Source organism: Pinus tabuliformis, chromosome Q, assembly GCF_031772625.1.
Source record: "Pinus tabuliformis cultivar Carrire ecotype Pingquan chromosome Q, CPIR1, whole genome shotgun sequence".
In the NCBI taxonomy this organism is placed as follows: Eukaryota; Viridiplantae; Streptophyta; class Pinopsida; order Pinales; family Pinaceae; genus Pinus; species Pinus tabuliformis.
In genome coordinates this window covers 537,423,865-537,495,953 of record NC_142296.1, presented here as the reverse complement: position 1 = coordinate 537,495,953, position 72,089 = coordinate 537,423,865, and positions in this window count along the sequence as shown.

Sequence of the window (72,089 nt, the reverse complement as noted above, 5' to 3'; positions counted from 1 at the left end):
ATCCCAGATACCTTTTCCCATATGCTTCTTTATGAATTGGTTAGTCAACCACCTCATACTCCTTATGAGGACATTTCTTCATGTTGATCTTCATCTATGTGTGAATCATGTCTTCGAGCATATTCTTATTGAAATAGATCTACCCTATTCTTGACCACGCTTTTTAGAGCCATTCCCTATGCTGATTAACACATATGATGACATGACCTTTTAAACTGAAAACATAGATGCATAGATACCTCATCTTAGTTCTTTGATCATTTACACTTCCTTTGATAGCTTGGTTGATTGGGATAATCTCAATCTTCTTTTCTTTTCTACATCTTTCTCAACCTACTTATCATTGTAAGGTTCCTGTAACACTAGTGTATTCCCTCATTGTTATTAGTATAGCCCCCTTATTATTAATGTTGTCCCCATGTAGTCCCCATATTGTTATTGATGTGCTCCATAGAGGCCCACTATTGTTATTTTTATGCCCCTAAATTATTATTGTTACATTGGCTTTGATTATATTGTGACCCCTTAGACTCCTATATATAGAAATGAGGTTTTGTCATTTGAATCATCCAAGAATTGTTAACAAGTGCAAGACATATATTTTTTGGAGCAGCTCAAGCGAGGCACGACTAACTCCCTTTCATACTATTTCCCCAAAACATTTACTAATTTCCCCCCTCTGATATTAAGATCTGCTTAATATTACTAAGCCATCTCACTCCATTCCATATCAATTTCCTAAATAAAAACCCCATTTTACTTAGGAAATTTGTACAAATATCACAAAAAACCTCTTTTCCCCTTTGAGCCTAAGTTTCCTAACATTAAACTTGGCGCTTTTGTTCATTTTTCATATTAACAGTTAACACTATTATATAACTCCCTTTTTATTCCCAAATCCCGTAATATGTATATATGTACAAAATCCCCAATTATTAATATCCCCGCCCCAGTTAGTTATAACCGTATATCACTGTTTTAATGGGAATTAAAGGTTTATCCGAAACCTTTTAATAACATGTCCCCGCGTGATTAATGGATTAATCAACCATTTGGGTTGATTAATAAAATTCCCCCGACCAATAAAAACAACCCCGAAAACCATTTAAGACACGATTTAATTGTCGGCCCCACGCATTAAAACCTCCGCCACTTTCCATGAGCGCTCACTATCCGATCTGGATCTCCACATTCAACGGTCCATAATCATATCGCGACCACCTCCACTGCCGACTTTTACCTCCTGGGAAACCAGCGGTATTGCGCCCGTACCAGGGACACGTGTCGACCGCCCGCCGTGTTCGCTGCCCCTCTGCCTGAAACCACCCAAGCCCAAAAGCGATGCGGGCAAAACAACTTACCACCCTCCCGCTGACCTTCACTGACGTCATCTTGCCACATCACCCCTCACTGACGTCACCCGCCATGTCACCTACCACGTCATCTGTCCCGTGCCCCCCGCTGACGCCATGTTGATGTCATCCGTCCTTTGAATTAAAATTTCCCGCCAAAAAACATTTTGTCAATTAAAAGGGTGAACAAGTCATTTTGTTATGTTTTTTCATTCAGTGCTCTCGTGCGCTTCAAGAGTAAAAGGGACCAAGATTGCGTTTTCAGCCATTTCGACCGCCTCCGACCAGGAAGGACTCCATCAACAAACTCCGCAGCCAGTCATTCAGACTACATGGAGTAGTTTTCCTCTCTAGAATAGTTTAAAGCAAACAAAGTACTCCGAGTTCACAGAAAAAGAAATAAAGGGATGAACAGAGGTATGCGCTACCCTAGCCAGTGGGAACCTGCAGAGACATCATTTACCAGAGGAAAGGCAGTGAGAGGACATGTTGTAGTCTTATTTTTGCTAGAAAAGCGATGAGCGGGGGTCAGATCAGTGATAAAGAATATTAGTTCAAGCATTAAAGTGTATCAGATCACAAGTCAAAGTGTATCAACGCAGAATTAAAGGCAAATCAAATCAGAATTAATGAATATCAGAGCCGACTAAGAGAAGAAGATCAGAAGTTAAAGAATAGTTAATACAAACAATCGGCACAGAGCTACAAAGGACACCTGCAAGCCAAACACTAAAGAGCCAGCTTCTAGCACAACATAAGTTAGCTGTTTCTACTTTGCTTGTAAATTACTTTAGGTTAAACTTAGATATTATCTTAGAGCTTTTATGAGATATCTGTTGTACATATTTTTTTGTATAAATACCCCCTTCATCAGAGTTTTGAAGAGGTTGGGTCTATGTAGATTTCCTTAGACTTTGCTGTAATATTGAAACCTTTGGAATAAAAAGCTGTTGGGATCAAACTGTTGTCTGGCCTACTGGATGAAGAATTGATGTAGAAGACCTGTCACAAAATTCTTGAATCAACCTATGGATCAATAAGTACCCTTATATCTTGTGTTTTACAGTTTTCTTGTCTATTATGTCATCTATGTTTCATGATCTGAATGATAAAGAGAAAGATTAATTCAGAATTTGCTTAACTGCACTCTGTTTTTAGTCTTTATTATTCTCTGTGTTTTCTTCAGAATTAGTATAAATAGTGAATTCTTAATTGCTCATGTTTCCTGATTCTTTCATCTGTTTATTTGCTAAGGAATTCTTAACTGCTTCTTAACAGTAATCATCCATTTTCCCTCTGTCAATATGTTGAAGGATTCTTAATTTCCCTTCATCTATTTGAGTACATTCCATCTGATTCTAGTATTTAATTGTTCCATGTTTGAGTACCTTGCTCTGTGATGCCATCCTCTATTAGAAACCAAATCTAGAAAGCCATCTCTTTTGACTCCAACATGCCCAATGGATTGAACTATTCTGTTTTACCTCACTATTCTATTGAATCTCACCACCCAAACTCAAAACAAAACCCTTGAACTTCATAACTAGCCTAATACCTTAAAAAACAAAGCTAAATCATAAAGAGAGAGCCCTATCTGGATGTAGATTGGCTAGAGTCTATATCTAAAAGATTGGTCTGTGGTTACCTCGGCCATATTCCCTTTATTACAACTTTGGGGAACAACTTGAGTGATAACATCATTGGCGACTCCACTGGGGACCTGAATAAATGTTTATTACTATTATTTATTTCATAAGCTACAGATGGAGCTTGAAGTTAGCCAGGTAGCCTTTGAAATTGTTTTTGCTTTGCAATTGCAGAAGTAAATAAATGCTGCTTCAGTCTATCTCCGGTCTAGTTTATATATTAAACAGTTGGTTTCAAATACTTGATCAGTTCCTCTTTTCAATAAATCTTTAGGATAGTTCAAAACTAACACATCTAAAATTTCCTAGAAGAGTCTGTTAAAAGTTGTATTGTCAAACCTATTCCAAGAAAAACCAAAAACATACCTAGAAAGTGGCTTCGAAAAAGATTCATTATAGCAGATCAAATCCTGATCCTAATCCTCCACGTGTGTATGAAAATCCTAATCTGATTTCTAGGATCCTTAGGAGGCAGGAGAGCCAAGAAAATTCTGCTAATTCACACCTTGACAAACATTTGCAGAACTCCATTCAATCTGAGTTTACCTTTGAAAAAACACCAAAATTTTCTGTCATTGCTGCAGCTTCTCCAAGTTCACCATCAACACCTCAAGCTACCTTTTCCACTCCTCCATCCACAACATAGATTCCTACTGTTGTCCCTACTCTTCCAGTTGTCACATTTATCTCTGCAATCATGGCAAACAGATATACTCCCTAAACTTACCCGCCAATCCAGGGGCTATGCCCCAAGATTATCAAAGTAAAATCACCTATTTTTACGGTACTGGCACTTACACAGCTCAAAAACATACCAAGAAAATGATCGACTATTTCGAAAACTATGAGATTGATGATGATGATGTTAGAATGAAAGTATTTGTTCAAAGTTTGACTGGAGATGCTAGAACCTGGTTTAGAGTCCCCCCTGCGAACAGTATCAATGACCCACAAGATCTTTATCAGACCTTCTTGAACAGATGGGAAAAGAAGAAAGATCCTCTACACATTCTATCAAAGTATGAGAACTGTTACACAGTAATTTGTCACCATTGGTCACCGTCCCTGTTACCCCTTTCCCGTACTTTGGAGGACTCATTCCGGGACCTGTGAGCAGTGACATAACTTGAAAACACTTGCATTATGTTCCCCTAAGTATGGACTTCATGTGCCCTTAAGACACCTCTTGCAAAATATCCCTGAAAAGTGCCCTTTTTCCATTAGCGCGGGTCCACAGTGTACTACCCGCGCCAATGAGGGAGATCCTCAAAAGAAGGCGCGCCCATTGGCGCTCTGTCTTAGAGTAACACCCGCGCCAACCGAGTTTGGAAAAGATTTTTAACAAACACGCGCCCGGATGTTTTTTCCCTTCAAGTCATGAAGTCTTTTGAGGATAAAGCTGATCTTCTAGATGTCGAGATTCATCATCTATCCCTTACATCTATCCACAACGGCTTTTTGGAGATAATGCCAATCCATAATGGGTGTCTTGATTCATTGTATTTTCTTCCCCTTCTCCATCTATAAAAGTCTGTCCTCATGCATTTGACAAGCTGGTTTTTGGGTAGTAGTGATAACGATTGTCCTGAGTGATAGTAAGAGTCTTGGAGCATAGGGAGGTTATGCTGCCGGAAGTCTGAGAGAGAAAGGTCTATTGCAAGACATATATAGCTGCTCGCCCAGCCAGAGGAGAGATTCAACGTCAGAACTTTGGTTGTATCTTTCTCTGTTGATTATTTATTAATGAACGACTATCATTTTGGTTCCGATCTTATTGTTCGCTATGATAATGTTTGATCTATATCCTTTCTGACTGATATATAGTTGTATTTAATGGATTTTATGCTTGTATTCGCTTCGTTCTTTGCATGTGCAGGTATCCATTCGCGGAGATCGTGAGGATCGTGACCTACCGGAGCAAGGGAACGGGAGTATCAACTCTTCTACGACACTAGCGTTGGACTCCAGGTTGGTTCTCATAATCCACTTTCAGTTTGCAACTAGGAACTTGCATGGTAGCGTTAATTGATTGTTGCTAGACCCATTTTGGGCTAGTGGGATCGCCTCTGTCCACAGAGGGGATTTACCTCTCCAACAATTTGGTGACTCCACTGGGGAAAAGCTATTTGTTGTTTGATTCATAAACCTTGGACGGAGCCTGAAGCACGGCCAGGCAGCCTTCGAAACGCTATTGCTTTGCATTAGCGAAGTAGATCAACGCCACTTCAGTCAATCTCCGGTTTGGTTTACGAACCGAACAGCTTAGAGTTTGTCTTGTGTTTTGGTTTTCTCTTGCTTGCTTGCGTAAATAAGCTTTCTGGGTTGGTTTTCAAGTTGTTTCTTCCTGTTTGATCTGTCTGAATACTGTCGACCAGACCTTGGACTGCTTGTTTTATTTTTTAGGCCAGCAAACTTTATTAGCGCGTTTTTCTGCCTGACAGTCGCGCCAGTTGGCGCATGTTGCACAAAAGCAACTCGCGCTAATTCCTTAATAGCGCTAGTTACAGGCTGACAGTCGCGCCAGTCCTGTGAACTTTGCCAGTTTGTTTGTTGGAAGCTTTTTAAACTCAGATTTCTGTCTTTTTACATCCTTTTCAGCTACTGGAGTGTGTCAGAACTCTGTTTGACTGGTTTTTTACCTTTATCCTTCGGGTGTTTTCCTATTTCCATCGATCTTATATCCCAGCCCTAGAGCATCTAGTGGCTTTGTATATCGAGCCTTTCGAGGGAGTTTTTGGTTCTTTGATTGTCCAGTCAACTTTTTGGTTGTTTTCCGCACTTGTTTAGTGGTTGTTAAAACTTATTATTCTGTGCTTCGAGCAATTCACCTCTACCTCGTTTGCATTTTTCTTGACTTCGTTTGAGCTTAGATCACATGGTTCATTGAGGTCTTTGTGATTCTCCTTGTTTTGACAATTTGTCTTGGTGTTTCAGACTTGGTTCTATTTGCCTTGAGTGAAACTTCCCTGTTTACGCTTGTTAATATTTCTCGAGATTTGTTTAAGTGCATTATGCCATTTTAAAAGAAAAAAAACAAATGATATTTTTGCATTATATTAGTTAAAATTTATTGTTATTGGCAATTAGTCACTTTTAAAAGAGAAAAGAAAAAAAGTTTCATTTATTGCTATTAGCTGCATTAGGATCTTTGTTGATTGTTTGGTGATCATTTTGTTTGTTTGAAAAATCTCAACTCTTCTGTAGTTAGCATTCATTGAACGGAATGATATATTTTGGCATATAGTTTGCATTTAGGAAATTCTGAGAGATCACATATGGTAGGACCTAAAAACTGAAACCTAATTGAAGATCAACTGTAAAATAAACCGAATGAATCTAACAACGCATTGGAACCTAACGCATACATTTTAGAGGTCTAGGCTAGAGACGTGTTTCGGCGTCGTTAAACCTAGTCACTATTGTTTCACATTACGGTTGGGTGATTCCTCCTTTTGTGACTCGGTAGTGGTCTAGCACGGATTTGTGCTCCCACGTACCGTCGAGTATATGTGGAGACCCCACTAGGTTATCATCCTTTATCCACAGGAAGCCGTGTCTGCCGCCTTACAAGCCGTAATGCACTGAACACAGCATTCGGAAAGATTGACTGCCGTACGGGAAGTCCTTGGTTTTCATCTGATTGCCAAGGTGTATAAGCAGTTTTACGGATTGTTTGGTAAACCCTTTGCCTAGAGTCTCCAGAGTCGTCACTTTTGATCCTTTTCAGACTCCTTAAAAGAAAAGGTGCCAGTGAGCGTCTTGTCACTTCGTGATCATTAAACATTCGAAGGAGACTAGAGTCACCTTTTTGTCCTTTTCTCGACTCTTAAAACATGAAAAGGTCAAGTTAAGTCTGTGCGTCTTAAAATCTATTCGGCCACGATTCACATTTACCCAGTTAGATCTTGTTTGCGTTAGCTTGAGTAGGGTTCTTTCTCGTTTTCAATGGCATCCTTCCCCGAGTCTACCAGCCAAGGTGTTCCCCCGGATGGAAACCCTAGTCCATTTCCTTCTTTTGGAAATGTCGGTGCTCCGTATATGGCAACTTTGTCTTTGCCTGGGTTAGCCATCGGTTTGCCCATATGGTTGTTTTCGACCTCAAAATGAAACTGGGTCTGGGGCGGAGCATAGTTCCTTGTCTTGTGTCAAGCTCGTTAAAAAAATGAAACAAGGGTTATGAGGATAGTTCTTTTACTGTGTCAACCTCATTAAAAAATGAAACAACTCCCTTTCCAAATCGAGTCTTTTGATTAAGATCTCGTAAAATACAAGTCAAGTCTTTCACAGATCTCGAGAGTGAACCTTCATTCCATCCACCTCGTTGAATGCAATGAAGCTTGGGGGGCATGTACCTCGATTTGCGTTATCATGCTGGGGGCATGCGAACTTATAACAAGCATAGTTTTTCGTTTCAAGCTTGTGTAAACATGAAACCGAATCCAAGCAGAGTTCTTCATGGTTGAAGCTTGTGTAAAAATGAACCCATATCTGATTTACATCTCGTGACTGCTGCCTATCTGCTAAATTCTGCTAGATGAGCCTTGGTTGTTTCATTCCATCGCCACCATCTCTTTGGCCGATCATATGCTTTCACTTGGTTGTTTATCCTTTCTTGAGGAACCGTAGCGATGAGTGGTTTTTATTAGCCAACCTCTTGACCATTACATGTTTTGAGCAGTTCCACCATTGCCGGAACCGGTTGCTACCCGTTATACCACTCGTTCCTCTAGGACGAGTCTCCTTTAAGCTCTTTTCTGACTCATAAAATATGAAAAGATTGCCGAGTATTTTTTCCCTTTTTGACTCGTTAAAGAGAATAAAAATGGAGGTCTGCTTTCAGCTCTTTTCCGACTGTTTAAAGACGAAAATATTGCCGAGTTTTCCCTCTTGACTCGTTAAACGTTAATAAGAGGCGGTCGTTTTAAGTTCTTTTTGTTGACCGTTAAAACATAAAAAGATTACTGGGTTTTTGTCGTGTCAGACTCGTTAATGGTTATGAAACGACGTGGTTTTGATCGCTTTTTTACTTTTTCAGGTTGAAATCACTATTTATGAAAAGTACTCCTCGATCGTAATGGTCGGGCGGTTCTTTCGAGCATTGTTTTATACTTTTTCGGGCTTGAGAGACACAACTTTACGAAAAAGGACACCCTTGGAGTTTCCTTTTCTGCTATCTTTTCAAACTCTCTAAACATGAAAAGACGTCGAGTTCTTCCTTTTTCAGACTCGTTAAAACCTGATGACATCGGATTCTGTCGAAATGACGCACCACAAGCATATGCTATCCCCATCAAGCTTGTTAAAAATAATTGGGGTACTCGCCAGAAATGGCGGGGGAAAATGGAACCATAATTATTGTCGTGTCGGCAGTATGTCGCTCTTGAACATGGCACTTGTCTGCTTTCGTGTCTGGGTGGGGATATCTCATCTCATTTTTCACTTGCCTCCGTGGATTTGGGTAATCCTGTTTGACCTCTCATATGCTCATTGCCTCGTCACCATGACCTCTGATCCATTGATGTCAAATACTGCCAATTCCACTGTCGTGCCGCCGATATGTTCGAGAGAAGTTGACCTCTACAGAAAAACAACCTCCCCCTGATAGCTCACATAATCATGATTCACAACATTATCTCTCTGTCTCGTGTCGATGATGTGGGAAACATTATTGCCCACCTTCGATCAAGGTCACTTCGTGTCGACTTCAGCTCATTATCCAGGAAGCTGATCTAGAGACTCCCTTCCGGTGCCTTGGAGCCTGCATGCCTCAATGGCAGTTTCTTCGCGTTCGACGTGAGGTTTTCATCATTGGCCTCCGATCGAATGATTCTACGGGTGTTCGACGCCAGATCACTAATTCGCACGCCGTAGATTGTAGCTATAGTACCTTGAGGGCCATTGTCATTATTGGTGGTACCTCTCGTGTCTGTTAACAGTTTTCAATATTGACTGGTAATCAGACGATGTTCATGCATGTTCGACTTCAGCTCATATATTCGCATGCTTGAACTTGTACTTTTGTTTGGGTCGAGATGGAACGCAAGACCCTGGATTTTGTCTGTTGTAATCGAGGCGTGATTCTTGTTACATGACTCATTCACTGGATGGCTGCAACCATACCTGAGTTGATTCATTGATCCTAACCAGATGGCTGCGCCCATACTATGGATCTAGATTATTATGTACTCTCTTGTGGATGGTTGCGACCATACCACATATATCATGTACTTGAGCTATCAGTTGTATCTCTCGATGCAGAATCTCGGTGGCAGCTACATGTGTTCTTGTAAAGCATTTCACCCCTCTCTCTCTCTCGGGCCTCATGCTTTAGGGGGCATCTGTTACACAGTAATTTGTCACCATTGGTCACCATCCCTGTTACCCCTTTCCCGTACTTTGGAGGACTCATTCCGGGACCTGTGAGCAGTGACATAACTTGAAAACACTTGCATTATGTTCCCCTAAGTATGGACTTCATGTGCCCTGAAGACACCTCTTGCAAAATATCCCTGAAAAGTGCCCTTTTTCCATTAGCACGGGTCCACAGTGTACTACCCGCGCCAATGAGGGAGATCCTCAAAAGAAGGCGCGCCCATTGGCGCTCTGTCTTAGAGTAACACCCGCGCCAACCGAGTTTGGAAAAGATTTTTAACAAACACGCGCCCAGATGTTTTTTCCCTTCAAGTCATGAAGTCTTTTGAGGATAAAGCTGATCTTCTAGATGTCGAGATTCATCATCTATCCCTTACATCTATCCACAGCGGCTTTTTGGAGATAATGCCAATCCATAATGGGTGTCTTGATTCATTGTATTTTCTTCCCCTTCTCCATCTATAAAAGTCTGTCCTCATGCATTTGACAAGTTGGTTTTTGGGTAGTAGTGATAACGATTGTCCTGAGTGATAGTAAGAGTCTTGGAGCATAGGGAGGTTATGCTGCCGGAAGTCTGAGAGAGAAAGGTCTATTGCAAGACATATATAGCTGCTCGCCCAGCCAGAGGAGAGATTCAACGTCAGAACTTTGGTTGTATCTTTCTCTGTTGATTATTTATTAATGAAAGACTATCATTATGGTTCCGATCTTATTGTTCGTTATGATAATGTTTGATCTATATCCTTTCTGACTGATATATAGTTGTATTTAGTGGATTTTATGCTTGTATTCGCTTCGTTCTTTGCATGTGCAGGTATCCATTCGCGGAGATCGTGAGGATCGTGATCTGCCGGAGCAAGGGAACGGGAGTATCAACTCTTCTACGACACTAGCGTTGGACTCCAGGTTGGTTCTCATAATCCACTTTCAGTTTGCAACTAGGAACTTGCATGGTAGCATTAATTGATTGTTGCTAGACCCATTTTGGGCTAGTGGGATCGCCTCTGTCCGCAGAGGGGATTTACCTCTCCAACAAGAACCTAAGAAGAGGCACACAAGAAACTGTCCAAGATTATAGTACCAGATTCAACAATATCTACAATGCTATTCCTCAGAATCTCAGACCTCCTCTTGATTTGGCCTTCATCAAATTCCCTGATGCATTTGATTCTGATATGGCATACCAACTTAGGGAAAGAGCCCCTCGAAACTTAGAAGAAATGCAGAGCATAACTGTCAGTGTTGAGGCCAATCTGATATCTAAACGATCTAGAGCTAGAGCTGAAAGAAGGACCCCTTTCAAAGAAGAACCTTCTGCTTTTGAATAGAAATTAGATGTTATTATTAACGGAATGGATCAACCGAGAGATAGAGTGGAAATAATCGAGAGAAAATCCCCTTGGGATGGTCAACCAAACAATGTGGGAAGAAATCCAAATTTTAGGAAGAATCAAAATCCTAACATTGGAAAGACAGGGCCTGACCATAATATCAGGCCCCCATTTCAAGAGAATTATGCTGAAGCCTCAACTTCTGATGAGCCAACAGAAGACACTCAAATTAATTTGATGGGACTCAACAATGAACAACAAGTTTTCTTGACCCAAGAGGATCAAGAAGCTCACACTGTGAAACAATTCCAAACTCAGTCAGGTGAATCATTTGACTTTAGGGAGGGATATGATACAACCATTTATGAAGTCCATAAACAATACAATCTGAGGAGCAGAAGAATTGATGTCCCTGAAATCAGCAAACAGAAAGATACCAATCAGCCTAAAAAAGGTAAGATCTATAACACCCTCGTACATATTCTTTCTAAGACAGATCCTAACCCAAATAACCCAACTGTCGAAGACATATCAAACATTTAGCCACCTAACAGACAACCTTCCACTGCTATTCCCGCTAAATAAAAGGAAGAACGGCCTCTAGAACATCATTTGGAAAATAGTTCAGCATATAATCCCACGCCTGAAGAAGAGAAAAACACAGAAAATTCAGCTGTCCGAAATACAAGAACTGAGACCGAAAAACCTTTCAATCTTGAGACAGAAGTAGGCAAAATAAAGATAGCTGTTCCGTTATTTGAATTAGCTAAACATGATGTATACAGAAGTCAAATCAGCAAATCACTCAAAATTTCTGTCAGCGAAGATTCAGTAAACATTTTTGATGACCAGCTGAAACTGATATTTGGCCCTGAAGTAAATGGAAAAACAGTGGAGGGACAAGTTCCTCCTTTTTATGTGGCTTTAAAAATACATGATAAGATACTTCATAATGCCATGTTCGATTCTGGTGCTTCCCATAACTTAATGCCTAAATCTGTAATGGACAAACTTGACCTTGACATAACCAGGCCATATAAAGATCTTTTATCTTTTGATTCAAGTCAGGTCAAATGTTTGGGTTTAATCAAAGATTTATGTGTGTCACTTGTCCAATATCCTACCAAAACCATTTTTATGGACATAGTAGTAGCTGATATTCCACCAATGTATGGTATGTTATTGTCTAGATCTTGGGGTGAAAAGCTTCAAGGATCTCTACAATTAGACATGTCTTATGCTACTATTTCAGTGTTTGGTCAACCAAAGAGACTATACAGAAAAACCTTAATGACATATGTGGTAAGTAGTCAAAAGAAACCTCAAAATGTCCCTATCTACTCAGTACATTCAGACATGGATTCTTTTATCCTGTACAATGCTGAAATTGATCCCCCACATGAAATAAAAGTTTTGGCAGATGAAACAGAAGAAACAACAAGTGAAAAGTCTAGTGTCCGAATCCAAGAGATCTCTAAAAATCATGAAACGTTGGATAAACCAAAACAATCTGAACAACCAGATCTCCCTGCTAAACAGATCCTTGAAACTCCAGATACTAATTATAAACATGGAATACTTTGGAACTTAGAATTTGATGGTTCAATGAACAAATTAGGAGCAGGGGCAGGGGTCTGGGTGCACAACCTTAAAAACAATCATGCTGAAGGTCATGCTTACAGGTTAAACTTTAGATGCACCAATAATATGGCTGAATATGAAGCTCTGTTGCTAGGTCTCAAACTGTTGAAGAAATTGGTAGCAACTAGAGTGTCGGTCTTAGGAGACTCTGATTTAATCATTCAACAGATAAAAGGGAAGTTCTTGACAAATGATCCCAGATTAAAAGAATACAAAAAAACAACCATAGAGATTCTTGACACATTTTTGGAAACTCAGCTTGCCAAAATCTCGAGAAAACATAACTTGTAAGCTCACAACCTAGCAATGTTTGCCAACACCTGTAAATTACCATTTGAACCAAATCATCAATTCACAGCAGAAACTAGACACAAGCCAGCCATACCTGATAATTTGAAGAACTGGTAGGTGTTTGAAAGTGATAAACAGATCAACAATTTTTTGACCCTTGAAGAAGAATTTTCTAGCACTAATGCAGATGAAGACGCGGTTAGTGAGTTTGATCCAACAAATCAGATACAAACAAACATTTCAGCAAAAAACACAAATCAAATTCTTCATCCAACAAAATTCATCAAAGAGGAAATACAAGAGCTCAAAGAAACAGACGTTGATGAGATTATTGAAGGAGAATTCGAAATTATCAATTTGAAAGATAATCATTTACCCAAAGGATTAACTCATTTGGAAGAACTCTTTGATTTCAATGACATTCCAAAGAAACCCCAGATGGAACCTCCAAAAGTAGACATTGAAGACTACAACATAGGAACTGAACAAAACCCAAAAATGATAAAATTGTCCAAATCTTTGCCCCCTGATCAAAAGCTTAAGTATGTTGAACTGATCAAAGAATTCCAGGATGTTTTTGCCTGGAGCTATGAAGACCTGAAGTCTTATGACACCTTTGTAATTCAGCATACAATACCCCTCAAGGAAAAGCAACAACCATTCAAACAAAAACTCAGAAGAATCAACCCTGTACTGCTTCCTTTAATTGAAAAAGAAATCAGATGAATGCATGATGCAGGGATAATTGCTCCAATCAGATTTTCAGAGTGGGTATCTAACTTAGTGCCTACAAGGAAGAAAACAGGGGAAATCAGGTTATGTGTTGACTTAAGAAATGTAAACAAGGTTTCTTTGAAGGACAACTACCCTTTACCCAAGATGGATCATATTTTACAAAGGGTAGTAGGTGCTTCTAGGATTTCACTTTTGGATGGGTTTTCGGGTTTTAATCAGATTCTGGTTCATCCTGATGATTAAGGAAAACCTGCGTTTACAACACCATGGGGTACATTCAAATATGTTAAAATGCCATTCAGACTTAAGAATGCAGGGGCAACCTTTCAACAAGCAATGGACATAGCTTTTGCCAAAGAAATCCACGGTTTTCTGGTTGTATATCTAGATGACCTCACTATGTTTTCCAAATTAGACCAACAACATTTAGATCATTTGAGACAAGTATTTTTAAAATGCAGAGAATATGGTATTTCATTAAATCCTAAAAAATCTGTGTTTGGTCTAGAAGAAGGCAAATTGTTAGGCCACATTATCTCCAAAGATGGCATCAGAATTGACCCTTCTAGAATTGAAGCTATTTTGCAAATCCCCCACCCCAGAAATGTCAAAGAGCTTCAAGCTTTCCTAGGGAAGATTAACATTTTGAAAAGATTCATAACTAATTTCGCTGAATTGATTAGATTGTTGAACAACATGTTAAAAAAGGATTCAAAGGTTAAATGGACAGTAGAAGCCAAACAAGCATTCGAAGAAATTAAAATGGCTTTGACCAGAACACTAGTCCTCACAAGTCCAAAGTTTGATAGAGACTTCATAATTTTCTCATTTGCATCAGAACACACCATAGCAGCTGTTTTACTAAAAAAAGATGATCAAGGATGTGAAAAACCCATAGCCTTTTTTAGTAGAGCACTTAGATATGCACCTCTGAATTACAAAATCATGGAAAAACAGGCTTATGCACTTGTGAAAGCCATTCAAGACTTTAGAGTCTATATACTGTACTCACATGTAATAGCTTTTGTGCCAAATGCTATTGCTAAAGACATCCTGACTCAGGATGGAATTGAAGGTAAACGAGGAAAATGGATAGCTAAAATATTGGAGTATGACATTGAAATAAAACCTACAAAGCTGATAAAAGGACAGGGATTGGCTAAACTCATGACTGAAACAAACTTGCAAGCCCTGGACATTAATGACCTGGATAATGAACAGGAGATGACGACTCCACAAATCAGCTAGGCCTTTTTAGAATCACCTTGGTATGCTGATATAATTCATGTATTATTAAACCTGCAGGCTCCTGCATGGTTATCCAGAACAAAGAAAAGATTTTTAAAGATGAAAGCTTCAAAATTTTGTATTTTAGATAATTCTCTTTTTTGGAAAAATCATGAATGTATTTTATTGAATTGTTTGATAAAAGAAGAAGCTGACAAAGTTCTCAAAGAATTTCATGCAGGGGACTGCGGAGGACACTTGTACTGGAAATCAATTGCAGAGAAAATCCTAAGGGCTGGATTTTACTGGCCAACCTTGTTCGCTGATGTAAAGAAGTTTGTCACTGCTTGCCACAAATGCCAAATTTTTGAAGGCAAAAGAAAACTGTTGCCCTTGCCATTGAGACCAATTTCCACTGAAAAACCATTTCAACAATGGGGTTTAGACTTCATTGGAGAAATCCATCCTCCCTCTTCTGGCCAACATAAATGGATCCTTACTACCACAGACTATTTCACCAAGTGGATAGAAGCCATTCCTTCTAGACAAGCTAATGACACAGTGATCATAGGATTCTTAGAGACCAATATCTTGTCTAGATTTAGCTGTCCTGAAAAGATCATAACCGACAATGCTGCTGCCTTCAAATCCAAAAAATTGATAAATTTTTGCAGCAAATACCACATCAATTTAGGCCATTCCACAGCCTATTACCCTCAAGGTAATGGTTTAGCTGAGTCCTCCAATAAAAGCCTGATCAATATCATTAAGAAACTGCTGGAAGAGAACAAGAAAAACTGGCACAAGAAGCTTACAAATGCACTATGGGAAGACAGACTTACTACAAAGAGATCAATTGGAACCAGCCCTTATGAGCTAGTTTATGGCATGGAGGCTGTGTTTCCTTCATCTTTAGGAGTTCTTGTAATAAAATTGCTGCAAGAAGCTCAAGTGGAACCCAATGCCATTCAAAGAAGAATAAATCAAACCATCCATTTGCAGCAGACCAGAGAAGAAGTGCACCGAAGATCCCAAGTGTTACAAGAAAAACTCAAGAAGATATTTGATAAAAGGACCAAAGCAGAAGATTTCTACATTGGAGACAAAGTTTTAAAGTGGGATTCCAAGAGAGAAGACAAAGGAAAACATGGGAAGTTTGACTTCTTATGGAAAGGGCCATATATCATCCATGCATTGCAAGGGAATAATACTTACTTTCTGAAGAGCCTGGATGGTACAAAAATAGAAGAAGGACCAATGAATGGTCGAAAGCTGAAACACTACTTTGATCCTATTTTTTGATATATTCTGACTCTAACATGTATATAAGGAAATTCAGGTTCAAATAGCTTGAAAAGAGTGATCAGTTTGTTCATATCAGCAGTGAGAATGAGGAGGAAAGTGTAGAAAATTCAGAAATCAATAAAGGAACTTTACCATTTTGTTTTTCCTCATTTCAGTTTATCAGAGATTGCAGAAGAAGATTTAGGAGAAGAAACATAAGATCAAATAATCCAAGTGGACTAACCAGAATAGATGTACACTTGTTTGAATCAGCTCAAGAGTAGTTTACATATTTTACAACATCCTTTTGTACAGTTTCTACATTCAGCAAAGGAAGATTTCAGAGCAAAAGAAAAGTTACTTATAAGGCCATTTGACCTGCTGTTCTTGACTTTCCACCAAGGAAGGCCATCCCCAAGTGGAGCCAGTGTTATACTCCTATAGTAATAGGTGTCATATTTCATGATTGACTGATTGAGCTCTGTAATATGTTCATCCTTTCCTTGCTGTAAAGGTTTCCATATTATCAAAAAATCAAAAAATTAAAAAATGTAAAGAGGGTATACCCTAAAAGAAAAAGCAAAGGGTGAAAAAAATAAATGGTCAAAAGAAAAAATGAAAAGAAACGAACCCCAAATAAAAAATACCAGGAAAGTGTGCAAGTCCAAATACCACTACTTTTTCATTTTCTGTAAATAAAGCATCATGTACAGCTTGTTGAAACTTTTTTCCACAATTGATGAATGGCCAAACAGCTTAATCGTGGCCAGTTCATGTTTGAATTTCTTGTTTTAGAGATAGAGAAAAAAAAAATCTGTCCAAATTGTTTAATCTTGGTAGATAAGCAGATAGGTAGAGAAGCAAAGGAGCTCAACAGTTTAATCTGAGCCCTTGGAAGAAAAAGTGCAGACTTAGGTAGGCTGACAAAACAAAGAAAAGAAAAGTTGAAAAGGGTTTGCTAGTCTAAGTGAACCCAATGTAAAGAAGAAAAAATGCTAGGCAAAGTAGGCTGGGTAGGTAGATGATGTTGTAGAATGAGACTTGTGATTGATTTTTGTCTCTGAAAAATGTGTTAACTTTCACAAGTGCAAGGCAGATATTTTTTGGAGCAGCTCAAGCGAGGCATGACTAACTCCCCTTCATACTGTTTCCCCAAAAAATTTACTAATTTCCCCCCTCTGATATTAAGATCTGCTTAATATCACTAAGCCATCTCACTCCATTCCATATCAATTGCCTAAATAAAAACCCCATTCTACTTAGGAAATTTGTACAAATATCACAAAAAACCTCTTTTCCCCTTTGAGCCTAAGTTTCCTAACATTAAACTTGGCGCTTTCGTTCATTTTTCATATTAACAGTTAACACTATTATATAACTCCCTTTTTATTTCCCAAATCCCATAATATGTATATATGTACAAAATCCCCAATTGCTAATATCCCCACCCCGGTTAGTTATAACCACATATCATTGTTTTAATGGGAATTAAAGGTTTATCCGAAACCTTTTAATAACCTATCCCCACGTGATTAATGGATTAATCAACCATTTGGGCTGATTAATAACATTCCCCCGACCAATAAAAACAACCTCGAAAACCATTTAAGACACGATTTAATTGTCGACCCCGCGCATTAAAACCTCCACCACTTTCCATGAGCGCCCACCGTCCGATCTGGATCTCCACATCCAACGGTCCATAATCATATCACGACCCCCTCCACTACCGACGTTTACCTCCCGAGAAACCAGCGGTATTGCGCCCATACTAGGGACACGTGTCGACCGCCCACCGTGTTCGCTGCCCCTCTGCCCGAAACCGCCAAGCCCAAAAGCGGTGCGGGCAAAACAGCTTACCACCCTCCCGCTGACCTTCGATGACATCATCCTGCCACATCACCCCTCGCTGATGTCACTCGCCATGTCACCTGCCACGTCATCTGTCCCGTGTCCCCCGCTGACGCCATGTTGACGTCATCCGTCCTTTGAATTAAAATTTCCCGCCAAAAAACATTTTGTCAATTAAAGGGGTGAAAAAGTCATTTTGCTATGTTTTTTCATTCAGCGCCCCTGCGCGCTCCGATAGTAAAAGGGACCAAGATCGCGTTTTTAGCCATTTCGACCACCTCCGACCAGGAAGGATTCCATCAACAAACTCCGCGGCCAACCATTCAGACTACATGGAGTAGTTTTCCTCTCTGGAACCGTTTAAAGTAAACAGAGTACTTCGAGTTCGTAGAAAAAGAAATAAAGGGATGAATAGAGGTATGCGCTACTCTAGCCAGTGGGAACCTGCAGAGACATCATTTACCATAGGAAAGGCAGTGAGAGGACATGTTGTAGTCTTATTTTTGCCAGAAAAGCGGTGAGCGGGGGTCAGATCAGCGATAAAGAGTATCAGTTCAAGCATTAAAGTGTATCAGATCACAAGTCAAAGTGTATCAGTGTAGAATTAAAGGAAAATCAAATCATAATTAATGAATATCGGAGCCGACTAAGAGAAGCAGATCAGAAGTTAAAGAATAGTTAATACAAACAGTCGGCACAGAGCTACAAAGGACACCTGCAAGCCGAACCCTAAAGAGCCAGCCTCCAGCACAACATAAGTTAGCTGTTTCTACTTTGCTTGTAAATTACTTTAGGTTAAACTTAGATATTATCTCAGAGCTTTTATGAGATACCTATTGTACATATTTTGTTGTATAAATACCCCCTTCATCAGAGTTTTGAAGAGGTTGGGTCTATGTAGATTTCCTTAGACTTTGCTGTAATATTGAAACCTTTGGAATAAAAAGCTGTTGGGATCAAACTGTTGTCTGGCCTACTGGATGAAGAATTGATGCAGAAGACCTGTCACATAATTCTTGAATCAACCTATGGATCAATAAGTACCCTTATATCTTGTGTTTTACAGTTTTCTTGTCTATTATGTCATCTATGTTTCATTATTTGAATGATAAAGAAGAAGATTAATTCAGAATTTTCTTAACTGAACTCTGTTTTTAGTCTTTATTATTCTCTGTGTTTTCTTTAGAATTAGTATAAACAATGAATTCTTAATTTCTCCTATTTCCTGATTCTTTCATCTGTTTATTTGATAAGGAATTCTTAACTGCTCCTTAATAGTAATCATCCATTTTCCCTCTGTCAATATGTTGAAGGATTCTTAATTGCCCTTCATCCATTTGAGTCCATTCCATTTGATTCCAGTCTTTAATTGTTCCATGTTTGAGTACCTTGCTCTGTGATGCCATCCTCTGTTAGAAACCAAATCCAGAAAGCCATCTCTTTTGACTCCATCATGCCCGATGGACTGAACTATTTTGTTTTACCTCACTGTTATATTGAATCTCACCACCCAAACTCAAAACAAAACCCTTTAACTTCATAACTAGCCTAATACCTTAAAAAACAAAGCTAAATCATAAAGAGAAAGCCCTCTCTAGATGCATATTGGCTAGAATTTGTATCTAAAAGATTGGTCTGTGGTTACCTCGGTCGTATTCCATTTCTTACAACTTTGGGGAACAACTTGAGTGATAACAATAGGCTTTGGATTCTAGGGTTTCATTGCTTCAAACAGGTCATTGTGGAAATTTCGCTATAACTTTTTTTTATATGAAGATTAAGAAGCTGAAATTAAGACCCATTTGAGCTGAAATATTGGTGCACCTTGTGTACAAATTTCACATCTTGTCTCGCTATAGTTTCAGATATATGATCCAAGGAAGTTAGGGTTTTTGTAGGCTCTCGAATTGCATCTCAAACAAGTTACCTTGGGAAAATTGTCATAACCTTCTCTTTGAGCATCCGATTCAAATTTCGTAAAAAGTGACTGAAATAAGATGGACTGTAGTTTTTTAGGTATCAGTTTTAGAGCCGAAGGTTGAAACAATGATACATTGAACGTCGTAGAAGTTCTCTCTACTAAACTAGTCTATAATCAGGTCATCTTGGGAGATTGGTCATAACCCTTTCTTGGAGAATCCAATCTCAATCAGACTTGTGGCGTTGGAATGAGGAATAGAGGTCTACGATAGGAAGAAATTTCAGACCTTGGAGAACTGAAATTTCAGATATAAATCAGATCCAATATCGAGAACCTACAAAGAAAAAAAAAGGTGTGTAGTCTTTTTAAAAATTTGCATAAGTTTTGTTTGAAAAATTAGTTTGAAGTAATTCAAAGGGAATAGTGAAGCATAATTATCATTAATTGGTGCCCTGAAGAAATAAAATGGAAACACCTAGTAAGCTACCCCAAATATCTACTATGACTCATGAAGAAGAGGAAGAAATGCAACATGATATATCAAAATTACGAGACCAAGTGCAACAAATTTCATTCTTACAAAAAGTAAAAGAAGCTAAGATGGATGGTTTGAAGAATGAAATGGAAGATAAGATGAATGGTTTGAAGAATGGCATGGAAGCTAAGATGGATGGTTTTAAGAATGGCATGGAAGCTAAGATGGATGGTTTGAAGAATGGAATCAATGAAGCAAAAGGCAACATTGAAGATTTGAAGAAAGACATGGAAGGTTTGAAGGGAGGTTTGGCAAAGTTGCTACAATAAATGCTTCCTAATGGAGAAAAGGTAGTAGAGGAAACTCATGATGAGAACAAAAGAAATGTTAATCATGATTTCATAGACTCTAACGTTGGATTGAAGACCCACCATATTCCAAAGATCGATATGAGGAAGTTTGATGGCAAGGATCCCATAACATGGATACTACAAATGGAACAATATTTTGATCTCCATAATGTGCAAAACACACAAAAGGTACACATTGAAACTTTATATTTAGAACTCAATCAGTTTGTATGGTATCAATGGCTTTGATTTCGTAAAAAAATTGTGACTTGGTCAATTTTTACGGAGGAAATGATAATACATTATGAGGATACAAAGAGAAATACCTTATTTAACCAATTGATAAATCTCAAACAAAAGGGTTCAATAGTGGAGCACATTGAGGACTTCCAAAAATTGAATATAAGGGTAAATGATATTCCAGAGCAGCATATGATTGATGTCTTCATAGGGACTCTAAATGATAACATCCAACATGAGGTTCGCCTTTGGGAACCTGATTCATTAGAGAAGGCATTCAGATTGGCAAGAAAAAATGAAAGAAAAATTATGGCAACAAGGGAGCCTACCACTCACAACTATAAATATGGAAGTGTGGTTGCTCCTAGCCTTCCACAAACTATGATGTTGACACCACAACAATTGGAAGAAAAAATATAAAAAGGGCTTTGTTACAGTTGTGATAGAAAATACAGTAAAGGTCATAAGTGTGTTGAGAAGAAATTATTTTACATCGATTGTGAAGAGGAGGAAGAAAAGGAACAAGAAATGTCAAAAGAAGAGGATATACACCAGGAACCAACCCCAGAGAAAGAAGAAATAAATCTGACCATATCTTGTAATGCATTGGCAGGAATTACCACTGCTCAAACTCTCAAGATAGAAGGACATATCAAGAAGAAAAAGGTAATAGTGTTGATTGATTCAGGCAGTACCCATAATTTTATTCATGCGAAGATAGCCAAGGAATTAAATTGCTTCTTATATCTAGCACGAGAGTGTCAAGTGATGGTTTCAAATGGAGGAATCATAAATTGCCCAAGACAGTGCCATAATATCAAGCTATCCATGGGAGAATATGTATTGAATAGTCCAATTCTTTCCATTCCAATGGGTGGTGCTGATGTTGTACTAGGAGTCCAATGGTTACAATCTTTGGGTACAATAGCTTTTAATTTTCAAGAACTTTTCTTGAATTTTTTTTGGGAAGGAAAGGAAGTTGAATTAATGGGTATCACAGGGAAACCAAGAAAGATAATCAACTCTAATGGCATGACAAAGCTTCTAAAGAAAGAACAATGGGGTGTAATTGCACAATTATGTTCATTAGAGGCTCAAACATCGAAATCATCTATTTCTTTGAACCTCCAAAAAGTCTTGGACAATCATTCCAAGGTATTTGATACTCCTAAAGGCCTCCCACCTATTCGTGATCATGATCATGCAATTCATTTGATTCCAGGAAGCATTCCTCCAAACATCAAGCCTTACATATATTCTTATGCCCAAAAGAGTGAAATTAAACGTATGGTTTCAGAACTGCTAGAGGCTGGTATAATTCAACCTAGTCAAAGTTATCTCTCTACTCCAGTAGTATTGGTGCACAAGAAGGATGGATCATGGCGTATGTGTCTGGATTATAGGGAGCTCAACAAGATCACTATTAAAGATAAATTTTCCATTCCTGTCATTGATGAATTATTGGATGAATTACATGGAACAATTTACTTCACCAAGTTGGATATTCATTCAGGATATCATCAAATAAGAATGAAGACTGAAGACATTACGAAAAAACATTTAGAACTCATGAGGGTCATTATAAATTTTTGGTCATACCTTTTGGCCTTACCAATGCACCTTCTACATTTCAAGGTTTGATGAATTCCATTTTCAAACGTTTCCTTAGAAAATTTGGGTTAGTATTTTTTGATGATATACTAATCTACAACAAGTCTTGGAAGGATCATGTTCAACATGTTGATAGGGTGCTCAAGCTATTTGAGGTGAAAATTTTATATGAGAAAACCTACAAATGTTTCTTTGGAGTACAGGAGGTGGAATATATGGGTCATATTGTATCTCATGAGGGTGTTAAGGTATACCCTAACAAAATTAAAGCCATTAAGGAATGGAAAATACCCACATCCATAAATCATCTACGAGGATTTCTCGGGTTGATAGGGTATTATCGCAAGTTTGTTAAGAATTATGGGAGAATTGAAGCACCTTTAACAACATTATTGAAGAAAGATGCATTTTCTTAGACTACAGAAGAAACTAAGGCCTCAGAGCATCTTAAAGAGGCAATGTGCCAAGCACTAGTCTTAGCTACGCCAGACTTCACAAAAACCTTTATTGTGGAATGTGATGCCTCAGGAAATGGAATTGGTGTTGTTTTAATGCAAGAAGGAAGACCCATTGCTTTTGAAAGTCGTCTAATCAAAGGAAATCATTTACAAAAAGCTATTTATGAGAAGGGAATGTTGACAATAGTAAATGCACTTAAGAAATGGCGACCTTACCTAATGGGAAGGCACTTCAAGGTAAAAACAAATCATGATAGTCTTAAATACTTTTTAGAACAAATATTATCTTCAGAAGAGCAGAAAAAATGGGTCACAAAGATTTTGGGTTATGACTTTGAAATCATCTACAAAAAAGGGAAGCAAAAGGTCATTGAAGATGCACTCTCAAGAAAGGACGAGGATGTGGAAGCATTGCTTTGTGCCATTTCTATTATCCAACCAAATTGGATAACCAAAGCAAGGGATGAATGGAAGAATGATGAAGAAGTGTGGGCACTCATTCAAAAGTTGCAGCAAGATCCTAGTACATATGATACATTCAGATGGAATAATGATTCATTATGGTACAAATATCACTTGTACCTTTGTAGGAATTCCCAACTCAATCAAAAGATTCTTCGGGAATTGCACACCTCTCCCTTAGGAGGGCACTTAGGATTTTAAAAAAAATACCACTGGATTAAGAAGGAATTTTTTTAGGATGGCCTTAAATCTGATATGCAAAAGTTTGTGGCAGAATGTTTGGTTTGGAAACAAAATAAAGCTGAGACAATTAAGACCCTGGGTCTGTTACAACCTTTATTTATTCCAAATCGATGTTGGGAGGAGGTTTCAATGGATTTTATTACAGGTTTACCCATGTTCGAAGGAAAGAGTGTCATCATGGTGGTAGTTGATAGACTTACCAAGTACGCACACTTTTGTGCATTATCTCATCCATTTAAAGCCAATACAGTTGCTACTGCATTTATGGAAACAATTTAAAAGCTACATGGAAACCCAAAGATTAATGTAAGTGACAAAGATCATATTTTCACTGGAATTTTTTGGACAAAATTATTTTCTTGTCTGGGCACTCAATTAGGTCATATCTCATCTTATCATCCTTAACCAGATGGGCACACTGAGATAGTGAACAAATGTTTGGAAGGATATCTTCATTGTTTTGTATCTGATAAACAGATACAATGGGTCAAGTGGTTACCTCTAGCTGAATGGTGGTATAACAATTCCTTCCATACTGCATGGCACTTCATGGATATCATCCACCGTCCATCACATCATATTTACGAGAAAATTCTAAGGTTCAAGTATTGGAATATCACATCGAGCATCAACAACAAGTTCTCCAACTCTTAAAGGATAACCTCACTTTGGTGGAGAATAGAATGAAACAACAGGCAAATCAACATCGCAGCTAAAGAAGTTTTGATGTAAGTGACTGGGTATTTTTACATCTACAACCATACAAACAAATGTCCCTCAAGCAAGCTAAGGAGGATAATAAATTATCACTAAAGGATTATGGTCCTTACAAGGTGTTGCAAAATATTGGTACTATGGAATACAAATTGGAGCTTCCTACATCTTCCCGAGTGCACCCAGTTTTCCATGTTTCATGCTTAAAAAAGGTTGTAGGTGACAAGCTCCCAGTTCAAAAAATATTGCCAGAACTTGACGAGGAAGGAAAAATCATATTGGAACCTGAAGTAGTCATGGAAACAAGAACTCGACAGCTAAAAAATCGATCAATTTTAGAGTATCCCATCAAGTGGAAGAACTTACTTGTGGAAGATTCCACATGGGAGGATGATAATTTTATACAAAAGCATCTAGAAATACTCAAGCATTGAGGAAAACATTTTTTTGAAGGAGAGGGGCATGTTAGGTCCCTATAGCACTAGTGTATTCCCTCATTGTTATTAATGTAGCCCCCTTATTGTTATTGTTGTGCCCATGTAGTCCCCATATTGTTATTGTTGTGCTCCATAGAATCCCAATATTGTTATTGTTATGCCCCTAAATTATTATTGTTATGTCGGCTCTGATTATATTGTGACCCCTTAGACTCCTATATATAGAAAGGAGGTTTTTTCATTTGAATCATCCAAGAATTTTTCATTTGTGTAATGTAAAGGAGGTTTACCCCTCGAAGAGGCTTATTTTTAAGTCGCTGATCTATCTCTTCTTCTATTTTGTGAGTTGGTTGCATAACAATCATCCTTTATTGAATCCCCATAAGTGGGATTCCTATCAAGACATATGCCTTTCGTGAAAGTCATCAACCTTCTTATTGAAGATTCCACCAAAGGATCCTTATAGTCCTCATTCTGCAAATTCTCTTTCCTATTGATGATAATGGCCTTCTAAGATTATTCTTCTTGATCATGATCATTCCTTTCTGCATTGATGAGGTCATTTAATGGTTACATCCTTCCTACATGAATATCTTTATTTGAGATATTTCTACCTAATGCTCCTATATAACCGAAGATGCCATTTTCATAAACCATGCATTCTATCCCACTGCTACATGTTCCTATGATACCCAAAAATTTTAAATAATACTTATGTGAAGAAGTTGATTTCAATCATAGTAGAGATATGGAGGGTCCTCCTTCTTTTGCTTCTTATCTTCTGATTTCATTTCTTGGGTAATGCGATCTTTTTCTCGTTTCCTCTTATTGCCGTCCTTATTAAATTTGGGACAATCCATCTTATAGTGTCCATAATCTTGACAACCAAAGCATTGGATTTTGGACATATCTCTTTTACCCCTTCTCTTTGGACCAAACTTGCAAAATTTCCCTCTTCTCTTGGCCATAGCAGCAAATTCCTGCTCCTTTGATCCCACATCGTCTTTGGCTTTGAGTCTAGTCTCCTTAATTTTGCATAGATACCAAAGTTGATTTAGTGGGGTAGCTTCCTATATACTTGATGTGAAGTTGCCCCATTTCTCAGGTAGTGCATTAAGTACAAAAATTGTCATTTCTTTGTCAGACATAACTTCTCCTAGCTCTTGTAGTTGATCTCTCATCTCAGATATTTTCATGAAGTAGGGAGCTATTCCTTCTTCCTTGGATATCTTCATAATATACAATTTATTGCACAATGATATTGTTAGCACCTAATTCTGCCTTAGGCTGAAGGAAGGAAAAAATTAGGGTAACCACAAACCATGCTCAGTTTGGTAGCTAGCCCTACCAGAGCAAGAGAGGGCTCTCTGCGAGTCACGCTCAGTGAATAGATAATCAAAAAACGGTCTGAGATGACCTACAATGAAATATTTACCTTAGGCTAGTAAGTGAATAGGGATTCGGGAAAACAATTTTCATGAATGACCGAGCTTCTAGGATGGTATGGGACCAACGGTCAGCAAAGAACAGAGAATTTAATACAAAAGGCACAGATTATTCCGTGAGGCAAGGTAGGCGGAAAATGTAACAATTTAGTTTGAGGTACCGCGGCATGAATAGATTGCTGAAGAAAGTGAAAAGGGCATAGTGACATGAATCCTTTTCAACAGAAGAATAACACTGAACATGAAATTTTCCCACAGGCAGAGCAATAAAATTGAATTCTACCTAATCTCACTCAGAAAATTTCACCGGAAATAGACATGAATTGAATTATGAAACATAACGAAATACACATGAAAACAGAAGAAACACATTTGCTACACTCACAACCACAAGAATCTCATGAAACAGAGCCGCTGCCTTTCATTAATTCTCTGTCAAAAATACACAGTGAAGAAACAAAGTTTCTTTCCCACAGTCTCCCAGAAGTTACAAGCCAACCAATCCTTTGCAAATAATATGCATACAATATATAGAATGTGTAAGGAAGAGATAGAACGCCCAAGGGTTGGGGAGTTACTCGAATCATTGCAAAATGGAGATGGAGAGCCAACCATCAGCTACAGGTGCAGCGCTACAAACATGACATTTGGCTTGGGTGACCATTTGCCTTCCTTCGCCACTTGGATAGAAGCCAATCTGGAGAAAAAACACTTTAAATGCCGCCTTTGGTGCCAAAAAACCAAAGTGTAGATGAGCGGGCCCACTTGGAGAAGTCGCGAACCGAAATTTCGCGAAACGGAAGCAAATTGGGCAATTTTTCCTCTGTGCGCCGCGCTACTTTGGGGCCTGTTTTGGGGCACTTGCAGGTGTCCAAAATGTGCCCAAGTGGGCTTGTTGGAAATCCTGTCCTGTCTACTTTCTAACCCCACTAGAATTTTTGAATTTGGTGCTCATTTTCCCCTCCAAATCTTCATTCTCCCAAGACTGCTTCCTGTGTGTCAAAAAAGTGGCAGAGAGGCCATTTTTGGGTGTTTTTTGACCTTTTGGAGACTCATACCTTGCCAAAATTTCTTGTCCGGACACCAGTAGTCATGATTTTCCATGCTGAATCCAAAAATGCAAGCCATTCCTCATTTGGAGCTCTAAAATTTCAGCGTCGCACAGGGAGAAAACCCTATTTTTTGCCCAAAAAATTACCATGTGACCAAAAATTTGGAGGTTCCCTATGGGGTGTTATGATGGGCCAAGGAAGCCTCAGCCAAGATTCGAAGCCGATCTTGCTCTTTTGCCTCTTTTTCCTTTCTTGTTGCTTTCCTCAATTTCGCTTTCAAACTCCTTATTCGGGCCTATGCACTCATGTTTCGCACCCTGTAATGGAAAGCCATGTGTCTCAGTAGAGCAAGGTCCTGGTCAACCTTGTCCAGCAGCTTCTCCAAATTCATGTTGACCCTCTCAAGGTTGGCCTCCCGATCTTCATTGATTTCTTGCTCCAAAAATGTGAGCTCAACCCTTATTCTTTGAGCAGCTTGGCGATGCTCACGAATGTTTTGCAGCTCCATAATCATCTGCTGATCCTCAAGCTCCTTATTTCTCTGTTCCAGGTACTTCATGTTCCACTTGGCCCTCTCCAAGTCAAGGGATAAGGACTCAATCACTGATTTCTGCTCCTGGATGATCTCTGTAAGCTCTGCATTTGTTGGTTCTCAATCTGTCTCATCATCATGGAGGAGAACGAATTCGGTCTCTCGTTCACCTGATGGCCCTTCCTCCTGCACTGGCTTCTTATCCTTGCCCTGCTCCCGTGATGCTGATGTCGGAAGTGAGGCCCCTTTCACCCCGGGTGGAGATAACACTCGCTTTTCCTCTGCAAATAAGGGTCTACTGCTTCTCTGATAGGTGATGTATACTGGCATAGTAGCAGTCTCATGTCGCTCATACTGATGAGATGGGCCTCCTATCTCGTTCTTTGCCTCTGATACTACCTGTGGAGCGCTGAAGAAGTCACGGGAGATGAATTCCTCCCAAGCAATACCCTGCAATCCCAACTGATGGTCCACCAAAATCCGGATAAGAGAAAAGTGATAAACACTGTTGAGCTGCTGTCAAGGGGTCTTGTGATGCATGAAATTTTTCATCCTCTCTATGTTCCCGCAAATGAAAAATGGGAGGTTCATCATCCGCACCCTGGTAAAGTGCATGAGCAACCTAATGTGATAGGCATAAAGGCGAGAAAACCTCCCCTCACAACTGAAGTATTTCATGATCAATTTTGTGAGCGGAGCATACTCATCTCTAAAAAATCTGAATGGAAAAACTCTCATGAGCTGGCTCAAACAACTGGCCTTAATGTAAGGCTCATAATGATGCCTCTCCACCTTTTTCTTCTTATGCCACTATTCTCCAATGTTTGGTATGCCTGTTGCCACTGATATGGTTTCGGGTGTCAATGTGAAAGTGACCCCAGCCAAGATAGACTGTCCTCCATGTAGGTGAAGTGCAAAAAGACGGGCCAACTCATGATGAACTCTGACATTTGCCACCCTCTGACAAAATTCAAAACATGCTAAGTGCTGGAAACATGACATAGCAAGAGGGCATGCTTGCAGCTCAGTGAGGGTGTTTGGCTCATCTCTAACATGTTTGCCACTCCGGTGATGTCTCCTGGGGGCCTGTTCTCCTGAAGCTGTATCACTGTGGGTCTCCTCCTCATATTTTGATGAAACCTCGGATGCCATAACTGCTGTTTTGTAAACTGAATTTAGGCTGCCCTTTGATTTAAATGAAGTTGGTAGTTGCTTTGACAATATGCCACCAAGGGGACAATAAAAAAGGGAGTATTAGGATGGGGGATAATATAATGGGAATAGGGGTTTATAGGAAAATTGTATTTAGGGATATACAAGGGGTTTTGGGGTATTTTGATAGGGTAGTGTTTGTGTTATTGGCAAGGTAGGGTTTGGGTTTTTTGAGCAATAGGAGGAGGGGGAAAGGGAGTATGATTTTAGTAGTGTTAGGGTAGTGATTATGGGGAAAATGGCATAGGGGAATGAGTAATAGGGGAAGGGTAGGAAAAACACCTTGGCAACAATATCACTGTAGCACAAACCCTAGCATCATGGTTTTCTTGATGTCTTCTTTTGTTTGCTTTATAAAAAAAAATTTGCATTTGATTTATAATCATAAAACCATGCTATTCCTTTCAAATTTGATGCAAAAGTGGAGGTAGGTTGCCTACCTTTCAATTGGATGAGCTCCACAAAAAATTTAGGGTGAATTGGGTGGTTTCTGGGTGTTTTACCCCTGTGCGCCGCGCGCTGGGTATGCGCCGCGCCTGTGTTAATTCTGAACTGTGGGTGGGCTCTGTGTGCGCCGCACCCGGTGAGTGCGCCGCGCCCCTGAGTATATGCGCCGCGCTCTGTGAAACTACCTCCAAGCTGCTCCAAATCGCTCCAATCTTCCACTCACGACCTTGCAACCTTCCTCCAATGCTTTGCTTGCACAATGAACTTGTTTTATGATGATATTTGTGTATATAGGCTTGGAGGTCATATTTTTAAATTAACCTTTTTAAAAAACCCACTTTTCTAATGTCTTGTTTCAACACTTTTTTCACTGACTTTAATACACCCTGATTTTCACTTTTTCTCTGAATTTTGGGCTCAAATGATGAAATTTTCGACACTTTTCACAGGGATTGCATGACATAGCATTTTGGCCACGGAAACCATGACTGCACTTGAAGAAATCGATTTTCGACCCCTTTTTTGAAAATTTTGTCACCAATAGCACTGTTGGACTTTTCTTCAAAACAGAGTTTTGAAGAACCGTCGATTTTTATCAATAAGATGATGGAGAGCTGCGGATCATTACTTTGCAAGAGCATCCCTCTGGCCTGCATGGCTTTACTGGACATATTTCAAGACCAAACTGATCAATTCCCAGACCTAATGACCGAAAATGACCCTTGTCTGTTGAAGGACCAAACCTGGAATGTTATTGACTTTTTGATTATTTGACACAAAGACATAAGCCAGCAGGAGCCAGACATGAGGGGTAATAACTAGCATGACGTTCTTCGTCAGATTATGGCATGCCCCTAGCGGAATGCAGCTGAGTGAATGGAGCGAGACACCTAAAACTGAAATGCATAAAGAGTTTTGATCTCTGACGGAGGACTGACCAGACCGACTCTAACAGATATCACTTCTCTAGTTGTACTAACTAAGAATAGCTCCACCAACTTATCATAAATTTCTTTAGATGTTTCAAGTTTGGAAACATAAGGAATTAGAGGTCCTTGATGGATTCTATCAGAGTCCTTTGAGCCCTTGTTTCATCCTTATTATGATTTTCTAGGGCTTGAGTTTTCTCCTTAGCAGGAAAAATGAAACTCCCTTTGATGTAGTCCAGAAGTTCATTTTCTTTGAGAAGTAGATCAGTCCTCTATTTCCATGTAAGGAAATTAGCAGTCCCAACCAATTTGTTGCTTTCCTTGCAAAAAGACATTTTGATATGTTCAGAAGAGGACATACAAATACTTACTTGAGAGTGTTGGTGGTGAAGAGGTCTTGCTGCTTCTTTGAGGATTTGATTATTTGTCTTCTTGGATCTTAGAGATCTTCAAAATGCTTTCTTCAAGGTGCCTTGTGAGAGATTGCTTGGTGATGAAGACATCCTAATGTGTAGAGGCCTTTAATGATGAAGCTTGATCTAGAGTGCTTTACCTTTTGAGGATGGAGACTCTTCTTGAATGAGCTTTCTTATGGATTCCTTTAGATGGAAGGCTTTCTTCTTTCTTTGTTCCCAGGATGGTAGTCCTTCTTGATGGATCTAGGAGAGGAGATGGTAATTCCCCTTGCCTTTGATGGATCTGGAATCCCTGCTTGAAGATATGATGCTTCAATCTTTGTATGCCTTTGCTTCTTGATATTGATGCTTCACTCTTCTATGTGTTCTTAAGATGCCCTTCCTTGATGTGTCACCTTAGCTTTGAAACCATGTTGAAGAATCTAGGGCATTTGAGTTATAATGAGATTCTTCTAGCAATGATAACAATTTGTGAATTACTTTTTATTTTTCTTATTACCACAATCTTCTCTTATTATTATCAGTGTGTGTTCTATTACTTCATCAAACAATTACCAAAACAAAAGAGACAAAAACAAAAGATGTTGGCTCTTAGCCAGGGCAAAACCTCTCTCTCGCAAAGAGGAAAACCCTTTTGCAAGTTTCTCTGATTGAAGCTTCAATTGAAAAATGACAAAACCTAGACCCTTGACAAGAAGATCCTCCAAGCATAAGTCAAGCATAAGTCAAGCATTTCCTGAGATCACTTCCTCTTGCAGCTCTTCATCCTCATTCTTCCAAAAACTGACAACTTTACTGCAACAACCCTAGTTTGTACGCCTAAATGAGATATACTTCTTCTCTTCCTTTGCTTGAGATAAAGACTTCCTTAATCAAGGAGAAGACCTTGTTACTAACCCAACCAAGCTCTATTTTCTTCGCCGTGGTTGTAAATATGGAACAACAACAATGTGTCTTCCCTTTCTTTGCAGGTGTGGAGGATACCTTCAAGAATTGTAGCTTTGTGTGCTCTCTTACCTTCGCTTGAGAGTGTCTTCCTTCACTTGAGTAAGAGGCCTAATTGGCGCTCTTTTTCTAGCCCAACCAAGCCTCTTCGTATGATTGTACTAGGAGGTTACTTATGACTACATATTGAGCCTCCTTCTCTTTGCAGGTGTGACTATAATTAGGTCTAAAATATGCCTTGTGAAATCAGTGTTTTATCCCTCCTTCTTCATTGTAAGAGAGACACCTTTATTCATCCTTTTTCGTACCCTTTTCTCTTCCTTATTCCTCACTGATTTTAGAGGTGACTTTTTGCACTTTGGTGAGGACGAGTGACCCTATATATAGTGGTATGTTCTCCTCTTTTGGGCCGACTTGATCACTTTAGGCCGACTTGTCTTTGGAGATTCAAATTTGTCTTTTTTATGAGGCCAACATATGGAGGAGGCTTGTGACTTTGCTTGGAGGTCTTTCTTGGACTCTAATACATAAATTTACATTGTGTAACATGCCCTTAAGGGTCTTCAACATTTACATTGAATCTTTGACTTTCCTATAGCACTTTAACATGTGCTAGACCTATGCAATGAGCAAGAAACTCATTTTTTATATTTTACAAAAATAATATTTGTTTGCTTTTACAAGTACAAAGATCAAAATTACATTTTTGAAGGCCGAACCTAATTACACTTTCTTCAACACCATGCCCATAACATAACAGAAAAATATAGCAGTTTGTTTCCAACATGTTGACTAGAGGCACATGCCCCCTAAAGTCTATAGAGGGAAATCTGTTTCATTTTTTAATGAGATTAACACAGGAAATGAATTGTGCTCATGAGGTCTGTTTCATTTTTTAACGAGCATGCCACAAAAAAGGAACTATGCTCATAACGATTGGTTTCATTTTTTAACAAGCTTGAAACAAGAAAATAACTATGCTCATGCAACCTGTTTCCTTTTTTAACAAGATTGACATAGAAAAGGAACTATGCTCATGTGACCAATTTCATTTTTTAATGAGCCTGACACAGAAAAGGAAATATGCTCATAACACCTTGTTTCATTTTTTAATGAGCTTGACACAAGAAAATAACTATGCTTATGACGACCTTGATCATTGATTCCAAGAGGGAAAAGCTCTTAAAGGAATACATGCCAAGGGAGATACCTTGATCGTGGCTTCCAAGAGGTCTTCCTTGGACGGAAGAATAATTATTTGGAAGGAATACATGTCAAGGGACTTAATAGGGGTAGGAAGATTAGGCTCCAATGTCCCCATTGAAGGGTTCACCATGTCAACTACCAGATATAAGTCAAAATAAATCAAGTGTTGGCTTGTGGGGGCCTGACCTAGGTTCGTAGTTAATTAGACAAACAAATACCTACACTATTGGCCCTTTCGACAACAGCCCGCCGTGTGTGGACTGAAGTCTCACCCGAAGCAGTATGGGGGGATGCTGGAACCAAGTTTCCACACCCTTGAGATGTCTGAGGGGTTGATTTAGTCCAACTGTGAATACCCTCGTGCACTATCTTAACTTGCAATACCTTCGCGATCTATTATAACTCCCTTCGCGTAGCTCCGAACATCAAGGTAATTGCATAACCCTCTTTTCACACAATAGCATTTTAATCCAAGTATTTAGAGACTTTACGTACTTACCTCGCGGTCCTTTGAGGAAGCGTCGCTCTGCCTCGCTATAGCTGACTGAAGTGTCTACCGTGAACTCAGTAATGAATCCTCCTATAATCCAATCGAGCCAGTGATCAACAATGCGCACAATCTTATCCTCCGATGCTTCCAATATGCGCACCAACTCTGGGGTCCACACAATAAGACCATCGAGTTTCCACCTTCCTTGGCTATCTGCTAGCTTCGCGATCCACTCGTACAACTCAGTAGGGAAATATGCAAAGAATATTTCGTGGATCCTTGTGTACAGGTAGCAGTCTAACCACTCTTCTTTTTTTAGTCCCGAATTCCTGTTCTCCTGCACCGCGAGCTCGTGAATTATCCTGTCCAACCAACCTTCAGTTTCCTTCTTAGTTGGATTCCAATGATATGACATCAGACATCTCTATGCAGATTTTGGTCCTGGCAACAGAACCATTTGTTGGCTTGTGGAGGCTTGAAACAATGTAAACTTTGAAACGGGAACTGATACTGTTACCCGTTTCGTAGAGATAGCAAAAAAGTGACCTGATTTTGAAAAGGGGTGATGCAGAACGAACATGTTTTTTTTAGAGCATAGTTTTTGGAAGGAATGTCATGGGAAGGATAGTTTTATGTACATTACGTTTTAGAATGGTAGTGATTTTCATGCTGATTTTGAAAAGTGAGTATTCTGCATCACCCCCTTTTTTTAAAAGACCTGTTTTTTGGCTTTAAATTTTCTAATGTATAAAATGTAAATAATTATTTTGTAAATTTGATTATTTTTGAAGTGGTTGTTATCTTCACATTTTCTTGTTTTTCATTTTAATTTTAACTTTTTTTTAGTGAGGTTTTTATTGTTTTGCATTTTTAAATAAGAAGATCGATATTTAGAATTTTCGATATTCTACATATTTATACATCCTTAATTAATTTTTCAATCCACATGAAATAGTTGTTTCTAAAAAACAATATTTGTTTAACAATGGACATAAAAATAACCATTTTTAACATAAATATAACTAAAAAACTACACGTTTTAATAATTTTTTGCTAGAATTGACATGTCAAAATCACAATTTTTATACGATAATTTTAACTAAAAGTGGTTAAATAATAGTTTTTTTTTTTATGAATTTCATGTCAAAAAAATAATAATAATCAACTTTTTTTTTCAAAAAATAATGATTAACTTAAAAATCAATGCAAAAATCTCATATTACAAATACTGAACGGATAACAACCTTAATTGAGTGTTTATTCTTCTCATAAAATGTCAAAGTCAAAACATTGCAAAGCTTGATTTACAAGCATAACTTAAATTTAATCAACAATGTCACGTAATCCAAACTCTTCGTCCTCTAGAGTTTCATCATTGTCTTCTTCCACAATATTTTCTGCTTCCTTTTGCTCATTTTCCTCTTCTAATGGATCTTTGATGTCTGCAAATCTCCCAATGTATGTCTTTCCAAACATTCCATGTAATGGTGGTTGGGGTTCCTTTGCCTTTTTTGCCACATGTGATTCACTAAAGTCCCATTTCTTCAACCCAATTTCTTGCATTGCATCTGGAAGAAATTGAAGAGCATTAATTCTTTGCTGAATGAAATTGCATTGTAGTGGATCTTTTTCAATTGCAATGCAATTTCTTCCTTTTTGAAGGCAACATGCTAGTGTTGTACCTAATTATCAAGCATAAAAGAAATAATGAACTAAATTTGTAAAATGACATATTAATTAAAAAATAACATATTGAAATTCAATTCCATATAATAAAACTTACCTGAGCCAGAAAATAAATCTAAAACCCAATCTCCTTCATTTGAACAAATGTCTATAAGATAGTTAATCAATAATTGTGGTTTTTGATAAATGTTAACTATCTCTCATTTTGCTTCTTTGTCTTCATATGTTAGTTTTCTCACAACAACATCATAACTCAGTATTTGGCTATGAATCTTTCTGTCTACACGATTAAAATTCATAGACATATGGCTATCATCTTTTGCCCAACTATCAATATGAATGAACTCACAATCATTTATAAATTGTTGATCTTCATAGAAGATTTGACTTTTGCCTGTAACATGAAACAGTAAAAGTTCAATTAACTTGTACATAAATGAATTTTTCAACATTAATCAAATATACATTTTAAACGTCTTACCATGTATGCTGCATCCTTGAATTTGTTTTCCCCTTGAAGCTTGAAAATATCATTGCCAATTGTGTGTCTGAATGAAATGTCACAAATCTCCATAATGGTGATGACGTGACTTCTACAAATCCCGCAACCACTTTACTAAGAGTTTGATAAGTATAAGGGTCACTATCATAGTCAATGTTTGGAATATTGAAACCATGGGGAATATCTGCAATGACCACCTGCGATCGCCCACGCCTGCCCCACCCACTCATTCGCCCCCTCACCCGCCCTCGTCCACGCCCTTGCCCGCCTCACCCCCTCACCCGCCCTCACCCCCTCACTCGCCCCCTCACCCGCCCTCTCGCCAACCCCCTCACACACCCACCCACCCCCTCACCCGCCCTCACCGTCGCCCTCGCCCACCCCTTCACCGGCTCACCCGCCCTTGCCCACGCCCACACCCGCCCCACCCACTTAGCCACCCTTGCCCGCACCCTCACCCGCCCTTGCCCACGTCCTTGCCAGCGCCACCCCCTCACCTGTGCTCGCCCACCCCACCCCCTCACCCGCCGTCAGCTGCCCCACCCCCTCACCCGCCCTTGCCCACGCCCACGTCCACCCTTCCCCCTCACCTGCCCACGCCCACGTCCACCCTTCCCCCTCACCTGCCCACGCCCACGGCTAGGGCGCGCCACCTCGGCGGCCCGGTGGCTGCGCTGGTGGCTAGGTGATTCCGTGAATTACTCAGCCACTAGGCGGCCACACGGCTGGTGGCTGGTGGCCGGGTGATTCCCGGAATCACCCAGCCACCAACCGGGCCCCCGACTGGTGGCTGGGTGATTCCGGGAATCACCCAGCCACTAGCAGGGTGGCCGCCTGGTAGCTGGGTGATTCCGGGAATCACCCAGCCACCAGCCGAGCGGGCGGCTGGGTGATTCCGGGTCCTAGCTGGGTGATTCCGGGTCCTGTAATCACCTAGCCGCCCGCTCGGCTGGTGGCTGGGTGATTCCCGGAATCACCCAGCCACCAACCGGGCCCCCGACTGGTGGCTGGGTGATTCCGGGAATCACCCAGCCACTAGCAGGGTGGCCGTCTGGTAGCTGGGTGATTCCGGGAATCACCCAGCCACCAGCCGAGCGGGCGGCTGGGTGATTACAGGACCCGGAATCACCCAGCTAGCGCCCGAGAATCACCTAGCCACCAGTCGGGTGGCCGCCTGGTGGCTCGGTGATTCCGGGAATGACCCAGCTTGTGGCCGCCTAGTGGCTAGGTGATTCCCAGAATCACCCAGCCACCGCTCGTCTGGTGGCTGGGTGATTCTGGGAATCACCTAGCCACTAGCCGGCTGGTGGCTAGGTGATTCCCAGAATCACCCAGCCACCGCCCGTCTGGTGGCTGAGTGATTCTGGGAATCACCTAGCCACTAGTCGACCGGTGGCTGGGTGATTCCTGGAATCACCCAGCCACCAGCCGGCCAAGCTGCACCACTTGGGCAGCCCGCCCACCCGCCCGGCTGGTGGCTGGGTGATTCTTGGAATCACCTAGCCACCAGCCATCCGCTCGGCTGGTGGCTAGGTGATTCTGGCAATCACCCAGCCACCAGGCGGCCGCCCAGCTGGTGGCTGGGTGATTCCCGGAATCACTTAGCACCAGGCGACCGCCTAGCTGGTGGCTGGTGGCTAGGTGATTCCAGGAATCACCCAGCCACTAGGCAGCAGCCCGACTGGTGGCTGGATGATTCCCGGAATCACCCAGCCATCGCCCGGCTGGTGGAATCACCCAGCCACCAGGGGGCCGCCCAGCTGGTGGCTGGGTGATTCCCGCCGGGTGGGCGGCTGGTGGCTAAGCGATTCCAGGAATGGCCCAGCCACAAGCCGGGGGGGTGGCTGGTGGTTGGGTGATTCCCGGAATCACCCAACCACCAGCCGGGCGGTGGCTAGGTGATTCCAGGAATCACCCAGCCACCAGCTGGGCGGCCGCTTGGTTAGTGGCTAATCACCCAGCCACCAGCTGCCTGCCCGGCTGGTGGCTGGGTGATTCCCGGAATCACCCAGCCACCAGGTGGTCGCCCAACTAGTGGCTGGGTGATTCCTGGAATCACCCAGCCACCAGTCGGGCGGGCGACTGGTGGCTAGGTGATTCCCGGAATCACCTAGCCACCGCCCGGCTGGTGGCTGGGTGATTCCCGGAATCACCCAGCCACCGCCCCGCTGGCTGGGTGATTCCGGGAATCACCCAACCACCAGCCAAGCAGCCACTTGGTGGCTGAGTGATTCTGGGAATCACCCAGCCATTGCCGCTACTAGCCGGGCAGTGGCTGGGTGATTCCAAGAATCACCCAGCCACCAGCCGGCTAGGCCGCGCCACCCCCGCGGTCCACCCGCCCGCCCGACTGGTGGCTGGGTGATTCTTGGAATCACCCAGCCACCAGCCGCCCACCCAGCTGGTGGCTATGTGATTCCCGGAATCACCCAGCCACTAGGCAGCCGCCCAGCTGGTGGCTGGGTGATTCCGGAAATCACCCAGCCACCAGGCGGCTGCCCGACTAGTGGCTGGGTGATTCCAGGAATCACCCAGCCTGCGGCTGCCTGGTGGCTGGGTGATTCCGGGAATCACCCAGTCACTAGGCGACTGCCCGGCTGGTGGCTGGATGATTCCCGGAATCACCCAAGCACCACCCGGCTGGTGGTTGGGTGATTCCCGACAAGCGGGCGGCTGGTGGCTGGGTGATTCTGGGAATCGCCCAGCCACCAGCCGTGCGGGCGGGCGGGCCACTGGGGTGGCACCAGCCTTGGTCGCGCCACCCCGGCGGCGTGCCCGCCCACCCGGCTGGTTGCTGGGTGATTCCCAGAATCACCCAGCCACCAGCCGCCCGCCCGGCGGGAATCACCCAGCCACCAGCTGGGAATCACCCAACCACTAGCCACATGTGTGGCTGGTGGCTGGACGATTCCCGAAATCACCCAGCCACCAGCCGGGCGGGCGGGCGGGCCGCCGGGGTGGTCCGGCGGGCCGCTCGCCCGCCCGGCTGGTGGCTAGGTGATTCCGGGAATCACCCAGCCACCAGCCGCCCACCTGGCTAGTGGCTGGGTGATTTTGGGAATCACCCAGCCACCAGGCAGCTACCCGGCTGGTGGCTGGGTGATTCCGAGAATCACCCAGCCACCAGCCACCCACCCGGCTGGTGGTTGGGTGATTCTGGGATCACCCAGCCAGCAGCCGCCCACTTGGCTGGTGGTTGGGTGATTTCGGGAATCACCCAGCCACCAGCCGGGTGGCCACCTGGGTGATTCCGGGAATCACCCAGCCACCAGCCGGGCGAGAGGCTGGTGGCTGGGTGATTTCCACCAGCCGGGCGCCCGACTGGGTGATTACGGGAATCACCCAGCCACAAAGCGACCACCCGGCTGGTGGCTGGGTGATTCCCAGAATCACCCAATCACCCAGCCACCAGCCGGAAGGGCGGGCGCGGGCGGCTGGGCGATTCCTGAAATCGCCTAGCCACCAACCGGGTGGGCAGGCGGGCTGCCAGGGTGGCACGAATCACCCGGCCACCAGCCGAGGGGGCCGCTGGGGAGGCGTTGCCTGGGCTGGTGCCACCCCGGTGGCCGCCCGCTTGCCCAGCTGGTGGCGGGGCAATTCCGGGAATCGCTTAGCCACCAGCCGCTTGCCTGGTTGTTGGCTAGGCGATTCTGGGAATCACCCAACCACCACTCGTGCGGGCGGGCAGGCCGCTGGGGTGGCGCGGCCTGGGCTGGCGCCACCCCCGCGGCCTACCTACCTGCCCGCCCGGCTGGTGGCTGGGCAATTTTGAGAATCGCCCAGCCACCAGTCACCCTCCCTGCTGGTGGCTAGGCAATTCCGGGAATCACCCAACCACCAGCCGAGCGGGCGAGCGAGTTGCCGTGGTGGCGCAGCCCAAGCTACGCCACCCCGGCGACCCGCTCGCCCACCCTGCTGGTGGCTGGGCGATTCAGGGAATTGCCCAGCCACCAGCTGCCCGCCCGGCTGGTGGCTGGGCGATTCCGGGAATCGCCGAGCCACCAGCCGGGCGGGCGGGTGGGCCGCCGGGGTGGCGTGGCCTGGGCTGGCGCCACCCCGGCTGCCCGCCCGCTCTCCGGGCTGGTGGCTGGGCAATTCCGGGAATTGCCTAGCCACCAGCCACGCCACCCCGGCGGCCTGCCCGCCTGCCCAGCTAGTGGCTAGGCGATTCCCGGAATTGCCCAGCCACCAGCCGGGTGGGCAGGCTGGCCGCCGGGGTGCCGCGGCCTGGGCTGGCGCCACCCCGACGGCCCGCCCACCCGCCCGGCTGGTGACTGGGTGATCCCCGAAATCATTTTTCTTTTGTATCTAGCATGTTATGGTTGAAAACATGTTGAATTTATACTTTGGAAAGAAAAATGATATCCTACCAAAAACATTAATGTGTTTTTTTCCTCATAAACAACCTTGTTTGGCACATAAAAATTTGTTTTTACTAGCATTTTTTAAAAAGTTTGAAAATTGACCCTAAAGAAAAAAATCATTGTTCCAGTATCATCACTTTTGTTTTGAAGCTATATTTTGCACGAAAATTTCGTAGTAAATTTCGTAGTCACTGCCATTTTTAAAACATGTTCAAAATTGACCCCTAAAAAATAAAATCATCGTTCCAGTATACACACTTTAAATTTTTAGCACTGTTTTTGATGTTTTTTTCGGGGTTTTTTGGCCAGAGTTCCCATTTTAAGTTTATAGTTCCCGTTTCAAAGTTTACATTGTTTTGACCCAGGTTCAGAGTTAATTAGCCAAACAAATCCCTACACTATTGGCCCTTTCGGCAACAGCCCGCGGTGCGTGGACTGAAGTCTCACCCGAAGCAGTATGGGGGGATGCTGGAACCAAGTTTCCGCACCCTCGAGATGTCTGAGGGGTCAATTTAGTCCAACTGTGAATACCTTCGCGCAGGTCACTTTGCGCACTATCCTGACCTGCGATACCTTCGCGATCTATTATAACCGCCTTCGCGCAGCCCTCACTAGGGGCTGAGGTGCTTTTGTGCTGCTTATGGCAGCAATCTAAGCTATTTCCCCAAGTTACACCGCGGATCTTGCTTATCTTCTTGCAATTGTTAGTTATCTTTGCGTAAATAGATACTTATATCACATTTGCTTAATCAACACAATCATATAAGTTCACGCGCCATATAAACAGTGAAAATGCAATTCATACCCAATATACTCAAAGCATAAAACACGAAATAGATACACAAAATTAATGCAAAACTTCTCTTTATTAATGCTTCAATGGTTACAGACTCGACTCATCCCGCACACTCAACTGCGGACTACTAGGCCTCTGTGCACTCAGCTGCAGAGCCTTCTCCTACTCTATGACCCAAAACTAGACCTTACACTTTAGATACTTTGCTATGCTTCTATTCCATGATCATTTTTTTTTTACAACATAGAGCCTTGCTCTATTTATACAATCCCATGGTCCACGGACCATGAGTAGATCTCTAAAGCCGACATTACATTACAAAATTCAGGGCGGACAACCTTATGACTCATGTACAAACTTCGTGCTCCACGCCCACAAAATGCAAAGTCTTTACATCTGATTTACATCTTTTGACCAAAATATGGGCTTTAAGCCCCAAAAATTCCCTCAGGGGATCCCGCGCCCAACATCAAGCATACAATGAGAGGATATTTTTCATTGGTAAATGAAGGCATGGGACAAGTTGTCACATAATTAACCTGTGGTGGGGGGGATACCACTTGTGTATAGGGAACATTTAGGGAGGTTGGATGGTTGGTAGTCATATCATGGACAACAAATGAAAGATGGTCAACAATCACAATGTCTCCATTATGAGGGAAAGACATCAAGAAAAAGAGTGTGGACACAAAAACTTTCATGGCATAGACATAGTCTCACCCAAGGAATGAATTTAAATCCAAGGGGTCTTGGACTACCATAACATCATTGCAGACAATTTATGCTTCCAGGGTAATGGGAAATTTAGGAAGGATCCCTAAAGGTTTAGTGGCTCTTTTATTAAAAGCCAATAGATTCTTAGTAACAAACACAAGCTAAGGGGAACCCAAAGCTTACCAAGCGATTGGAGATAAAAGGTTAATAGAAGCACCTTCATCTACAATATTGCGATGCACGTTTTTATTACAGGCCTTCATAATGATTTGGAAAGAGATGCAAGAAGGGATATGAGGATATTTTAGTATTCCAATTGGAGGAAATGACCTTAGTACTCAGAGGGGGTTCTGAGGGAATATGAGAAATTCCCCCTTGTTGTAAAAGTTTCGAATCAACAAGAAAAACCTAAGCAGTATTAACTTCATTTAAGGGGAGAGTGGGATCGATTGAAGATGGATCAACCAGTTCAAATTCACTTTCCAAGGTGGGATTAACTGAACTTTGACTTAGATCAGTCACTTCATCAACTGATGGTGGGCTGGGAGAAAGCTTACAGTAAGCAGTTGGAAGTTATTGTTGAAAAATAGTAAGGTTTGCCAACAATTTCCAGGCTTCATCCATATGAGGGAAAAGGCGAGTTTAATGATTCGCTTTGCATAACCTACAAGGAAACCTAACTTTACCTTTTTTTCCTGGAACCTTATAATCACTAGTTGAAGGACCAATAGTAAGATGACTAGAATCCTTAGACCACATTTCTAAGACTTTAGGAATACTAGGACAATCATTACAAAGGTGGTCCCCTTACAAAGCTCGTAAGGTAATTTAAGCTTGTCATGTATGTTGTAGGACTCCTCATCATTATCAACGTAAGTGACCCCCAAGTGTCTTTCAACACCGTTTGTAATGCGTGCAAATCAATTCCATTGTAACCAACAAAGCATGGTAGATTGCTTTGCTAGGTCTGATGTGACCTCGTGCATGCCTCATGTGTAAGAGGAGATTCCCAAGGACATGATGCAATAAATGGATTTCACTCCCTATCATAAGATTCTATGTTTGTTTGTATCTTTGGAGTGTTTACTTTCAACATCTATTCCAAAGCCCTACAACTAATCTAATGTAGGTGTAGCTACCATAGAAATATAAAATTGTTTAATTGATTTTATTAAGCATTGATTTTAAGTTGTTGTTTACTCAAGAGGGTCCATGGAGATGAAACTAATGATATTATGACTTGAATCCAAATATAATGCAACGAATATGAAAATGTAATCTTTTTCAATTCGATGAATACTAACTATAGTAAGGAGTGAGAGGTTTCAAGCAAAGAAACAAGTGTAACATTCAAAGCAAGAAACATGAACTACTCTTTGAATGCAAATCAAAGAAAATGTAGGATACACGATTTGGGGGATTTTTTTAAATGCAACTTACTTTGCTTAAAAATGCAAGCTAAAAAATACTTCACCCATGAATTGCAATACAATTTTTTCTTTTTGAAAAACAAATATTCCATGGAAAGGAATAAGAACTCTTTTCATAAAACACTCCAACAAAAAAATATTTGACAAAGTAATTCCAATGTGGAAGAAGATTATAAATACTTAAAAAAAATGAAAACTAATTACGTCAAAGGAATTGAAATGAAAACTTTTCACAAAAACAAAAAAAAATTCCACAAAAAAAAAATTGAAGTGTCGTCCTATAGCAGATCAAGAGTGGACTAAAAAACACAGTAATCAACAGATCAAAGATCACACAGGGGAAACCCTCAGAAAATTCCAATTTTTCCAAGATCAACACAAGTATTAAGTACATAACAGTGTGATGAATTGGGATAGTTGTAGCTTATAGAACAAAACGGTGCGATGTCGATGCACTATCTCTCATGGCAAGGTGTGATGGGCATAAAACTCAAGATTTTTTTTTTTTTTTTTTTTAAATATGCAAAATATATGGGGTTTTACAATAAAATAGGTTTCACAAAATACTCACGAAGGATTTGAGTAAAGAAAACAAGGAATACCACTAAAGAACAACTCATTCCCCAATGGAGCCACCAATATTTTCTGGCGAACAAACCGCTCCTGTGGACAAGAGCGATCTCCCTAGGTTTAAAAACTAATCACTATAACAAAAGAATCAAATACATAGAAACATTCCCTAGTTTCATTACCATTAAATCATAGATGTAGGATTAGATGAATGGTTCATACCTTTTTAAAAATTATTATCCTCACTATTGTTTGTTATGACTTCCAATTTAGTTCTCAATGCTCTGAGAAAACTGCAAAGACACGAACATACACATTATCAAAGCATGTGATACATAAATGATTTAACATAATCTATATAATTGAACAAGGAACCTCATAACAATCACCATAACAATGAACGTGGGAAAGAAATATGCATTTGTATTTATAATGAAAAAGAAAGAGTTACAACCAAATCCTTGATGTTGATAGCTTCCTCCCAATAGTCCCCAATTCCAACCTTGCATTCAAAATCCTTCAATGGCTACTTTAGTAGAGTGAAAGTATAGTTCAAGAGTCTAAAGGGCAAGCCATTTTCCTTTGAGTGCATTGTATTTATAGTCCAAAGATGGAAGTTTGAGATCCGCTTAGGTAGGAAGTATATCCACAATGGAAGGGATGGGTTCCATTATGGTAGGAATGAGATCCAAGATAGGAGGGATGTGAGCTAAATCCCTACCGTTTGGAGTAGATACCATTACGAGGCTTCTAGAATGGAAGCTTCTCATGCTTTTTATATTTTTTACCTACATAAAAAGACCATTGCACTTTTAGAATAGGTAGGTTACGACGATGTCACAAGACATTAGCTATGCAAGGTTCCATGCCACTGATTGTAATGTAGGACACCTGCGATAGTCTCCAAAAAAGGGGTTTTTAAAGTATGTAATTTAGGATTCTTATCTTTCATGGAGAGATGTTTCTTCCATTTTTTTTCGAGGATTGATGACAATAGTTGTCTAGATGCCAAAAGATATGGATTTAACATCATTTTCCTGGATGTGACAAATTTATGTGTAACAATTGTATTTGCTGTAATTGTGGCAAGCAATCTTTTGAAGTTGCTAATTCTCTAAAAATTCTCATTCTATTGAAGAAAAGAAAAGAAAAGAATGTATGATGTTAAAGGGTTGCAAATATTTTTTGTTTTAAACATAAATGTAGTTAAAACATTCCATCAATAAGTTTATACATTTTAATTAATTAATTTAGGACCAATAAGTTTAATATTTTTTTATTATTAATCTTTTGATGAAACGTGAGTGAAACTCAATGTATTTTGAGAAAAAATAACACTTTCATTTTTATTTATTAATATTGTAATGTAGCTAAATGTCTCAAAAAACAAGAGCATTGCACCCAACATATTTAATTACCACTTAATTTATATTGAGAGTTCATATGTGTATCCATTTTCAAGTCTTTGTCTATACAGTCATCATGTCTATTTATTCATCTCATACAATCAAATCTATTCATCCAATACCCAACATTTATTAATAAATGCATTTAATTTGCAATCAAATTCATCCAATCGATATTTGACAATGTTTTCTTTCTTTTAACTGGAACAAGAATTTATATAGAGTCAACAACTTTGGAATATTTGCCACAACTACAACAAATACAAACAAAAATGCGGAAGCAAATTGTTCACCAAACCACTTGAGCTAAGAACCTATGACTTTTTTAAAGAACACAAGGGTGGGATTTTATCCACTTATGTGTACATCGGTCATGGAACCATATAATATGGTGTCTTTGGGTACAACTTGTAACACTACCTTTCATATACCTTGAATTTTCATGAGTTATGAGGTGTTATTGACATTTTGATTTCTAATTTGATCAAAGTGTTAATATGTCAAGTTACTAAAACCACTAATTTTTAAAAATTCGCAGAATTAATTTAATCATGGTTATTAATGACATATTCCTTCAAGTGAATTGAAGTACCATTTCAAAAAGGAAATGAACTCAATAAACCTATTATCACTCGCTTAGGTATAACACTTTCCCTTAAATGGGTGCTATAGACTTTCACACGCACCTAGACAAACTTGTGTATTTATATCAGTAAACAATATATAAACAAATACCAATGCATAAATAATTAGACAGATAAATATATACATATTGATATTTAATCAATATTTCTACATTAGAATCTACACATATATAACCCCCGTCATACAAATATGTAACTAATATATAGATATATTACAAATATACAGATGTATATACAATTAAACAAATGTATATTACAAATACACCAATATTATAAATATACAAGTGTAAGTAATTAATGTGACATGATTCTATGTGTACATATTATTACACAAGTCGTATAAAGGTGCATCGAACAAATTTATAGATGATCATTCAACCACGACACAAAATAAATGATGGATTTGACACATATTGCATTACACACACCAAGGTATATGTGAGAGGTTCAACGCACGATTCATATATATTAATAAAGCCCCATTGCATGCCAACCATGCGTTCATGTTGTTTGTTTGTTTCAACTAGACTGTAGTCTAAAATAGAACATAGCCAATCAGTGGCTATCCAAACATAACTAGTGCTCAGTGTTCCAATGTATTTAGCTTCAAAAATTCCTGTATCCATTGAAGTCAAGCTTGCCAAGACATTACCCATCTCACTTCAACTAACTCTAGGAGTTATAGCCACCTTGTCGAAAATCATGTGCATAGAGAATTATTTTATTTTTATGGCATAAAAGAGTTTAGAGGTTTATTCTAAAACCTAGTGTTAGGAGATGTGTAAGTATATTTGTCCATTTGTCCCCTTAAAATAAAATTAAAAATTAAAAAAATATCTTTTAAATAGAAAAAAATGTCGACTATAAAAAAAATGAATATGTAAGTAGAAGTAAAAAAGATGTGCATGTTATATATAGAAAAAAACTGTTAAAATAAAATATTTTAATGATGTATATAAAAAAATATTTAATGTAGGTTATCAATAAAAGATTTTAATACGAATTAATATTGACATATACTTAACAACATTAATAATAAAAAACAACCCATTTTAATTTGCATGATAGTATTGATAAAATGTCTCGATGTACATGTTATGTAAACTATTTTAATATCAATTATGTATATATTATATATCATTTAAAAAAAGTATGTATATATCATGAAAAAATATTTTTTTAATGGTTAAAACCTTTTTTTGGTCCTATATCTACTCTATTTAGCATTCAAAAATACAATTTAAACAATGAAAAATAACATTGTATTTTGCACTCTAAAGAAGTTTGCATGTGAAGAAATTTGATCCCTCCAGATTTATGTTAGATCCACAATTAAAAAATTGGTTCTATGCTCATTATAACCCAACTCACTACATAATCCAAATTGTAAAACTTGAATTCAGTCGACCCATAAATATGAAACATCACTCACTTATCTTGTATGTTAATTTCGTTGATTTGGATAAAAGGGAGTCCATGGATAAATACAACGTTTGATTTTGATTCCATCAAGTTATCACTAGAAGGACTAGAGCCTATGCCCATAATGAATCAAAAGGTCGACACTTATTTAATCGGCGATTATTTTGTATATCAAATTAAAACTTTCAAGTGACTTAAGCTCAACACGTAGTCAGTCTAATGTATATTGAAGGTGTAGATTTCATGCAATGAGAAATCCATGATTATACTGAGCTATATAATATTGACGGTTGATTTTCACGTCGAGTGCCAAGTAGCTCGCGAAATAATCTTTTGCATATTAGTCCTTCCCTAATAATGTTTAGCTAACCCTTGGAATGTCATAAGTTTTTGTAATTAAAAAAAAAAAAATAACGACATGAAGGGCATGGAAGGCCTACTCATGACAATTTTTTCTTGCAAAACAAATAATTTAAATTGCACAACTCTATAATTTTACCAAATCCAAATGTGTATATTTTCACAAAATATTTTAATACAGAAAATATAGAGCCCAATCATCACTATTTAAAGAAACTCTATCCTGGCAAAATTTTAAAGCTTCCAAAAAAATGACTCTGACTCTAATACAAGATTTCTTTTTGCAATTCCTTTAAATATCAACAATGGATGGGACTCAACTAGTTGATTTCGGGGCGATGCGGTTTCATAGGAGTTTATTTGGAAAAATTCTAGTTGGACTCTTGGAAGAACAACCGGGGTTTTAGTTGGGCGCTGCCAGGGACACTAGAGGCTCCCTAAATATTTTTGCAGATGAAGAGCATCAAATTGGTGGGTTCAATGATGTAGGTGGCAAGTCGAAGTTGGTTTTGTCTTTGGTTGGAACCTCGGGATTTAGTGTGGGGTGGGGTTTGAACTCGGTTGAGGATTTTCGTGAAGTTGCATCCCAAGTGGGGTCTTAACAGAACTCAACGCCTGCTCCCTCTTAGAGTACATACTTCTTGGGTTCTTTTAGAGGCTAGGTTTTGGGAGATACTTTTGCATGTGCTTTTACTGCCCCCCTGAGAACTCAATCTCTAAACAATCTCCTCTTCTCATAAAGGGTTTTTGGAGGAGGCCTCCCTCCACTTGCGGTTGGAGGGTTTTCTTCAAGTGTTGATACAAGGTTTTATCACTTGGTCAGGAACATGGTTAGCGCGATGCAAGATTCAGAGATCCACTCGTGCACATTGCCTCTAGTGACTCTTTGTGAGGTTAGTCAACAAGAAGGGGGTTTGGATCCAAATCTAAGTGTTGGCAAGGGTCTAAGCACACGACATAAGAAACATAAGTGCATGAGGCTACAAAGGGTTTCCCCAAATATGAATCTCAGGGAAGACATAATGATGGAGGGGGTGAAAGAATTGGAAGATAAGGCAGTTTTTATGAGGGCTAAGGGAAGGAAGTTTAATGCCAAAAACTTAGAGGAATGGTTCGTTGCGGCCATTGGCCCTTATGTCCAACAACTCCTTGAAGTATGCACTCTTGACTATGGTTGGATTCAGGTTATTTTCCATTTGCTATACGAGGATCTTGGCTTGTCTTGAAGGTCTGGAACGTGGAATCTTCCTCAATTCTGTTTAAGCATTAGAATCCTCTTTTTGATGCTAGCAGTGAATGCTTGGATGTTGTTCCCATTTAAGTTTATCGATAATGATTTATGATAGTTTATGGCAATTGATTTATCCTTTAGGGAGACATGTGATAAATCCACATGTCATTTTTTTTTGAACATGGACCTCTATGAAGGTTTGTCAGAGGAAATGGATATCAAGGTTGGTTCCAAGTGGATGTAGTTGCTAGACTATGAAGGATTGCCTTTAGATGCTTTTGATTCCATAATTACAATCATATTTTTAGGGAGTGTAGACTCCCTTTTCATGAGAGTCGATGTTGTTAAGATGAATAGGCAGCGAAGTTGGACCCTCCAGAAGTGGTTTGTCGGGATAGTCTTCACGAAAGGGTGGAAAATACTACCCAAGGTCACCAGACGGAGATTCGAAACTATGGCACATCTCACCTAATCCTTTGGGGCAAGGGCTAACTCAATCATCGCCAACATTGGCTGTGGATCCTCTTCCTTCCTTCGTGGTCGATGCGACAATGGTTGTTCCTAAGGCAACCTCCGCAGTTAGCCAACTTATCGACCCCTCTCCTTCTTTACCTTGTCTCTCTGTTTCTATTTCTAATTTAATTGTTGAGGAAGATTCGTGTGATTTGAGTGGTCCCACATGCAACAAAACAAAAAACCTTCAAAAGTTCAACTCTCATTTTCCTCTTCTAGCGGTTTGTCTTATTGCCACAATGGTGGAGATCCTTTCCACTCCCGTGGTCCTCAATGAAGGGGAATCCTTTGAAGATGTGGGGGTAAAGGAGGTTCTTTATAATATTTGATCCCAGGTTATTTTTTTGTTAGTAGAAGGGATTAATGGGGAGTTAGTGAACTTGTTTCTTTCCTCGCAGGATGGTAGGGGGAGGTGAACAAGAACATTCATTTTTAAGGCTAAAGAGAAAACAAGAGTTGAAATGGATGCATGGTGATCCAGGTCCGGGTGTGACGAAGGACACTTTCAAGACCTTTTACTTTCGTGATGTGTTAAATTGCATTTTTAAAAGAACATCAGTGAAATACATGTGCATGCTGTAAAGAAGACGAACATGAAAATCATCAGTAACATAAAAAACATAAGATGTTGATAATGGAGTTCTTCTAGGAGGGATTACGTCTCTGGGCCCTGGTGTCAAGATGGTGTAGGCCGCTACATTAAGTGCTGTCAATAGTGATGATGTACATAAGAGGTGATGTCACTATCATACAAGGAAAATGCCCTCACGCAGGAGTGGCTCCAAAAGATGTTCCGCTACAGGAACTCTCAGTCAAAAGGACTCCTATCAGTATGACACAAACTCATGCATGATGAGCATCCCGCCAACATGGCATAAAAGGGATCTCAATGCAAACATGCATGACGACAACCTGAGTATCCCATCAACATACAACAAAGGATCTCAAAACATAACATGAAAAATCATGACAACAAGTACATCACATAGACAATTCCGCGTCACATCAAGCAGGAATCATGAAAACAAGTAATAAACAAGATCCCTCATCAACATCAAATAGGGATCTGTGCAGCACAATGCATAGCAAAAGAAGTACATGAACACACTGCATATACCTCACAACCAAGGGCCATTTGAAGAAGCGGATGTCAAACTGCTGAAGCTGTTCGTGCCATCGATCTCACGACATCAATCGCATGGAAATGACTGCTTGCACATAAATGCTGACACCTACATTCCACTTAGAAAAGTGGATGAATAATAGAATGAGAAATATGAATGCACCATCAGATTTTTGGCATTGAATAGTGCAAAATCGACTGTCCAATTTTTGAATTCTGAGAAATTGAGAATCTGGGGCTTAAGGAATCTTTTGGATTCCCCTAGATTTCTCAAAGATTCTGCGCCATAGGTGGACTCGAAATATGCAACTCCAAAGGCAAATCTGACCTCGCCTTTGCGATCCCTGCGGAAAACCATGAAAAATGACTGTAAAATTGACTATATTCCGACATGGAGAAAAAATAGCTCCTCAGGAAAATTTCAAGGATCATGGTTCTGCTCCCTATTTCTACAACAATCATGGTTCCACCCTCATACTGAAAATGGTCGAAAAAAAGCAGAACTCTGATGGAGACGCGGACAACGCCATTGCGTTTGCGGCATCGAGAAGTGCTGAAACCATATAAAATTTGTCAACATTTGACAAAGTGAAAATTTGGCCCTCTTGCAAAACGCTACCTTGAAATGTGTGCACTGCCTCCTCTGCCTCGAAATGCGTGCTCGGTCCTGGTTCCTCCATCCTGAGTGCATTGATGCAATGAAGGTTTATATAAAAAACATGTTGACGGATTTCTCAATAATTCCATTGGCAAGTTGGTTTATGATCTAGTTATTATGGAGGAGGTCGGGCGGTCAAACCCCGCCTCCTTTTTTTTATACATCAAATTTTTATTTAAAAAAAATAGGGTCGGGCTGGGCCTGCCTTGGGCGGCCCGCCCACCCCATCTCCCGCTGGCTCCATTGTTTTCTTAAAGTAGTGGTTGTGTGTTTTGGGATTGGGTCTGTGCCCCAAGGGTCGGCCCACCCAAAACCTCCGTGCGTACTATGGTGGTTTCGTGGGAGGGGCTAGGGGTAGTGGCCTGCCCCTCCACTAAATTATGGTTTTTTTTTTTTTTGTAAACAATATGCCAATTTTGAAAAATCCGGATTTTGACTGAAGGGGTCATTTTAATCAGGCCACAAATTCAACTAGAATCCGGCCGGAGTTGGTTGGATTCCGTCTGCCGGAAAAGTCAAAATTGTGGCCTCCTTAAGCTTGCCCAGTGAGCAAAAGTCAACCCAACTTTGACTGCTTCTAACTTTCACATACGGACTCGGTTTGACGAACTGTTCGCACCACCGCGATCACGACGACGAGATCTTCGACATGAATTTTGTTCGAGCATAATCCAAGCACTTTGATTTTTGAGCTTTCCTGAGTCCTCTTTGTCCTGTGTGTGTCTCTGGAGCCACCTGGATCAATCCTCCCCACTGAGGAGCTTTGGTCCTCCAAAAGCATGAAAAGTAATCTGCAACTTCTCTATACCTTGTCTGCATCACAAGCATCCTAAAAGGTCTCGCTTCCATCTCCTTCACCTTTGTTCTTTGGAGCCTTAAGCAATGAGCCAACACCTGCAACCTCTGCAACCTGTAGTACATTGTTTTTCAATTTACATGCTTGAATTTCATGACCAACTAATGACCCAAGCATCCCACACTTGCCACGAGTTATAACACATACTCGGTGGTCAAGTTTACAACAAGATGGACGCAATACCCCAGCTACGAAAACAAGACCAACACATCATTGTTGCTTCAACAAGTGATGGAAAACACATCATCACTGCAACACATGATTTACAAAGATAAGGCCAAACACTATTGTTTTTCTTTAACAAGTGATGGAAACATGACATCACTTTCACAATGCAACATGCGACACCAAATAAGACCAGACATCATTGTTGCTGAACAAGTGATGGCAAACACATCATCACTTTTACATTTTAAAATGCAACAAATGATTTACAAAAGCACGACCATGAAACATCAACATGTCTAGAAACCATTTTTCACTTATCAAGGTGAATGGGTCACCTCCTTGTGGTGGTTTTTCTTGTCGAACAACTACTTCACCTGGTTCATACATCGACGCTTTGTCTTTAAGGTGCTGCTCTGGATGGAGCCTCCAACATGTGGCTCTTTGATGGCTACTTCTATCACAATGACTACAATAGGTTTTCCTCCAAATTTTCTTAACCTGTTTCTTTACCTGTTGTTGAGAGGGTCTTTCATGCCTCATCCTTTTGTGTGCTGCCATTCTTTTCCAACACTTAGAAAATGTATGGTTATGTAATCCACAAAAGGTACATGTTTTTCGATGCCATGTTTTACGTTCATCATTAACAACATGATCATAATCGAAATGAACATTCGAATGTCGAGAGTGGTTATACCTTTCCTTGCTGTCTCTGGTGTAAGTATGGCGATGAGAGCTTGCCTTAGCTCTTTCCTTGCAATGGAAACTACCATGGGATGATGGGGATGTTTTCCCATCATTCTCTTTCCTCGACCATTTTGATGATGCCTCGAAAGAATCTGACACCTTCGAGCATTCTCCTTTAGTGTATCTCGAGCCTACAAATTGAGGTCTCTGCACAACCTCCAGTGGTTGAGTCATGCCTTGGTTATTAAAACCAAGTTCTTCTTCCTTCTCGTGCTTCGTCCTGGTAAGGAGCCTCATGTTTGTCCCTGTAATTGGGATCTCCAAATCTCCAACGGAAAGCATACTATGTGAAGACGAAACCGAAAGGAAATCAACATCTTTTACCTCCTTTTTCGATTTGGAAAGAACTGATGAGGGCTTCTCAAAATTTGTTGTTGGGGGTTCATTAGCTGTCTCGTCACATTCCCCAACTTCTTTTCTGACATACCCAAGTCCTGTCTAACGAGGTAATTCTTCTACTTTGATGGGGTTGACAATGACTTGGCCATTAATGCCCAAGCCTTTCCCTTGATACCTCATTCTCTTCAACAATTTGGAGCCAATTCCTGTGTTATGATTTTAAAAAAGAGCGAAATCATCATCAGGATACATACATGAATTCAGAGAATTACTTTTTACCTCACATGGGTCACGCTGCAACTTTACCAAGGCCTCGTCCTTTTCTTGTAGTTGTAGTAGTAAACACTGTTTTTCCTCTTTCTCTTCATGTAAACACATCTTCAATTTAGCGTTCTCTGTTTGAAGATTATGTTTGTTTTCTTCAGTTCTTCCATTGCCTCTTTTGTGGCTTGCAACTAAAGCTGCAATCACTCCTTTTCCTCTGCCTCTTTCTGTAGAATTTCATACATTATTTCCACCCTTTTGGAAATTTTGAGCATGGTCTCGTACATTGCTTTTTCATTCTTTGTCATTGCACGTTCCATTGTTCACGCTGCAATTCACATAAATGCAAAGACCGCTCTAATACCACTTGATCCAGGTCCGGGTGTGACGAAGGACCCTTCCAAGACCTTTTACTTTCGTGATGTGTTATATTGCATTTTTAAAAGAACGTTAGTGAAATACATGTGCATGCTATAAAGAGAAGGAACATGACAATCATCAGTAACATAAAAAACATAAGACATTGATAATGGAGTTCATCCAGGAGGGACTACATCTCCGGGCCCTGGTGTCTAGATGGTGTAGGCCATTGCATTAAGTGCTGTCAATAGTGATGATGTACATAAGAGGTGATGTCGCTATCATACAAGGAAAATGCCCTCATGCAGGAGTGGCTCCAAAAGATGTTTCGCTATAGGAACTCTCAGTCAAAAGGATTCCTATCAATATGACACAAACTCATGCATGATGAGCATCCTGCCAACATGGCATAAAAGGGATCTCAATGCAAACATACATGACGACAACCTGAGTATCCCATCAATGTACAACAAAGGGATCTTAAACATAACATGACAAATCATGACAACAAGTACATCACATAGACGATTCCGTGTCACATCAAGCAGGAACCATGAAAACAAGTAATAAACAAGATCCCTCATCAACATCAAACAGGGACTTGTGCAACACAATGCATAGCAAAAGAAGTACATGAACACACTGCATATACCTCACAACCAAGGGCCATCTGAAGAAGCAGATGTCAAACTGCTGAAGCTATTCGTGCCATTGATCTCACGACATCAATCGCATGGAAATGGCTGCTTGCACATAAATGCTGACACCTGCATTCCACTTAGAAAAGTGGCTGAAGAATAGAATGAGAAAATGAGAAATCTGAATGCACCATTAGATTTGTGGCATCGAATAGTGCAAAATCGACTATCCAATTTTTGAATTCTGAGAAATTGAGAATCTGGGGCTCAAGGAATCTTTTGGATTCCCCCTAGATTCCTCAAAGATTCTGCTCCATAGGTGGACTGGAAATATGCAACTCCAAAGGCGAATCTGACCTCACCATTGCGATCCCTGCGGAAAACCATTAAAAATGACTATAAACTTGACTATATTCTGACATGGAGAAAAATTACCTCCTCGGGAAAATTTCAAGGATCGTGGTTCCGCTCCTTGTTTCTACAACAATCATGGTTCCACCCTCATATTGAAAATGGTCGAAAAAATGCAGAACTTTGATGGAGACACGGACAATACCATTGCGTTCATGGCGTCGAGAAATGTTGAAACCATATAAAAGTTGTCAAAATCTGATAAAGTGAAAATTTGGCCCTCCTACAAAACGCTGCCTCGAACTGTGTGCACTGCCTCCTTTGCCTCGAAATGCGTGCCCACTCCTGGTTCCTCCATCCTGAGCACACTGATGAAATGAAGGTTTATATAAAAAACATGTTGATGGATTTCTCAAGAATTCTGTTGGCAAGTTGGTTTATGATCTGGTTATTATGGAGGAGGTCAGGTGGTCAAACCCCGCCTCCTTTTTTTATACATCAAATTTTTATTTAAAAAAACAGGGTTGGACTGGGCCTGCCTTGGGCGGCCCGCCCACCCCATCTCCCGCCAGCTCCATTTCTTTCTTAAGGCGGTGGTTGTGTGTTTCGGGATTGGGTCCGTGCCCCAAGGGTTGGCCCACCCAAAACCTTCATGCATACTATGGTGGTTCTATGGGAGGGGCCAGGGTAGTGGCCCGCCCCTCCACTAAATTATTTTTTTGATATGGTTTGGGGTGGCGGGGTTGGTGGCCTGCCACCCCTTTTTATTTTTATTTTTTTTTATATTAAAACAATATGCCAATTTTGAACAATTCGGATTTTGACCGAAGGGGTCATTTTAATCAGGCCACAAATTTGCCTAGAATCCAGCCGGAGTTGGCCGGATTCTGTCTGCCAGAAAAGTCGAAATTGTGGCCTCCTTAAGCCTGCCCAGTGAGCAAAAGTCAACCCAACTTTGACTGCTTCTAACTTTCGCATACAGACTGGTTTGACGAACCGTTAGCACCACCGCGATCATGACGATGAGATCTTCGACATGAATTTGGTTCGAGCATAATCCAAGAACTTTGATTTTTGAGCTTTCCTGAGTCCTCTTTGTCCTGTGTGTGTCTCTGGAGCCACCTGGATCACATGGAGACAATAATCGATTACTAGGGAAATTAAAGTAGTGAAAGTGATCAGTTAGGTTATTCAATGAAACTTATTTCCTCTAATTGCATGGGTTTTTCAACCCCTTCAAAGAAATTTGCCTTAAAGAGAATAACTCAAGTTAGAATCCAAATGCCTTTTTTCTTCAAGAAACCCTTGGGGATGGGGATACTATTTCAAATGTTATATAATATTTGTTTGGTGGGTAGATTTTTTTGGGTCTAGATGCCTAGAGGAGGTCAGGCAGTCTTGCAGTGGGATGGAAATCCCAGTCCTGTAATCTCCTAAATTCCTGGGGGATTAGTCACAATTGGGCTAGGGGTTTTTATCAAAAGAGATAAGTTGTAACCTTATTTCTTTAAATATTTATGGGACCTACTCTGATAGGAAATATTTATGGGATATCTTATTTGTAAAACAGGTATTGAAAATGGAATTTGTGATCACGGGTGGATATATAAACTTTTCGATAGGGGAATTTGAGGTGTAGGGTCCAAGAGATACTACAAAGGTAATGGATGTGGGAGCTATTAAGATCAATCCTACTTAGAGGAACAAACATGTTGGTGAGGATCGGGTCAAAAAGAGGCTTCATTGATTCCTCCTTTTAGAAGCCATGGTGGGTAGGTTCTCGGTGATAAAGCAATGGGTTGGCAACGTGAGTGTATCTAACCATTTCCCCATCTTTTTAGACATCTACGGTGAGGGCAGGAAACTTGCTAGTTCTCTTAAAATGAGCTCCACTTGGCTTCGAGAGGAGGATTTCATCAAGTTAAAGGACAATTAGAAATCTTACTCTCTAAAGGTGGGTTTTTAGGTTGCGGTTTAGTTCGAGGAAGACTTAAAATTTATAAAAAAACTTTCTAAGTATTTGGCCTTCCTAAAAAGGAAAAAGTATGAGTAGGATATGTTATCACTCAGGTTGTTCCCAAAAGTTGTAGGAAAGGGAATACGGCCGAGGTAACCACAGACCAATCTTTTAGATGCAGGTTCTAGCCAATTTGCATCTAGAGAGGGCTCTCTCTTTATAATTTAGCTTTGTTTTAAGGTATATTAGGCTAGTTATGAAGTATAAGGGTTTGTTTGATTTTTGGATGGTGATATTCAATAGAACAGGGGTGTAAACCTGAGAAGTTCAGTCCATTGGGCTAATGGAGTCTATGGGGATGAACTGCTGGATGCGGTTTCTTTGATAGAGGGTGGTACTACAGAGCAAGGTAATCAATCATGGAACAATTTATAAGTTGGAATCAGATGGGATGGAGTCAGTGGGTGAAGGGAAATTAAGAATCCTTCATCATGCAAACAGAGGGAAAGTGGATGATTATTGCTAGGTAGCAGTTGAGAATTCCTTAGCTAATATTCAAGATGTAAGAACTAGGGGAAACAGGAGCAGTTAAGAATTCCTGTTTATGCTAATTCTGAAGAAAACATTAATAATAACAGAGATTGAACACAGAGTGCAAACAAGCAAATTCTGAGTTATTATTTTCCTCTATTATTCAGATCATGGAACATATATGATAATAGTAAACACAGAAACTGAAAACACAAGTAAGAGGGACTTATTGATCCATAAGATGATTCAATAATTTTGTAACAGATCCTCTGCTATCAATTCCACATCCAGAGATTCAAGCAACAATGGATTCCAACAGCTTTTGTATTTAAAAGGTTTTTCAGAGTTACAGAGCAGTCTAAGAAATGTATCACCAACCCCAAATACTTCGCTTGGGGAGGTATTTATACAAAAGTGCTTATAAAATATCTCAAAGAGATAATATTTAGTAATAACTCATTCTACCTACTTTATAGGAGAAGTAAATGATCTTGAAAACAGGGAGAAATAAATGAAGAAGTAAATGCTGTTGTGCTGGCTGCTCAGTTGGTGAGATGTGTTGACTGTAAGCTCGGTGAGTCGGCTGGTGGTTGTTTCCACTGATATTCCGCGCTGCTGCCTCAGCTTTCTCGGGCATATTTAATTTTGATTTGATAGACTGTTGCCCCGCATGACTCTTATCCGTTCCTATTCTCTGCTTTATAGTATCTATTGTATCCTGGATAAAACAAAAGTTGAAACATGCCTATAGGATTTCCAACATGCTTTGCCACCACTTCTCTTCTGGTAAATTATGTCTTTGTAGCTTTCTCAAAGTCTCATCAGCGTCTGTGTACCTGAAGAAGTTAGGCTGGACGGTAAAAAGATGTTTCACTTCATGCTCAATATAAAATAGATTTTCCAAGTTGTTGTAGAGAGTTTGGCCAGATGGAAGGGCCTTCTCTGCTAAAGTACTTGATGATGCATTTACTTGATCAGCAGCATGTTTGTCCAACTTGTGCATGTACTCAACTTGTCTCAACAGGCGTTCATTACTTCCCAACAGACTTGGCAAGCCCCTTTCATGCAAAACTGCAAATATTTCTATAAAAGAGTCTATCTCCACTTGCATATCCTGGCACCTCCTTTCTAGATTCTGCATCAGGGTTCTCTTGGTCAGAACTCTTTTGATTGTTAGGATGGTGCCTGTCCTGTCTCTGATGTCTAGTGCTGCTAGTTCTTCACTGGTCTTAGTGTTCAAAAAATGGATTAGCCTGTTGGCCTGTTCGGGCATATGTCCCAATAGAGTTCTGGCCTTTTGAATTTCCACTTGGGCTACTGCTATCAAGTCAATCTGCTCATAAATAGTTTGAATAGATCTCCATACATTACTAATGGATTGACTGATGTTAGCCCACAAAATGCCTTTGATTTCTCCCAGAGGCTTATCTAAAGAGAGGTCCTTTTCCAATGCTTTTACCCTGTTCTCTAACGCTTTCACCTCTCTTGTCTTTTCTGCCACAGTCATTTTGGATTTGTCATAACTCACTTCTAATTTTGCCAATTTCTCTTTGGATTCTTTCAATTCTGATACTTGGAGTTTTAATTCCTCCATGGCTTTTATTAACTCCTCTGTGGTCATGGTAGTGCTGCTGCCTGCTGCTGTTGTTGTTGCTGAAGTACCTGTGGCGATTGCTGCTGATGTTGGAGGGGCAGTTGTGACTGTTGGAGCTACTTCAGGTGGCTGGGAGGTCGACTCTCCCTGCTTCTCTCTTATTGCTTTCTCCAATGCCTGCTCTGTCTCACTTAGTCTCTCATTCATTTTCATAAGCAGGTCCATTATGTTCTCCTCTGCGTTTTGCTGTACAACCTCTGTAGTTTGTGGATGCATAGTAGTAGGCAGCTTTAGTTGTTTCTTGAGGGCAACAATGTCCTCTTCCTTCTTTTTCATCAATGCTTTTATTCCTTTGGCATCCTTGGGATCATGTCCCAGCTCGATGATAATATCTTCCAAGGACTTTATTCTGTTGTCTTTGGCTAAAGAAGATGCCTTCTCCAAATCTAGCTGGGCAGATGTGTTGTTTAATGAGTTCTACAATTTATAAGCCAACATTGCCTTATCTGCCAATGTAGAGTAGACCATCTCTCCAGTTTGCTTATGCAGCTCAATCTGGTCCATAGGATGAATGTCTTTGGCAAGGACCTCCAGATTTGTTCTAATGTAGTCAGCTGCTGACTGTGGCTGCTACACTTTAGGCTTAAAGTGGCTCAAGATCATTTTTCCTTCTTTAATGTCATATGCAGACATTAACCTTTGCTGGTTGGCAAGGGTCATCTTGAGAAGCTGATTATAAAGTTGCAGCCTCAGTGGGTCATTCCGGGCTTTTATCTCTGTGAATATCTTTTTGATCTCAGAGCCTTGCTTGCTTTGTGGCTTTGTGGAGGAAACTTCCACACTATGCTGCCTTTCTAGGTCCTGCCTATGAGGGCTGGTGGATGTTTCTATTACCGGGGAGATCTGTGGGCTAGTTGCCCTCTCGCCTCTTAGGCTTTCTATGGTTTCCTCAATAATTTCCTCTTCAGGTAGAGGATTTATTCTTTGCCTTTTTGCCCTTGGTTGCTCTGCTGGTCCACTTACAGGTGTGGCCTCTTCTCTGTCTCTTTTCCTGCCCCTTTCCTCATTTAGAGGAGTCTGTAATGCTGGTATCTCTGGTGCTTTGGTCAGGACAGGAGGAATTTGCCCTAGGCCCTGTTCGTTTGATGTTGCTGGCTGATCTGTCATTATGTGCTGCTCTGTATCTAGCGCTTCTTTGCCATTTGATGTCCCTACAGCTGGTGTAGTGCTTTCTTGGGTAGGTTGCTGTGAAGTTCCAGCAGATGATGTACCCACTCCGGTTTGCTGAGGTAGCTTGAAAAACACCTGTCCAAAAGAGTCCAGATCAAGAGTCTTTTCTAGATTTTTCATAGCTTGTTCCATTTTCTCTTGCTCAGTAAGCTTTTCTATCAATGTGCCCTCTACCCACTCATCTTGACTAGCAAATTGCTCTATTTCAGGGATCCTACAATGTTTATAGGCTGATAGCCTGTTTTTTACTTTTCTTTCACTGATAAATCCATTTGGGTCATAGGGTACCCACTGAAAGCTCTTCTTTAATTTGAGTTGTTCCCCCAATATTTTATTAGCATCTTGCCATGCTTCTCTTTGGTTAATGATAAAGGGGCCTAATTGGTTCCTTATTCTCAGCTGAGCTTTTTTCTTCACATTGCAAAAATGAGTTAAATCGACACTACTAAGTTGCCTGAAATATTCCAAAGCAAACAGTCTCATGGGCACATACTTGGGCAGCTTATAAGGGCACAACTCATAGCCATATATTCTGATCTCAGTGTGATTCTGGTAGAAATACCAGTCACCTATTCTATAGTTCTTGGAGAGCTGTAAAATCTTCTGCATATCACCAGAGAGTCTAGGAGGAGGAGCTCTCAACAGTAGAGAGGAAACTGGATGTATGAAAAAGTCAATGAATTCACAGTAGGTATAAGGGGAGTCATGGACATTGTGGAAGACTGAGGTCCAAAAGATTACAGACCTCCGCTCTCCTTTAGAATCCAATTTTCTGATGGGAAACTAAAAATTGTCTGTTTGGAAATACAAGAACATATGATATATATAAGAGGTATACTTGAAGACTCCTTCTCTGTCCAGACTCAAGAATTGGTCATGGATCTTTTTGGCAATGAAAGTAACATAGTCATATTTAACAGCAGGGGGCTGTCCTGGAGTAAATATGGACAACAAAACTAAGGTGGTCTCATCAACATATTCACTTGTCTTGAATCCCAAGACATAGGATATCATATCAATGATGAATCTTCCAGCTTTATTGAACTAGACATGTAGAAAGGGAGGTGGGAATTTGGGCTGGCAATCTGGTCTCATAAATGTTTGAGCAATGCAGGTTATTTCTGAGTTTGGCATTTTAGGGCCCTGCTCAAGCAAGAATCCCATAGAAAGAGGAGCCAGAGGCTGAATGGGTTTGAAGTGCAACATCTCATTTATGGACTCAGGAGTTATATAAAAGAGAACAATTCCAGATGGAGTCTTGACTGCTCTTTGGGCAGGTTCATAATTGGCACAACATAGGCGGATTATATCAGGGAAAACATTGATTGAGGGGAGGTAGTACATGGGCAGATTGGATTCTCATATTCCATAGAGGTCAGAGTTACTTAGGTGACTGTTCCTGATTTCACAGAATGCTTGGAGGTGGTTTTGGTCACTAGTTAAGTCTTGGATTTGAAAATATCTTTGGGCAGGTTCATAATTGGCACAACATAGGCAGATTATATCAGGGAAAACATTGACTGAGGGGAGGTAGTACATGTGCAGATTGGATTCCCATATTCCATAGAGGTCAGAGTTACTTAGGTGACTGTTCCTGTTTTCACAGAATGCTTGGAGGTGGTTTTGGTCACCAGTTAAGTCTTGGATTTGAAAATCTCTATCAGCTAGGGGTAACCACTCCAGGTCTTTATGAGGTGCATTGAGAGGCGCAACATTAAGGGCCACGAGAGCTTCCATTTATTCAATTCTCTGTGTTTTTAAGCTGGAGATTGAATTTCTATGAGAAAAATGGGCAAAATGGGAGTTCTGGTGAATTTCAGCGGGCTAATAGACTGTTTTGTTCTTGAATTTGGCTCTCACAGGTATAATTTTACTGAGGAAAACTAAAACACAGGTTCAGAAGGCGGAATAAGGTAAATACCTATGTTCTTGCGGCAAATGAGCATAACTTGTAGGTTGGATGATGAATTGTAGAGCGGGACGCCAGATTATGCTGGCCGGGTGGCAGACTGGAGCTTTTGTAGTTTTCTGGACGTAATTTGCATGCACAGTCTCGGGAAGCAAACAAATGAAGATGAACAAAAATGACGGTTTTTATGGGTTTTTTAACAAATATTGGCTTTGGCGGGCTTTTGGTGCTTTTTTATGATGACTTCAGCATGACGTGATGTTTTGTCGCATAGTGGGGTACGGAGGCTGACGTGGTGATGACATGGAGGTGATGTCAGCGGATGATGTGGTGATGACATCAGCGGGGGGTTCAGCGGGGGCGGTAAGAGGTATCGGCCCACGCCGCTTTTAAGCCAAGATGGTATTGGGTGGGAGGGCCGCGAGCATACCGAGAGGACGCCACCTGTCCAGGGTACGACAGTAATACTAGAGTTTCCTCTGGCGGTAAACATCGGATGGGAGGGGAGGCGCGATATGTTTGTGAGCCGTCCGATGAGTGGGCGCCGATTGGACGGTTGGCGCTTACTGAAGGCGATGGATGGTTAAGTGCGCGGGGCCTGAACGACGTTCAACGATTTATAATGCATGGGGCTATTTATCATTGGTTCCGGGGTTGCAGGTATGGTTATTAATTAACCAAAGGTTAATTAATCCCATGGTTGCGCACAAAGGGTAATTATAAGGTTTCTAATAAACCTTTAATTCCCGAAATAATATGGTTTATAACTAAACTGGGGCGGGAAATAATAAACTCTTGGGTTTTTCCTTTATGTACATAATACTGGCAGGGGGAACAAATTATATGGGGTTTATATAATAAAGTTAATATGTTAAAATGAGAGCTATGTTTTGAACCAAAAGCGCTAAGTTTAAAGAGTCAAAAAACTAGGCTTAGGGAAATGAAAAGGCGCCAAACTATGAAGTTGGATAACTTATGATGATGGACCAAGAGGATTTTTATACAAGAAATGTGGCTTCTTTGTATTAAGCAAGACTATTATTTTCCTCCGACTTTTCATGAAATGGAGTAACTTAAGAGTATTGAACAGATCTCAATATCCTTGGGGGGAGGTTAGTAAGTGTTTTTTGGGAGAAGAGTGAGGGGAAGTTAGACATGCTTCATTTGATCTATCACCACATAGTTGCCATGGTACTTATGATAGTAATAAGATGAATCACCTTTGAAAGACAAAATTACTCATAAGCCTGCTTCTGCAACATCAAAAATGCCTACCCAGCCTATTACACCTAACATTTTTTCTTCCTTTTCCTTGGGTGCATTTAAACTGGCAAACCCTTACTCTCTCCTTTTCTTTTAACTGCCATCCTATCTAAGTCTGCCATTATTTCTTCCAGGGGCTCAGATTTAGCTGTTGAGCACCTTTGCTTCTCTACCTAACTATTTATCTGCCAAGCTTGAACTGTTTGGACAAATTTTGTTCTCTATCTCTAAAACAAGAAATTTAAACATGAAATGGCCAAGATTAAGCTGTTTGGCCATCGATCGACTGTGGCAAGAGTCAACTAATTGCACACAATGAAATTATTTGCAAAAGTAGAATAGTAGTGGCATTTTGGACTAGCACACTTTCCTGGTCTTCTCCATTTGGGGTTCATTTCCTTTCTTTTTGACCATTTCATTCTTTTTGCCCTTTGATCTTTCTTTTAGGGCATACCCTCTTTTCATTTTTGATACTTTGATTTTTTTCAAAATATGGAACCTTTGCAGCATGGAAATGATGAACATATTTGGGATTTTACCAGTCAATCATGAAATATGACACCTATTGGTATATGAGCATAACACTGGCTCCACTTGGGGATTACTTTTCCCGGTGAAAAATCAAGAATAGTAGGTCAGATGGCCTTATATTCAATTCTTGCTATATTTTGAAATTTCATCTTTGTTGTAAGTAAACAAAACTGTACCTCTGCAAAATATATACATTTCTCATGAGCTCATTCAAACAATTGCAGCTCTGTTTTGGATAGTTTGTCTGAATGTTTGTTCTCCTATTTATAGCTCCCAAGTCTTCTTCTTCAATTTCTGGTAAACTGAAAAGGTAACACAAAGAGGTAGCACAGTTCCTTGACTGTTCCTCAAAATTTGCTACATATTGCTTCCCATTTTATTGCTGTAATAAACTGCGGAAAGTAAACATTTTTATGTACAAGTTAGAGTCCTGACATATCAACAAACTGGATCAAAATGATGCTTCAACATCCGACCATTGATTGGCCCATCTTCTGCTTCTGAACCACCCAGAGTTTTCAAAAAGTAGGTGTTGTTTCCTTGTGAGGCCAGAATGGCAAAAGGTCCCTTCCATATGGAGTCAAACTTCCCATGTTTTCCTTTATCTTCCCTTCTGGAATCCCATTTCAGGACTTTGTCTCCTATGAAAAAATCTTCTGCCTTGGTCCTCTTGTCAAATATCTTCTTAAGTTTTTCTTGTAGAATTTGAGATCTCTGATATACCTCTTCTCTAGTCTACTGCAAATGTATAGTCTGATTTATTCTTCTCTGAATGTCATTGGGTTTTGCCTGCACTTCTTGGAGGAACTTTATCGCAGGGACTCCCAAAGATGAAGGGAATATAGCTTCCATGCCATAAACCAATTCATAGGGGCTTGTTCCAATGGATCTCTTTGTAGTCAATCTGTCTGCCCAAAGTGCATTGATAAGCTTCTTATGCCAGTTTTTCTTGTTTTCCTCCAATACTTTCTTAATGATATTGATCAGGCTTTTATTGGATGATTCAGCTAGACCATTACCTTGAGGGTAATAGGCTGTGGAGTGGCCTAAGGTAATGTGGTATTTGTGACAGAAATTGATCATTCTTTTGGATTTAAAAGCAGCAGCATTGTCTGTTATAATCTTTTCAGGACAGCCAAATCTGGACAGGATATTGGTTTCTAGGAATTGCATGATTACTGAATCATTAGCTTGTCTACAAGGGATGGCTTCTATCCACTTGGTGAAGTAGTCTGTGGCAGTCAGAATCCATTTGTGCTGGCCAGAAGAGGGAGGGTGAATTTCCCCAATGAAATCTAAACCCCATTGTTGAAATGGTCTTTCAGTGGAAATTGGTCTAAGGGGTAGAGGTAGAAGCTTTCTCTTGCCTTCAAAGATTTGACATTTATGGCAAGTAGTAACAAACTTTTTGACATCAGCAAACAGGGTGGGCCAATAAAATCCAGCCCTTAGGATTTTATCAGTAGTTGATTTCCAGTACAAATGTCCACCACAGTCCCCTGCATGAAATTCTTTCAGCACTTTGTCAGTTTCATCCTTTGTTAAGCAACTCAGTGAAATGCCTTTGTGATTTTTCCAAAATAAAACATTATCTAAAATACAGAATTTTGAAGCTTTCATTTTTAGAAATCTCTTTTTAGTTTTGGATAACCCTGGAGGAGCCTGCAGGTTGAGCAATACATAAATTATATCAGCATACCAAGGTGATTGTAAAAAGGCTTGATTGATCTGTGGAGTCGCCATCTCCTGTTCGTTATCCAGTTCATTGATATCAAGAGCTTGAAAGTTGGTTTCAGTCATAAGTTTAGCTAATCATTGTCCTTTTATCAGCTTTGTTGGTTTAATTTCAATGTCATATTCCAAAATGTTAGCTATCCACTTGCTCCGTTTGCTCTCAATTCCTTCCCGAGTTAGGATATCTTTGACAACAGTATTTGGCACATAAGCTATTACATGCGAGAATAAGATATAAACTTTGAAGTCCTTAATAGCTTTAACAAGTGCATAAGCCTATTTTTCCATGATTTGATACTTAAGTGGTGCATCTCTAAGCGCTTTGCTGAAAAAAGCTATGGGTTTTTCACACCCCTGATCATATTTTTGTAATAAAACAACAACAATAGTATGTTCAGATGCAAACGAGAAGATTATGAAGTCTCTGTCAAATTTTGGGCTTGTAAGGATTGGTGTTTTAGTTAAAGCTATTTTGATTTCTTCAAAGGCTTGTTTAGCTTCTATTGTCCACTTGACCTTGGAATCTTTCTTCAGCATGCTGTTCAACAGTCTGATTAATTCAGCTAGATTAGGTGTGAATCTTCTTAGAAAGTTAATTTTTCCTAGGAAAGCTTGGAGTTCTTTGATATTTCTAGGGTGAGGAACTTGCAGAATGGCTTGTATTCTGTCTGGATCTATTCTAATGCCTTCTTTGGAGATGATGTGACCTAATAGTTTGCCCTCTTCTAGGCCAAATAATGATTTCTTTGGGTTCGGTGATATACCATATTTTATGCAGATTAAAAACACTTGTCTGAGATGATCTAGGTGTTCCTGATCTGATTTGGAAAAGGCAGTGAGATCATCTAGGTATATGACCAGGAAATCATGAATTTCTTTAGCAAAAGCTATGTCCATGGCCCGTTGAAAAGTTTCCCCTGTGTTCTTCAGTCCGAATGGCATCTTTACATACTTGAAAGTTCCCCAAGGTGTTGTAAAAGCAGTTTTTCCATGATTATCAGGGTGAACTAAAATCTAGTTGAAGCCTAAAAACCCATCTAGCAGTGAAATTCTAGAGGCACCTACTACCCTCTGTAAAATGTGGTCCATCTTAGGTAAGGGGTAGTGGTCTTTTAAAGAGACTTTGTTTAAATTCCTCAAATCAACACACAATTTGATTTCTCCTGTTTTTTTCCTAGTGGAGACTAAATTAGAGACCCATTCTGAGAATCTAATGGATGCAATTATCCCAGCTTCATACATTCTCTTGACTTCCTTTTCAATTAGAGGGAGGAGTACAGGGTTTACCCTTCTGAGTTTTTGTTTGGAAGGTTTTTGATTTTCTTTGAGGGGTATTGTATGTTGAATCACAGAAGTGTCATAGGATTTGAGATCTTCATAGCTCCATGCAAAAATATCCTGAAATTATCTGAACAGTTCAATATATTTCAGCTTTTGGTCAGGATGCAAAGTTTTGGACAATTTTATCATTTTAGGATTCTGTTCAGTCCCTATATTACAATCCTCAATTTCTGCGTTTAATGGCTGCATTTTAGGTTTCCTTGAAATATCATTAGAATAAAAAATGTCTTCCAGAGGAGTTAATCCTGTGGGTAAAAAATTGTCCTTTAAATCAATAACTTCAGATTCTGCTCCAACAGTTTCATCAATGTCTGTTTCTTTAAGTTCTTGTAACTTTTTGCTGGTAAATTTTGTTGGATGTAATATTTGATTTGCTACTTCCGCTGAAATGTGCGTTTCAGTTTTGTCTATTTGATCATCTTCACTAATAGTGCCTGTGTCTATATTGGTGCTGGAAAATTCTTCTTTTAAAGTCAGGAAATTATTAATCTGAGTGTCATTGTCAAACACTTGCCAGTTTTTAACGTTGTCAGGTACAGTCAGCTTGTGTTTAATCTCAGCTGTAAAATGATGATTAGGCTCAAACGAAAACTTACAAGTGCTGGCAAATGTTGCTAAACTGTGAGCGTGCAAATTGTGATTCCTTGGAATTTTGGCAAGATGTGATTCTAGAAAGGTATTGAGTATTTCAATTGCTGCCCCTCTATAAGACCTTAACCTGAGGTCATTTGTGAGGAAGTTTCCTTTCATTTGTTGGATAACTAAATCAGAGTCTCCCAATATTGATATCCTAACTGCCCCTAAACTTTTGATCAATTTGAGTCCTAGCAGGAGGGCTTCATATTCAACCATGTTATTTGTGCATCTAAAATTCAGCCTGTATGCATGTCCTTCAGCATGATCATTTTCCATGTTATGTATCCAAATCCCTGCCCCTGCTCCTAGCTTATTGACAGATCCATCAAATTCTAAATACCATAGGATTTCTTGATTACAGCTAGCATTAGGAGTTTTAAAAATTTGCTTAGTAGGCAGATTTGGATTTTCAGTTTCATGTGGTTTCCCTTGTGTGTCTGTTGTATCATTGGTCACAGAAATTTCTTGAATCTGAACACTAGATTTTTCATTTATGACTTTTTCTTGTGCTGATGCTAAAACCTTGTCATTAGTTGGAGGGCAAATTTCAACATTGTATAGGATGAAAGAGTCCATATCAGAATGCATGGAATAGATGGGAAAATTTTGGGGTTTCTCCTGGCTGCTTACCACATATTTCATCAGAGTTTCTCGGTACAATCTCTTTGGCTGGCCAAATACAGAAATGGTAGCATAGGACATGTCCAACTGTAAAGATCCCTGGAGCTTTGCACCCTAAAATCTGGACAATAACATGCCATATTTTGGTGGGATATCAGCTACCACTACATCCATTAAAATTGTCTTGGCAGGGTATTGAACTAATGATACACATAAATCTTTGATTAACCCTAGACATCTGACCTGGCTAGAATCGAAAGAGAACAAGTCTTTGTATGGCCTGGTGATATCTAGGTCCAACTTTTCCATCACAGATTTGGGCATTAAATTATGGGAAGCTCCAGAATCAAACATTGCATTGTGAAGTACTTTGTCATGAATATTCAGACTTACATAGAAAGGAGGAACTCCTCCATCTACTGATTTTCCATTTACTTCAGGGCCAAAAATTAATTCTGGCTGGTCATCTAGGACATTTACTGCATCTCTGTTTTCTGAAATTTGAAGTGATCGACTGATTTGTTCTCTATAGACATCATGTTTAGCCAATTCGGACAATGGAATGGCTATCTTTAATTTGCCTATTTTAGTCTCAAGGTTGAAAGGTTTTTCTATTTGAATTTTTTCATTTCGGGCAGCAAGATTTTCTTTTCCTGCTGTATTTTCTGTGTTATTTTCCTTTTCGAGAGTGCTGTTATGAGCTGAATCTGTTTCCAAGTCCATTTCTGGAGGCTCTTCCACAGTTCCTTTGAGAGGAATGGAAGTTGAAGGCTGTTTTCTAGGTTGTTTATTGTCTGATATATCTTCAACTATTGGATGATTTGGATTATGAATTGTTTTAGGAGACGTTTGTACAAGAGGGTTGCTAGCCTTAGCTTTAGTAGGTTGCTTGGTTTGTTTCTGTTTATTGTTTTCAGGGACATCTATCTTTCTGCCTCTCAGGTTGTATTGCTTGTGAACCTCATAGACAGCTGTATCATATCCCTCCCTAAAATCGAATGATTCCCCAGATTGGGTTTGGAATTGATTAAAAGTATGAGCTTCTTGGTCATCCTGGGTCAAAAAAATTTGTTGTTCACTATTGAGACCCATTAAGTTAATTTGAGTGTCCTCTGTTGGTTCACTAGACGTCGAAGCTTCAACATAGTTTTCTTGGAATGGAGGTCTAATGTTTTGGTCAGGACCAACCTTTCCAGTATTGGGATTCTGATTTTTTCTGAAATTTGGGTTTCTCCCAGTGTTACTCGGTTGACCATCCCAAGAGGATTTCCTCTCAATTATTTCTACTCTATCACCCAGTCTATCCATTCCTTTAATAATTGCATCTAATTTTTGTTCAAATGCAGAGGGTTCTTCTTTGAAAGGTGTTCTCCTTTCAGCTCTAGCTCGAGCTCGTTTAGAAATCAGGTTGGCCTCTACACTGACAGCTATACTCTGCATGTCTTCTAAGCTTGGAGGAGCTCTTTCCCTAAGCTGATATGCCATGTCAGAATCAAATCCATCAGGGAATTTGATCAAGGCCAGGTCTGGTGGAGGTCTGAGATTCTGAGGGATAGCATTGTATACATTATTAAATCTGGCACAGTAATCTTGGACACTTTCTTGTGGGCCTCTTTTCAAACTCTCATATTCTGATAGGATGTGTAAAGGGTCCTTCTTCTTTTCCCATCTGTTCAAAAAAGTTTGATAAAGGGCATCTGGGTCAGCAATAGTGTTTACAGGGAGTGCCCTAAACCAGGTCCTAACATCACCAGTTAAACTCTGAACAAAGATCTTCATTCTCACATCATCAACATCAATCTCATAGTTTTCAAAATAATCTGTCATTTTCTTGGTATGTTGTTGAGCTGTATAGATGCCAGTACCTTCAAAATAGGTAATTTTGCTTTGATAATCTTGGGGCATAGCCCCTGGATTTGTAGGTAATTGCAGGGGAGCATATCAATTTTCCATATTTGCAAAGATAAGTGTAACGGCTGGAAGAACAGGGATAACAGTGGAAATATATGCTGTGGTTGAGGGAGTGGAAGAGATGGTTTGAAGTGCTGATGGTGAACTTGGAGAAGCAACAGTAATGGCAGAAAGGACTAATGCTTTTGCAGGAGTCAGCTCAGATTGGGTAAGGTTCTGCTGGCTTTTAAGGTGTTTAGGAATCAAATTGGGATTCTGAAACACAGGTGGAGGATTTGGATCTGGATTTGATCTAGTGTAACGGATCTTCTTCTTTGGAGCCAGCTTCTGAAAGTATTTTTTGGTTTTTCTTGAAATATTTGAAGAATACAACTTTAGACAATATCTCTCTAGGAAGTTTTTAAAATATGGCAGTTTTGAATTTTTCCTGCAGATCTATTGAAACAGGGAACTGATCAAGTATTTGAGACAACTATTCAACGCCTAAAACTAGACTGGAGATAGACTGAAGCAACTTTTATTTACTCCTGTAATTGCATAGCAAAAGCAGTTTCAAAGGCTAGCTGGCTAACTTCAGGCTCCATCTGTAGCTTTAAAAATAAACAGCAGTAACAAACAATTTATTTGGACTCCCCAGTGGAGTCGCCAATGATGTTATCACTCAGGTTGTTCCCAAAAGTTGTAAGAAAGGGAATACGGCCGAGGTAACCACAGACCAATCTTTTAGATGCAGGTTCTAGCCAATCTGCATCCAGAGAGGGCTCTCTCTTTATAATTTAGCTTTGTTTTAAGGTATATTAGGCTAGTTATGAAGTACAAGGGTTTGTTTGATTTTTGGATGGTGATATTCAATAGAACAGGGGTGTAAACCTGAGAAGTTCAGTTCATTGGGCTAATGGAGTATATGGGGATGAACTGTTGGATGCGGTTTCTTTGATAGAGGGTGGTACTACAGAGCAAGGTAATCAATCATGGAAAAATGTATAAACTGAAATAATATGGGATGGAGCCAATGGGTGAAGGGCAATTAAGAATCCTTCATCATGTAGACAGAGGGAAAGTGGATGATTATTGCTAGGGAGCAGTTAAGAATTCCTTAGCTAATATTCAAGATATAAGAACTAGGGGAAACAGGAGCAGTTAAGAATTCCTGCTTATGCTAATTTTGAAGAAAACATTAATAATAATAGAGATTGAACACAAAGTGCAAACAAGCAAATTCTGAGTTATTCTTTTTCTCTATTATTCAGATCATGGAACATATATGATATAGTAAACACAGAAACTGAAAACACAAGTAAGAGGGACTTATTGATCCATAAGATGATTCAAGAATTCTGTAACAGATCCTCTGCTATCAATTCCACATCCAGAGAGTCCAGTAACAATGGATTCCAGCAGCTTTTGTATTCAGAAGGTTTTCAGAGTTACAGTGCAGTCTAAGAAATGTATCACCAACCCCAAATACTTCGCTTGGGGAGGTATTTATACAAAAGTGTTTACAAAATATCTCAAAGAGATAATATCTAGTAATAACTCATTCTACCTACTTTACAGGAGAAGTAAATGATCTTGAAAACAGGGAGAAATAAATGAAGAAGTAAATGCTGTTGTGCTGGCTGCTCAGTTGGTGAGATGTGTTGATTGTAAGCTCGGTGAGTCAGCTAGTCGCTATTTCCACTGATATTCCACGCTGCTGCCTCAGCTTTCTCGGGCGTATTTATTTTTGATTTGATAGACTGTTGCCCCGCATGAATTTTATTCGTTCCTATTCTCCGCTTTATGGTATATGTTGTATCCTGGATAAAACAAACGTTGAAACATGCCTATAGGATTTCCAACATGCTTTGCCACCACTTCTCTTCTGGTAAATTATGTCTTTGTAGCTTTCTCAAAGTCTCATCAACATCTGTGTACCTGAAGAAGTTAGGCTGGACGGTAAAAAGATGTTTCACTTCATGCTCAATATAAAATAGATTTTCCAAGTTGTTGTAGAGAGTTTGGCCAGATGGAAGGGCATTCTCTGCTGAAGTACTTGATGATGCATTTACTTGATCAACATCATGTTTGTCCAACTTGTGCGTGTACTCAACTTGTCTCAATAGGCGTTCATTTCTTCCCAACAGACTTGGCAAGCCCCTTTCATGCAAAACTGCAAATCTTTCTATAAAAGAGTCTATCTCCACTTGCATATCCTAGCACCTCCTTTCCAGATTCTGCATCAGGGTTCTCTTGGTCAGAACTCTTTTGATTGTTAGGATGGTGCCTATCCTGTCTCTGATGTCCAGTGCTGCTAGTTCTTCACTGGTCTTAGTGTTCAAAAAATGGATTAGCCTGTTGGCCTGTTCGGGCATATGTCCCAATAGAGTTCTGGCCT